Source organism: Branchiostoma belcheri, unplaced genomic scaffold (genome assembly GCF_001625305.1).
Source record: "Branchiostoma belcheri isolate BF01 breed outbred unplaced genomic scaffold, Haploidv18h27 scaffold24, whole genome shotgun sequence".
In the NCBI taxonomy this organism is placed as follows: domain Eukaryota; kingdom Metazoa; phylum Chordata; class Leptocardii; order Amphioxiformes; family Branchiostomatidae; genus Branchiostoma; species Branchiostoma belcheri.
Window position 1 is genome coordinate 176,227 of NW_017803843.1, and position 72,089 is coordinate 248,315.

At 40.7% G+C, this 72,089-nt stretch overlaps 4 protein-coding genes and 2 pseudogenes across 4 annotated transcripts; 2 read left to right on the top strand and 4 right to left on the bottom strand.

Annotated features, from left to right (window-relative positions):
* Positions 1–1,636: 1,636 nt before the first annotated feature.
* On the bottom strand, positions 1,637–7,060 carry LOC109471141 (zinc finger protein 267-like). Its single transcript, XM_019770371.1, has 7 exons — positions 6,955–7,060; positions 5,451–5,864; positions 4,707–4,853; positions 4,133–4,393; positions 3,559–3,697; positions 3,114–3,255; positions 1,637–2,990 (listed from the first exon to the last, which is right to left on the bottom strand). The coding sequence occupies exons 2-7, from the start codon at positions 5,804–5,806 to the stop codon at positions 2,548–2,550; spliced, it is 1,488 nt and encodes a 495-aa protein (XP_019625930.1). The 5' UTR covers positions 5,807–5,864; positions 6,955–7,060; the 3' UTR covers positions 1,637–2,547.
* A 1,803-nt stretch (positions 7,061–8,863) lies between these two features.
* Positions 8,864–37,689, top strand: LOC109471142 (LIM domain-binding protein 2-like). The gene is given in 14 exon segments (XM_019770372.1): positions 8,864–8,996; positions 12,421–12,601; positions 18,797–18,872; positions 20,981–20,995; positions 22,198–22,300; positions 23,566–23,634; positions 27,947–28,119; positions 28,522–28,644; positions 28,946–29,023; positions 29,485–29,608; positions 30,000–30,127; positions 31,370–31,414; positions 33,795–33,906; positions 33,909–37,689. Coding segments are annotated over 13 exon segments (1,236 nt in total). The 5' UTR covers positions 8,864–8,996; positions 12,421–12,545; the 3' UTR covers positions 34,043–37,689.
* A 1,976-nt stretch (positions 37,690–39,665) lies between these two features.
* LOC109470904 lies at positions 39,666–46,074 on the bottom strand (annotated as a pseudogene).
* A 1,936-nt stretch (positions 46,075–48,010) lies between these two features.
* Positions 48,011–48,981, bottom strand: LOC109470906 (annotated as a pseudogene).
* A 1,137-nt stretch (positions 48,982–50,118) lies between these two features.
* On the bottom strand, positions 50,119–60,667 carry LOC109471171 (phospholipase DDHD2-like). The gene is given in 17 exon segments (XM_019770457.1): positions 50,119–51,320; positions 51,614–51,755; positions 52,088–52,285; positions 52,773–52,875; positions 53,153–53,297; positions 53,801–53,997; positions 54,459–54,554; positions 54,935–55,179; positions 55,781–55,886; positions 56,207–56,309; positions 56,714–56,855; positions 57,327–57,416; positions 58,204–58,411; positions 58,726–58,919; positions 59,201–59,612; positions 59,614–59,873; positions 60,489–60,667. Coding segments are annotated over 17 exon segments (2,865 nt in total). The 5' UTR covers positions 60,622–60,667; the 3' UTR covers positions 50,119–51,229.
* A 264-nt stretch (positions 60,668–60,931) lies between these two features.
* On the top strand, positions 60,932–69,320 carry LOC109471190 (mini-chromosome maintenance complex-binding protein-like). Its single transcript, XM_019770475.1, has 16 exons — positions 60,932–61,095; positions 61,408–61,490; positions 62,054–62,194; positions 62,418–62,459; positions 62,991–63,173; positions 63,460–63,592; positions 63,775–63,848; positions 64,081–64,184; positions 64,415–64,587; positions 65,101–65,224; positions 65,464–65,581; positions 66,043–66,208; positions 66,760–66,893; positions 67,200–67,364; positions 67,754–67,842; positions 68,215–69,320. Exons 1-16 carry the CDS (start codon positions 61,038–61,040, stop codon positions 68,336–68,338), a joined length of 1,911 nt encoding a protein of 636 aa, XP_019626034.1. The 5' UTR covers positions 60,932–61,037; the 3' UTR covers positions 68,339–69,320.
* The last annotated feature ends 2,769 nt before the right edge of the window (positions 69,321–72,089 follow it).

Consider the following 72,089-nt stretch of genomic DNA (forward strand, 5'->3'; position numbering starts at 1 on the left):
AAAATTCTTCAACACCATTCCCCATTCACATTTACCTAATTGCAAAGCTATATCAAAATTAATATACAAGGTTATTTATATACAGTAATACCATATGTAATACCATATCAAGGCACTTGCTTAATATGCATGGAAGACTTTTAGGATTTTGCTGTGCATATTTAATACACTAGTAGGAATACAAATATAGTCTATGGTTTTAGTTGGTGCTGGCACTTTGAATTCTATTCCTACATAGAATAATCAAGGAATTTAAGTTAAGGCACTGTCAAACTAAGACAGCCTTTTCCAAAATAAGACTGAATTTTGCCAGACATATGCATAATTATAAAAAAATTCCCTCAGTCTGTAATCATACGACTGTATAACTCTACGATAAATACCACAGGGCTTTTACATACAACCCAACTAAAAGTTAGTATATGACAAACCAAATAAAAAACATCATAAAGTATACAAAACCAAAAGTAATGAAACACAAGGTTTAAGCTAAATACATATGAACTGAAACAAGAAGCCATAGGCGACAATTCTCCGTGAAGTATTATATATTGCAACAAAAAGAAGTAGCCATTGGTGACAATTCTCTGTGAAGTGTGATAAATCGAACAAAGAAAAATTGTTTAAACGCGCGTCGGCTCAGTCATCTTAAGACGCAACAACCAATCAGAGATGCGAGATGCCTACACGTGACGCGGGAAGGGCGCGCGATGCCCGAAATATTTTTGCGTCAATATTCAGCGCCGTGATTCAAGAGATTAATACCCGGAAACAATTTTTTTCTTGTTTTGAACGCATTAACATGCATTTACGCTAATCTAGTATGATTCAGGGTTACTTTTTTTTTAACCTGCCATGGCCAGATTATCTAAAGATGTGTGTATTGTGTGTACAATCTATAGAAAGAGAAATGTACATCAGGTCCGATCATCCGATTTTCACGTTTCGGTTTTTTGGACTCGGTTAATGAACGTATTTTGGTTTGGCTCCTGGAATGTGCAAAAAATGACTCCCGGGACTGTCTACAGGGAACACTCGCACATTCGCGGTGTATCAGGACAGCGCGACTGGTCGTCATTAGCGCAGTAACAGTTGCATAAACGGACGAAACCATTTCAAAGAAATGGGGATGTTTCGAGAATAAGCATTTACTCCAATATCAAAACAGCTACGGTAAAAATAAAAAGACGTGCATCATCCCGGACATAATGCAACACCACATGCGAAATTACACAGAAATGCGACGTACGGAAGAATGCGTTTTGGCTGCGAACATCTTCCAAAAAACTTGGCATCTCTTAACCATGGGCAAAAACATCTGGAACCACTTATAAAAACCACCCCGTATCTGCATGAACTTTTTTGAACCCCACTGCTATTCCAAACAACGCGTTTTTCTGGACCATTCCAATTCGCCTCGTAATTGTAGGGGTGCGTCTGCGATATTACATTGACCGCGAAAGCAGCAACGGCAAAAATACACATTCGTGCATCAACACGGGCATGCCCGCAGACGGCGTATAAAATTGCGTGCCGATTACACAAAGAGAACCCAGTGTTTTGACTGCGAACATGAAAAATCAGCCGATTACAACACTCCGTCCGGAGGTCCTGACCTCCTTCACGGAGTAATAATTACCATATAAACTTTGCTGTATGCCCCTCTGTGTTTATCTTCCTATTTCATTGTGGACAATACTGTTCGGGTCAAGCATGCCTGTTACTCGAAAACATGGCCTTTTCCCATTTTGGGATAAATGCTGAAATCCTTTCTGCCACATCCCACTCATAAATCATAACAATTCATACCATTTTAAAATATGGTTGTCAACATAGAAATTACCTTAAAGCATAGTCTCTTCAACAATGACACAACAATAAAAGTCTAAATGGACAAAAAAAAGCTAACTATACAGCAAGGCACTTCTCCTGTATATAGGAGTGGAAGACATGTGATTTTGCTGTTTCTTAGAGTTTCATTCATTCATTCATTTCATTCATTCACTCACTCATTCATTCATTCATTCATTCACTGACTCAATCCTTGATTCATTCATACATCTATCTATCCCCTCCTAAATCAACCATTCCCACTATTACATACAATCATGACATGTACATAGCTGGAGAAATCGGAAGACCTCCCTAACACATTCATGGGGGAAGCAAAAATTCATGTGCTTAATACAAATTGAAAACCTACAGAAGTAAAATACAATCCTATTTCACTAGGTTATTACAAATTGTGGCATTTTTGGTGGATTCATCAAAAGACGTATATCAAATTACGTTTTATGGCACTGCGTATCAGTCATTAGAATCACTTTTCAACAATGTTGGTCTTCAAATCTGACATGAGTCAAGTGTTATAGTACACTAGGGGGACATGGCTAGCACTATCTGCCCTGAGAATGGTTTACTACTTGTACAGCGAATTATAAGAAAAAGGAGAAGACTTTTGTTCCATACCGATACAGAAATTTTTAGAACAGAATTCTTGTATCTCACATTCTCAGTATTGATATTGGCATCATACTGCAATTGACATCACTTATGGCGACTGATATGCTGTGACCACATGTTTTTATCTGTGAAGGTGCGTTCACAGTACACACAGACATAGTCACCGTCAGTATTTTTCACTATTGGTTCTTCATTCTTAACACCGGTGCTCCCTTCTCCAGTATCCTTTACCGACGTCACTTCCTCCCCAATCCGATTCAAATCATCCCAACAGTTCCTCTCCGCAGCTCCCCCCTCCACAGCAGTATCTGTACCATCCCCATCATTCCAATGTTCTCTCATCCAGGTGATGTTGAAGAATGGATGCTCCCTTTCTTTCTTCACTGGAGATGCTACAGGCTGAATCTTCTCAGTGCAGGGAATGGCTGGCAGCCACAAGTCAGGGTGCTGGTCCATGCTTTTTTCCTCAGTTGTGGTTGCGATGTTCTCGGGAGGGATGGGAGTGTTTTGGTCCTCAGTGTCTGTATCTAAAGAGAACAGGGTACGGTTAGACCTACTGTTTAGCAAGAGTGACTTATATAAATTGTACATGTACATCACTACACACAGCAGATATCAGTTTGTAGCTAATAGGAAGAATAATTTCTTACCTATTGAAGAACTGGTACTACATGTTGAATCTACATCTGTTGAGTTCAGTCTTTTCAGCTTCTGTAAGGCCAGTATGGTTTCTTGGCTGTGCAATTTGGTAAACTTGCGAGAACGTGCCTTGCTGCCATTGACATGGATACGCTGCAAAAAAAGAAGAGAAAAAAAAATTACAAGGAATCCTAAGAATATCAACACTGTAAGGAATACTGTTTTAGCAACAACTACATGTACATGGAAGGATATTACAGTGAGACTACCAGCATTAATGAAAATGTAATATGTTTTATGTCTGTTAAAAAATTCAGTGAGACCATTTTTTTTGTTTAGAAATAGAATGTACCTTCACTTTTACATCTTATTTGCTCAAAGCAGGTGTACTTGCATGCAAGCTTACAAAAAGGACAAGGGAAAAGACTATTTTTCAACCGATTTTGTAAAACTTACTTGGATATGGCGAGGCAGGTGGCTCTGGTACGCAGTGCGGTAGGAGCAGTGTGGACACTGGAAGGGTCGAACGTCGGAGTGACTGCCTCTCTCATGGACCTCAACTGTCTGTTTCTCTGTCGAGGTGTAGTCACAATGTCTGTGGACAAAATTGAAGTTCAAGCATCTGTACAGTGCAGGTATGCCACCTAGCAATCTTTAACCAAACTGCATGCACTTTCTCTCATTCTCTCCCTTTCTAACTCATTGATATCATAGCAACTGTCTGCCTCTCTCTAGATGTACTAACAAAATTTAACAAATTCTTCATATCTTTGTATAGTAAATGTACACAAACTGACAATTTCTGACCAATACTTATTACGTGGCGTTGTTAGTGCTAGTGTAACATTGGGGGAATCAGTAACACTAAATATATAAGACTAGTCTTGTTTCAAGCTTACCAGGCACATGTAAATCCTATCTACAGTAACATGGTGCATTCAAACAGTTTCAACCATAATGCATGTACAGCTCAAATAGGCCATCGATCAGTTGTTAGACAATTAGCAAAGCAGAGAAACTTCAAACATACCTGCACTTGTAGAGTCTATCCCCGGTGTGTCTGCGCACGTGCTTGACCAGGTCACTACTGTTGGAGCTAGCGTAGTTACAGTGGGGACACATGTAGGGTTTGACACCAGTGTGGGATCGCAAGTGCACAGACAGGTCCGTCTTGTAGCACGTGGAGAAGTCACACTGGGGACACTTGTAGGGTTTCTCCTTCTTGTGTTTGGCAGCGATGTGTAGTTTCAGAGAGCTCCGCGTCACACTTGCATATGAACAGAAGTTGCACCTATGCAAAATGGGAGAGGACAATCAGTTCATACACTCTTTAGTTTAACTTACTACGACAACACACCATATTATCAAACTTAAAAGAAGTTAAAAGAAGCAAGATTAAACTTTCCCATGACCCTAAGAATGAGACTTGAATCGGTTACATGTACAATTTTTCATTTCCCATTACCCATGAGAAGAGAATTGGCTTGTTCAGTCATCAAAAAGATGCACCATGACAAAAAAAAAACATCATCTCATGAACACAGAGGACCAATCTATGTATATTGTTACTTATGGAAAATTCTCCATCCTGGCAGATGCCTTACTTGAACGGCCTGTGTCCGGTGTGGTGTGCGCTGATGTGGCGCTTCATGCTGTCTAGTCGGGTGAAGTCCCGTCCGCAGTGCTCACAGCTCCAGGGTTTCTCTCCAGTGTGCAGCCTCATGTGATTGGACAGGGCTGACTGGGTTTTACTGTCGGCAGACACAGCAAACATTCTCTCAGCTTTACCTCATACAAAATACATCAAGCAACTGGACAAATTCTCTGACATGATGTTGCTATCTCTCCTCAGTAACTGAGAATGAGCCTGAAGACAAGTGCAACCTGTATGTAAGTGAGGATTTGAATTGATATGCAAATGTTATAAATCAATTCCTGTTATACCTGTTATACAGGTCTAACACTAGTAACAGGATACCTGGATGTCTAACCTTCATTGATGTATTTTCTCAGCTTATCTTTTATCCCAATCTGTTTATACGTTTTGTGGCAGGCACCATCAACACATATACATGTAGTACATCTGGATCCAACAAGAAACACTCAACCATGAATTTCTGTAAGGTTAGTCTCATACATGTCCAAAGCCAATGGACATTCAATCTGTCAAAGCCTAATGATCAAACAAGCTTTAGTGTTTGATATCTAAATAAAAACTGTTGATGTTGTGATATGACAGTGTCAAAATGAAGATATATAGTTTGCAACGAAACTTGTCAACATATTGATATTGACTGGACGGGAATTTTGCACAACTAATTATACTTTTGTATAAGAATAGGACTCACCCAGCATAGACACACTGAGGGCACTTGAAGGGTCGTTCGTTGGTGTGGCTCCGCATGTGGATTCTCAGGGGGCTCATGTACACAAACCTCTGCTCGCAGATCCCGCACGTGTAGCGCTGCTCGGGATAGCATGCGCCGCCATGTTCCTCAACAACGTGTTTGTGAAGCTGGTCAGAGTCGTTCGAGCTGACCGGGCAGAGACTGCAGGCGTAGAGCTTACGGACTTTCTTCTCGGGCTCTGATGGTTCGTAGAGCGGGATGTCTTCGCTCTTCAGTTCATAGATCTTCTGCGGCTGAGCTGATTTGGTGGACAGCTGAAGGCACAGCTCGGTGCTGTCGTCTTGGAGGATAGACATGACTGTCTTGTGGTCTGCAGCTGCTCTTCACTGAAGTCGGAGAGATGTTGGCTTTCTCCTAGGAGTAAGAAGAAAAGTTAGACAATTCACTTGAACGGACTAGTAACTCACTAGAATGAACGAACTAGACAACTAGGATTCAACGTTGTCTTAGCTTTGTCTTATCTCTGGTTTCCTATGGACTGTCTAAAATTAGTCTTCACTTCCAACAAGTCATAGTTTGGGGATAAGTACCTGTTTAACTAACAGATTCTGTTAGTAACTGAGAAAAAGTAGTGGATGCTGCTTGAAAAGTCTGATCTACTGGAATCCAGTTGCCTGAGCAAGTTTTCTTCAGTAAACACTTATGTAGCATAATAAAATGAAACAAAAAATGAGAAAGTTACTGATTTGTAAGTGTCACTGATTTGTAAATCAAGTTATGATAGTTCCTGTAATACATATACCATGGTAGCCATTCCTATATTGTTCTCTTACCATGTTGTTCGCTTGCAAATTATAGGGATTGAATTTTTTTTCAAAACAACAAACACTGATACAGACTTCTGCAAAGCCCTTACGTACACATACAGACATTCATGTAAACGTTTAGATTTGCACAACAGCAAAGAACACCCATACGGCTGCATGTATGGATGGTCCCCAGATATGTGTGCACCCATCTAACTAGTAAACTACATGTGTGAACAGCTTGTTAAACTGTACTACACATCCGTACATCTGCATGCATGGACTGTCCCCAGCTAAATACACATCCATACGCCAGCATGTGTGAATTGTCCCCAGCTAGGTACTCTAACTAAATTTATATTTCTGAGCCCTACAAAGGAAGAGGGGCCTGGGTGGGCTGCGACACACAAATAACTCCACTACACTAGCCTTGAACAATAAATATCTTGGTACATTGCATATAAAACGCAGATATCCTGTATCTCCGATTAAAGAAAGAGCATTCGGCCTCGTGGTCGGGTCGTTTCAGTGATATTTTCTCGTAAAAAGAGCATCCGTGTCGGTATGACCTTGTGTACCAGATGTGGCGGAATGCTGCCCAGAAAACTTTTGAAATCTCTGCCCTAGTCAAAGATCACTACATCCACGAAACTCTAACCTGTCCTTGCTACCTTAGATGTGTAGAATATCTGGATTACCTGCCCGGTAGCTGCTGATGTTGACCTGTTGCAGACATGCTTCAACACAAAACTTCGTTGGGGAGAGTATCCATTCCGCCCCCCGCCGCTTCCAGAATGCCCCCTCCACCGCATCTACACGTAACATGAAAGGGTATTTTGTAAGCCAATTATAAATTAGCTAACCGTCTACACACTGGCTGTATTACTTAGTATTTGAAATGAAAGAGAAGTCACTCTATTTGAGAGTGGCTGTGATATTTTTTTGCGATGGATATGATTGAAAACTTGTCAAATTTCCGATGCGTTGTTTGCCTGCGGTCTTAGCTGTTTTGGGACACCGTGAAGCAGCGACATCTAGCGACAAGTTAAACAATGCATCTCCATATGTGGATATGTAGTGTTTTTCATTCGTCCCGCCAATGTACAAACAAATAATTAAGGATACACAATGTCGCCGGTACCATGTATTGAACAAATGCAACATGGGCAGATCCTAGGAAAAGAAAACTAACATATGCACCTTTACTGATCCCCGCAGTGACTTATCTATTGGTGAAAAAGCCTAGAGCTAATCCCTTAGGTACTAGGTATGCATTGAAACGATTTGAAATGGTGGCACAGGAGACTCAAACCAGTTTTTCCAGACTAGACTGTCATATTAGTTTAGTACATATATCATAGCGGCCCGCCATGCCAGCTAGCGTTATCTTATCATAAAAGCGAGCGGGAAAACTCCATGACCTTTTATTAATATGGCGGTAGCCAGGATTTTGAATGGGGGGTTCTTCCTACTGCTGGAGGGGACCTGGAGCGCCGAGTTTCCTAGGGGGGTCCGGGAGCATGCTCCCCCGGAAAATTTTGAAAATTGAACCTTCTAAAATGACATTTCATGCATTTTTGAAAGAATTTCCAAGAAAAAATCAGAGATAAATTTTATTCAATGACAAAGGGAGCAGTTTCTCTACAATTCCAGTCTATCTTTTCAAGAAAAATCTTGGACCTTTACATAAAATGTGGACCAAAAAGTGGGCCTTTACATAAAATGTGGACCAAAAAGTGGACCTTTACATAAAAAGTGGACCAAAAAGTGGACCTTTGAGCCTTGTGTGGGGGTTCTTCCGAACCCCCCGAACCCCCCTGGCTACGGGCCACTGGCCAAACTTTCCTCTACCAGGTTTAAATGCGGCACTAAACTTAGAAATTGACCAAATAGACTGATGAAATACCAGTGGAGTTAGTCCACCAAAGAGTAAGATTACAGTTCAGAGATAGTAACACAGGCTATTATCAATTCCTACAAATAATTGGCAAGCATTTACTACTAATATATTAGTACTCTGTCTATACTGTGAAGTTGAGTTGAATTTTTTTCGGAGTGCTTATCGTAGCAGTAGACAGTATATTTGATGTAACATAATACTACTATTTTGTCCTTGTTGATATACAATAACACAGCAGTCCGCATCTTTTTTTCGCACATTCGCCGGTAAAAGCTGAAACTTTGAGGACTTAGCTAGACTTAACGTTAAGGGGATGAAAAGCATCTAGAGAACTTTATAAGGAAGAAACTTATAAGCTTTCACACATCTTTCAAGAAGTTAGTTAAAAATCAATAGGTATCATTCAGAGGCGCAAACCGATATCATGAAACATTTACTCGCGTGGTACACACAAACACGTGAGCTAGTTAAGGTGCGCTTAAGGGCAGTACCAGCTCTGAACGGCAGACGTCGCTTTTACACGGTGTTGCTTCTTGACAAAAGTAATCCCAAAGTGCAGAGAGCATGGATCTCCCCTCCACTTCCATCGTGACGATCTGAAGTTCTTAAATAACCAAATAGTACGTTTCAAAACACACCCCTCCGTTGAATGCCTCGGAATGGATAAAAAAGGATAATCATTTCTTCTGCAAAATCTGCAGCGTGTCCGGATCACATCGCCGGAAGCAGGTTCATATCCCTACGCGATATAATCCATTTTGTTTGGAGGGAGAAGCCTGAGCGAAAAAGCCAGACGGTGAAAATTTCCCCAACATTTTGTCCAGGATTCTCAGCCCGAAGGTAAGCTTTCCCCCCAGATCGAAGCGGCGGGACTTTTCGATCGTTGTCGTGTGGTTGTTTTGCGAACTTGTTGGCGAGTTGGATCTCGCCTCTTTGCTCGCGGCGCCAGTGTTTTTGAAAGGAAAAGAAGAAAAGGTGGGGAGGGGGGTGGCTAGTAGTGAGAGTGAAGGAGTACGGTACGGTGTTGGCAACGTTTTTGAGCTCGCGTTTTGTGGTTCCGATGTGCGGTGACTGATCGGTGTGATATGCAGCTGGGAAAGGGCACGTCGGAAACGATTTTGCCAGCCGTGTTTCAGCGCTGTATTCCATTAAATTTATGGTCGTGCCTGTTCTCTCTTTGTGTGATTCAGAAATTGCTGGGGCCGACCAAATTATCAAGGTGTCATTTTTGTGGCAGCAACAAACAACAGTGTTCAGTTGACAGTGGAAAGGGGAGGGGGTGTGAAAAACAAGAAAGACTAAGCTAAAAAGGGGAGTTTTACGCTGAAAATTAGTTTGTAGCATTTATCAACAAATGAAATGTAAACACGTATTTTAGTGATACATTGTATTTAATTTTTACATCACCAAAAATTATAGAGTGAGTGGTTCTCATCCACCACAACATGTTACACTGAAGGATGTTACCACAGCCATGCATGTAGTCACTGCATTGTTTCAAAATCAAAGACAAGTTTTCTGGGGTAATCTGTAGTCTAGGTGTCTCGCACAACATGGGGATCTGCATACTAGTACAATGTATCTTGTTATTAAGTTGTTTTTACACAATCAGTCACTTCGATTTTATGTAAGTCATTAATGCCTATAGGCTGCTTTGATTCAGTGTAAAACATAATTGGTAAATGTAATATTACCCGTTATTAAATTATTTTGACATACTCTTGTTATATTTGTGAATTTTCTGTAATCATTCATTACGAGTGCCAATAATTTTGGGTACTAAAGGAGTAATTATTGATAATGTACAAATTATCTACTATGCAAACCCCCCAACATAACACTGTGACTGATAGTTGAGAACCAAGAGCTCGTATAGCTTGTATAACTTTTTTCAAAATGGCTCTCCCATCGCACAGAAATACTAGGAAGATTGAGAAAAGTCAGTTTTGAAATGTCTGTGGCTCACATAGTACAATAGAGATGCACAGATGTAACATTACTTGCGCAAAACAGAAAAACCTGGAAAACCACCAGCAATGCCAGCGCAGCGTAAATCAGGACTGAATTTTATACCCCTATCTATTGACTTCTGGTGATGTATGATTATCAGATAATGATAGATGATCAAACCATTTCAATGCATCCAGGATCTATTGTATGTCTGCTATCTCTAACCTACACCTTGGAGCACTGTCAAAAGGTTTTTGGTGAGCCGGAAAACGGTATCGGGCTGGTTGGAAATTAAAGAGGACGGTTTTGTGATTGAAAATATGCCTTGTGAGGAAGAGTACTATAACTTAGTATAAGATCAAGAGTGATACCAGAGCGTTTTACAGAAATGCAGAGAAAGGTTTTAAACTTTAGGCATCCACTGCAGCCTGTGCTGTGAAAGACATGTGTAAATGTATAGCCTCTATGATGCTTTGGGAAGCGGCTAGAAAGACTTGAAATCAGTCAGAAAGACTGTACTGAGACTGAGTTGGGGTGAGAGAACATTTTGGCGCTCCCAAAGCAGAGGCTTTCTATAATCTATGTATCACTATCCTTCCCAGATTCAACAAATAGTCAGTATGACATAAATTTCATATAGAATTTTGCTTAACGTTTTGCTACCCTTTTTAGATGACAATCTGGGGATGTGCATGACTTGAAAAATGTTTACTCTTCTTCAAGTTCTTGTGCTTGCTGATGAACAGTTGATAACCTTATAGCCTGTATACACTCTACTAATTCAGAAGTGTACGTTTTTAAACCATGAAGGTTGTTTGTGTAACTGACAGGGTTGAACACACCTGCAAGGTTGTTGATGTCTGTACATGATGGAGTTAATTGGCTTCTATAAATGATTAGTTCATGTTCAAGTTCCCTTGATAGTCTTTAGCCCCAGGCAGAGGAAGTTTTCACATTTCTCTAGCGACTAGCAGGATCTCAATAGACTGAAGTTTGAATGTAGGATACTATTAAATATGTATGTACAGATGTACGTGTACTTTCTTCTAGTTTTCCATAATGTCCTTACACTGATTATCATGTACTGTAGCTGTGTTACAATAACAGGGTGCAAATATTGGGTGCATATGCTCTTTTGTGCATGCAAAATTGGAGCTGTACGCCCAATATTTGTTTGTGCACATAGATATTTGTGTAAGGTTACACTAGTATACAGTATATTCTTGACATCTTAGTGTCAGATAAGGTCTTTGTTATATTTACTTGTTTAAAATTAGCTATGGGCAAATTTTTTCAATGGGCTTAAATGTTTAGGTGCACTGGTGAATTTTGATCCCTGGTGTTTGCATTGTTCGTTCTTCTTGTTTTCCATGTCTCTTATCATATTCTGTAACTGTAACATGATGCTAATACAAGTATGCTATCATCACTAGTGCTCTCAGTCCGTCTTTGTCAGGTCACACTGATTAGAATTGTTACCTAGTTGTCATTAAAAAAATGCTTAAACTATTGTGTGTTGATAATGATGATGATATGTTAAAGGTTACACTATGTAGGATTTTACCTCCGTGTACAGAGGTATTGTTTTCTCTGTGTTTGTGTTCATGTGAATTTTCTGTACGCTTGTGTATCTGTAGGTATTCTAAGGTATTCCAGAAGTTGTACCGAAGAGTAGGTTGATCTTGAAAATGATGCTAGGGTAGGAATGTCCTTCTGAACAGCTGTTGATTGTTAAAGTCACATTTCTAGGATTGCTATATGCTGTTGGGAGGGGAAAATTTTCAGAAATGTATGATGTTGATTAAGAAGGATAACTAATCATTGATTGAGAATTCTAAAATTTTCTAACCTTTGCAGAAGCTAATTTAAAAGGACATGGACTTCTCTCAGCAATGAAGGACAAACAGTTCTAGAAAATCAACCTTCTTAGCTACGCCCCTTTGGGGGAAGAGGAAGACTGATGATGATGATAAGTCTGTAGGTACTGAAATAACATTCATTAACAAGAAATCAGAGATCTCAAACCTCCCGGAAGTATCTAGAGTTTTCATTAATTTATAAGAATACCTACGGATACACAAGCAGACGCACATGAACACAAATACAGAGAAAACAATACCTCTGTCTCTTCAGAAACAATACCTCTGTACACGGAGGTAAAATCCTACATAGTGTAACCTTTAACATACATCATCGATTATAGAGTATTAGGATATCCTGTTTAGTGATAGTTTGTCCAATGTCTAAAGCAGACTGAAGCTAAGAAGGCTGCACTCCAGGCTAGTTTTAAACTAAACGTCTTCTCTCTTTTCAGGAACAAGTCAGGCTACTACTGTGAGTAGTATATACCGAGTGTTGTGAAACACAGTTGTGAGGAGGAGGAGGAGGGTGACACGTGATTGTGTCCCCCAGGCTGAGATTCCAGAAGGAGGATATAGTATGCGGAGTGAGCCCCCACAACACCCCGGCATGGATCGGGACCCTGGGTATGGCCAGTATGTATTCCACTTCCTTGTTCCTTTTTATAGGTGACAGCAACAATTTGTTAGTCTCAATAGAATGCTCTTGAATGGGGGTGCACTGCTGGTCTCAGATGTTGAAAACAGTAACATTGAGAAATTGGCAAAAAATGCTGAGGAGCTTGCTATGTAGAGAGCAGTTACCTTTGCCGAGAAGGTTATGTTATTTGTTCATGGGTGGGGACTTTTGAATAGTTCAGAAAACAAGCACAAAGCAGTACGAAAATTTGCATGAAGCATATAGGTAGTAAAACCATTGTATACATGTAGTTGTACAAGTTTATGCATTTTGTGGTGAAAAGTGTAAATTGTAAGGTCACATGGATCATCATACCCGGTAATGTATTGTTTATGAAAAGATATGGAATGTATCTTTTAGTTATGTGTTTACTACATGTGGAGAGCGCGAAATACACCAGGTACAATATGCTTACACATGTCTTAACTAATCTTACAAGAAGCTTTTTCCATGCTTTCCTATTGACGTATTTGTACTCCAACAAAAAACCAGTTAACAGAGCAGACCTGATATTTTGATGGAACCAAGGAAAATGACACCACAGTTATTAATTTTCATATCTCAATAAAGATTGTTTATAGTGTCCTCGTATGATATGACTCTGTATACAGTGTCCTTAGAAGATTTGTTTACAGTATCGTGATATTATTTGTGTACAGTGTCTTTATATGATATGACTGTGTTGACAGTGTCCTCATATAATATGACTTTGTTTATAGTGACCTCATATGATATATTTACAGTGTCCTCGTATAACTTGGTTCATAACTGATATAAGATGTTATCAGTGATTGTCATGGTCATACGCTTCATTTTCTCAATTTTGTCAACTCAGTACTCAGCTAATGAACATCTACATGTTGTGTACTGTTGAACTGTTGATTGAAATATTGTGTTCGTATGGACTTAAAATCATAAGAAATTCATTAAATTCCTTGACTGTATATATACATGTAATTGTTAAGATAATAATGTTATCGGTTGGGTACTATAAACATAAAAACAACTGAACATCCGTTAAGTTTTCCTTGAATAACTCCATCCAAACAGAGGTGACATGGGGAGGCCAACCTTGACTCACTGCATTCACTCCCTGGTACTATGTGAGCCTACAGACTGTAATACTTTATTTTCATCTTAACATTCCGGTTTAAATATTTTTTTTAAAAATCAGAAAACCAATTAAACTAAATCTGCAGGAGAAACAAGGTACAGTATAACTAATACATGTAGTAGAGAGATGACCAATAATCATAAGAAATTCATTAAAATCCAGAGTGACTAAGTTGGCCAATATACAAGTAAGTATTAAAATAATATTATTGGATATGAACTATAAATATATAAACAACTGAACATCCGGAACATGTTTTCCATGAGTTGGTTAACCCCATCAAAATGTGACATCGGGAAGCCAAACCATTTCGAAAAGAGGGGAGGCAGGAAAACTTGACTCATTGCATTCACTCCCTGGTACTGTGTGAGCCTACAGGCTGTGCATGTCTTGTCATACCTTATTTTCATCTTAACATTCCAGTGCAACATATAAAATAAAAATCAGAAAACGAATTGAACTAAATCTGTGCAGCAGGAACTAGGGAGATGAACAAGAAGAGTGCTGGAAGTGGACAAATATTTGTGGAGAAAGGACAAGAGTACTTCTTTCTTCTAGCAATGTGCATTCTACATTGAGCAAGACAGTGGACTTGCAACAAGACATATGAAGTTGAATGGGGATGAGAATACAATTGATACCGGTGCATAACTCATTTTAAGAACTCAATGAAATCATTCCCAGCCAGAGAAGGATTGGTGTGTCACAGACACCTACATGTACTTTGGGGCAAAACGTTCACCGACTCCAGCAAATGAAGTATGGTATTGTCAGCATAGCTGTGATCTTTTGTGCCACATCATTCAACAGAATCATGGCTGGGTTCTGTCTCATCCGTCCCCGGGGACCGCTCCTGCCAGAACCGCTCATTTGTGGCCGCCGGGCGCAATTACCCAGTGTGCACCTGATCCCACATCCGCACAACAATGGGCAGGGGCAGGTTACGCACGGCTAATTAGGCCTCCTCGTTAGTCTCCATTTACCTGACAGTCCTGCACAGATTGTGCTCTCCCTGTTCACAGGACCAGTTTGGATACAAAGCACAACACCCCGGCCCCTTATTAGGTTGCCTTGATTGGTCTGTGTGGCCTATCTTGGAATAAACAGTCCTTACTAATTAGTGCAGCTGCAGGGTTGAAGGTTTATTCTGAAGCTGTGTTTGAGTCTTTGAGATAGTGGGTGTCACAGAAACTGGCAGTCTGTTTATAGAGCAGTATATCAGGGTATATACATCTAGATGTCATAATATCTAGTTAGCACTAATAAGGAGTTATTGTCAGGTTTATGTTTCAAGTAATTGACACCACACTGTCTTTATAACTTAGTTCTTAGACCAGGAATATCACCCCTGCCAAGAATGTCTGCTAGTGTATAGGAATATATAGCCAGTGTTATACTTTACTCGTAGGGCGTGTAGTTAATAAGAATTATGTTGAGCCTTCTTGAATTTAGTTTAATTTGAATGTACATTCTGAATCTGAAGGAATCAACTGATGGTAAAAGTTTTCAATAGGCAAAACCCATGTTTTCAACCAGTTCCTGTAGTAGGTTTAGAGATGGGTATAAATGGGCATAAGATATCAACTTGTTTTAAATTGCAATATAGTGCTTGGATTTAACAAACCCTATGTGTTTGAAAAGAATCTGTTTGAGCACGGTAAGTAAATGGACAAGACTAATTATATTTTGCATTGGGAAAGCTAGGAGGAAAGTTTTTCCAATCTTTTCTGCACATAAAATGCCATGCCAGCTGAGGTTCAAGGCCAGACTCTTTGAAGTTGATTGCCCGTGAATATGACCAATTTTATCACCCTGCCCTTTACTGGTAATGCCAGCCATGTCCTTTTCTTGGAAATATCGATTCCATCTCGGGATTTATTATACCAGTAGATCAGCTGCACATTTGCTGGTCATGTGTTCCAGATGACTTGAGTCAAAATCATTCTAGCTGCCACAAACATTATGGCGTAACACAACTGGGGAGCAGAGGCCTTTCATGGAGCAACAGCTCCTCCTTGCAGATGTTCACATCACTGCAGAGTGAAATGTCAAGTGCTGGTGTTACGTGTAAAAAAGATACATCTGTTAGCTTTTAAGCAATTCTGTACCAATGTTGACATTCGCAAGGGCTCTCTGCGTTGAGCTACCTTATTCACCAAAGTGAATACAAAATATGATACATGCAATTAGATTTTATAGTTCCTCCATATTCTTTACATTTATACTTCTGCTACTGCAAAATTTGATAGATGTCAAATTATGTAATAGACAAGCTGTATCATGACTGTTCCCATGTAGTTTTGTTGTCAACAAAATTTTGCTGCTTCATGTATTCTCACATTATGTAGGCATAACATATAGGTGTACTGTTATCATATTTTGACCTCCGTCATTGTGATGACATCTGAGCCGATATTAAAAGAGGAAAGAGTCTGGCCAATCAGATCAGCTGTTGTATCCAATGAATCATTAATCTTGTGTTCCCATCTCTGGTTGGCCATTTCATTTGTGTTGTCTGACCTTCACATATAGCAAAGACAAGATAATTTAGGGATTTGATGTCAAAGGATTATGATAAATGATCTGAGGCCATGACCTATCAACAAATTGAAACATGTATGGAAAATAAAAATGCATTCAGTACGTGCAAGTTCTTTGAGATGAACCAAATACATCTTTGCTAGATTTTGCCTCACAATCACTGATACATGTACATTTAATTGAAAAAGAACAATATGAGACTATATATACATGTTAAACAAGAATATCAGTTTGTCGTAAATTTTGGAGCTGCCTTGTTTTTGTGCACTACATGTATATCCTCTGAAGCCACCGTAAACAGTAAAGTTTCCAATGATGTTAATACAAAATGTATCATGAATTTTAATTTAATATTTTCTGTTGAAAGTGGAAGAACCAGGTAATGAAATTGCGGAGGCTTCCAGCATGATTTCACGATATGCAGTTGGCACCTGACCGAGACCATGTTATTCATGCAGCCTCCTCCTGAGGGAATTCATCCTCAGAAATCATGCTCATGAAAGTTAAGCAGCACCAGGCCGTTCCAATGGACTGCTTTGGTTCTAAGTATTGTTAATGAAAATTACAGGGCTTCAAGTACCCAACTGCGATTTTACGGGTTGAAATTGATTTTGAAGAACAGTTGTACTGGTACAAAACATGAAATAACATACAAATCGTACTGCCACTCTTCTGAGCTTCAATCAGAAATTGTATCACTAACTTCAAAGTTATAATCATTCATGTTACTTACTAGTGAATAATATGGTCCCTTCAGTTATTTAAAACTACACAAATATCATTATCAAGATGCACCAGTGTACACACAGTCAAGAATTACTGTAGGTGCAGAGCTCTAAATTTTGGGTGCACAAAAGTGCGTACTATGCACCAGGTTCTCCCTACTGCCTAAACCTGTAACCAATAGAGAATTGGTAGCCAAATGGCTGCTTAGGTTTAGAGGATGCTGATGTTCCAATGCATGTTCCAATACTGGGAAGGACACAGACAGAATAAGATTAACCCAATCCCTACAGAGATATAGCCTCTCGGTGCAAAATCTATAGCCATTAAGAGGCTAGACAGCAGACAGAAAGTTAGGATAAGCAATTGAGTAATATTTTCAATTTATTTTCAATAGCTTCATTACTATGACATAGAAAATGTGTTAAGTAAGAGGTTCATATACTAGTAATACAGTTCTGTAATGTAATTGATGGACCTATTAATTACTACATAGGAATGCACAATGACGAAATATACCACCCATAAAAATCCATCTTCTCAGATCCCTCAGTACATGAACAATTGCAAATTTTTAAGCTTGAAGAAATGTTTATAATGTAGAAAAAGCTCATTTTCAGTGGAATCAAAGATGGCTGTATTATAAAATTTCATTTTTAAGATTTGTCACCAAAATGTAATTAATTTTTTAACGAGATAATAGAACAGCAAATTATTTGCCAATGATGTCCTCTTAAAGTGCCTTGATGGTAAAGTTGGAACAAGAAATGATGCTGGTGACTACATGTATAGCCGTGTGAGGTTTGTTCTGACCACCTGCAACAAGTGAATCCTGAATAGATATGTATGTGTTACCCTTTTCTAACACCATAATATTAGCCGATCTATGTCATAATAATGTCAGCCGCCAAATAAGGTCATCCACACAGTGGCAAATTCAATTCCTTGGCAGATGTTCTATCGACCCTGGGTGGACGGGGGAGGAAATATGGCCTACCTTGCGCGGAATCTTGTTCCGTGGAGCGGCGGCGAACGCTCCGTCCTGCGTGGTCATCTCAGCCATTTTCAATCCCGCATTATGAAAGCACCCAGGGGAAGGCGTTGCATGCAAGCTGCGAGCTCGCAGGATCTGATTGATTTCCTACAAAGTCATTATGCTAAGGGGACAGTCGAGCCAGGCCAGCCTGCGCCAGAAATTTGGGTCGCCCTGAGCGAAAATTCTGACGAGGGCCCGATTAAAACTTGGTGCTAATGCCATTAACATTCGTGTCGTAATGACGCAGTCGAAGTATCTGTTGTTTCCTTTATTGTAAAGAAGGAAAGATGTTCGCTGACTTTATAATCAGTCCGGAGGAATTTCAGTCCTACTGAGGTCTTATCTAACAGGCAGTCACTGATAAAGAAAATTTGAGGATTGTCGAAAGCGAAAATTTATCAGTAGCGTAACTACCATCACATGTAGCTCGCGGACTACAAGTGTTGGAACTAGATAGTGATGTCATGGTAGGAACGCGCACCGGGCGAAATAATCAGTTGTCCGGCCGTATTATTCGCCTGTCCCTCACCCGGGAGTAATAAATGAGCGATCCCCTGGAAAGCTAGATTTGTGAAGATTCAGGGTGGTTGGTTGGAGGGCCAGCCCCTCCCCTCCGAGGCCCTGCATGGGTAATGTGATTGTATTACAGCCTACCTTCCATCCGCATGTATAAAATATCAGTGAAAGCAAGATGGCAGCTGACCCATTCTTCTCCTCTCCCTTCTCCCCCTTCTACAGACGGCACACTCCCTTCTACTCCCAGCCTGACATCAGGATATACGAGCTAAACAAGAGGCTTCAGCAGAGGACAGAGGTAAACGCTCGTCCCTTATCTCCTCATCCTTACAACAGTACAGCTGACACAATAGATTCTCGTACTAGATAGATAGGATCTACATTTGAGTACACAACTATACCAGCCTGCGTGTACAATACCAGGTATATAGTACTGCACAGTCCAATATTCTTCTATAGAACTAAAAGTATGTGCCTAAACTACTGCACACGATAACATTAAAGTGTTTATCATATGTGATATGGATTGGTTGTGTACGTAAGCTGTATATGTACACGCATGTTTACCACTGGAGGTCGTATGACTCCCCGGTGTGCGTCGTTTGACCCCGGCCCGCGTATGACCGGTGAAGTCTGCCGGGGTGTGCGTGATTCCCGTTATTTATGCGCGGGAAGGATTGACCATGGTGTACACACTGATTGTTACATGGTGGGTAAAGGCGCGAGTCCAGATGAGTTATGGGAACGGCGTGACAGGGCCGGTTGGCATGGTGACAGGTATCAGACCTGTGGGAGGGAACGTCACATTCCAGGTTACAGCTGGTCCCAAAAAATTTCAAGGATAAATTTGGAGACCCGAAAAAATTGGAAGTTTTGAGATAAAACAAATATTCAATCTTTTATAAAGGCTTTAAACAGTTTTAACTGTAAAAATTTGCCCCACATTTTGCCCTTTCGATTGGCTAATACTAGTAATAGAGATAAAACAAATATTCAATAGTTTTGAGATAAAACAAATATTCAATCTTTTATAAAGGCTTTAAACAGTTTTAACTGTAAAAATTTAGGAATATGTCCCACATTTTGCCCTTTCGATTGGCTAATACTAGTAATAGTGCAAATATGATGCTAAACATATTAATATTCGTTACAATTTTGAATTAGCACTCTCCAACAGGGTGTTTATTATTGCACTGCAAAGTGTAGTGGAGTCATTTTTTCATATTTGACTCTATGGGATGTTTGGGTTTTCATAGGATTAATTCAATAGAAAATCCTTTTATTTCTGTACATATGTAGAGGGTACTGCTACATACATTTTGATACTGATAGTGACACAGGCAAAACATGCCAAATTTGGCAATATTTCTGCACCAGAACTGGTCTACAGGGCCACCAGTAGACTGTTTGTTTGATCCTTTGTTTCTTCATGAGATTCTCAAATCGGCCTGCTGGCTACTTTTCCTTGCAGTCATTAGGGAAGAGTTGAAGATTACACAATTGAAGTCCAAATAAATCCATAGATGGATATCAGCATATATGACCTCACATGATGAAATTTTCTTTCTAAGTTTTTACCTTTTTTTTTTACAAAACCAAGGTTAATGTTAGTAGCACATGATTGGATCATCCGAGAAATGTGGATGTGCATGTAATGATAAGAACTTACACTCTGAAACACCATTACCATTTCCCCAACCTTACCTTGGCATTCTGCCATTGCCAGTTTGAAAAGTCACAGATTTCAGATAAGTATGATTTGGTTATCAGTAAAAGCAAGCACCATGCTCACAACATGACAAGTCCCTCAATTGCTTCAGCGAAGGTAGGCTGTAAGAAAGGTAATGTTCAAAAGTAAAACAAACACTGAGAAAACCATATGATGTACACTTACATTTACATATCTCCATATCATTGTAAGAAAGGTAGAATACATGTACATGTACTGTACTCCCCTTACATTTATTGAAAAAAAAATGGTTTTGGTCTGATTCTTCTAGGCCAAGTTGAACGAGGGCCAACTTGATCAAATAACGTAATGCCTGTAATACTGGCAATGATTTGTAGTGTACATGCTATACTCACCCATCAGATTGTGACACTACAGTTGGTATTGGATCTTACTGGTACTACCGGGTATATTGGATATAACCAACTGTTGCTTTCCAATTCAGCATACATTGTAATGTGAACTGTGAATCAATAAGTCCTCGTACAAATGTCAATTTTCTCTATATAAAACAGAAGGAAGAGGAAAGTGAAATTTGAAATTTTTGTAGAGAATTTGAATGTTCTTAACATGATTGAAAATTCTTCCTTTGTTCTGTGTGCAAACATGTGACGAGATATTGCACCATGGCTTTTTGGCAGCACCATTGTAATATCTTGTTTCTTGTTCCCTTTCAGGAGAATCTCAGAGAGGTGGGTGGACAATCTTACTTTTCATTAACAAATGAATAGAATTTAGAAGAGATGCAGTTTCAGTCTTGTTCTTGTCATCATCTCAAGTGGTATTTTCACCTTGTAAAAATGTGATGAATTCGAGTAGTTAAAAAATTTAGAAGATACTAATTTAGCTGTACGTCATACATGTACATATATAGACTGGCAAAAGTAGCTTCTCGAGAAAACTCAAAACCCAAATTTTTGCACTGCTTTTTAATGACAAACATATTTTTCTACTCTTGTGCCTAGCAATGTCAGTAAAATGATTTTCCTACTACACGTATATTCACATGTATGACTCAAGTAGTGTTCTGTGTGACTGCCTTTTGTTTGCAGTGTTCCCTGTCATTCTAGAGGCACTTTGTTATGCCTTACCTAACATCCGTGTCCATAATATCACCAGGGTCCATAATATCGCCACCTTGAGAAAAAGTGTGCTTAAAGATATTATTACTGCAACATACCCTAGGTATGTACATTTGATGTGTGAAGGAGTGCATACCAAAAGTATGTTCCAGTAAAAATATCTCAAAGCACACTATTTCTCAAGGTGGCGATATTATGGACCCTGGTGACATTATAGACACGGATGTTACAGTATATGTACACTGTATAGAAGCAAAAAAATGTGTACTCTCCCTTTTACACATGCACACAACATTTTGAGCCTGACATTTTCCATTCACCGAGAAAATTAGCCATTTAATTTGGCTTGCAGTATGAATATATGTCTCCTTATAGCAGACTACCTGCAGGTGAAACAGACAGTTGAATAAGTACTGCCCAAGAAAGCCATTTGGCTACGGGCCATCAAGTGTGTGAGATCGATATTTCTGCAACCTCTGTGACACACACAAGCTAACATGGAGGGGAAGGGTCATTCTTATCTTTATCTGGTGGAGCAGGAAAGGGATTAACCATTTATATCATGAGAGGGGGCTAGTCCCCTTCCAACAGTCTGTTATATATTATTAATTTCTCAGATGTACACAGGGAAATCAAAATTTAATCCTGAAAATATTTATTAGGACTTTAAAAATTACACGGTTTTCTTAGCTTCAGTCATTGATTTGAGGGATGAGTAAGATTTTAGAAATTAAGGTTTGAACATCTTTTCGGGTAGTTTTGAAGCTTTAGATGTGATATTAATGATATGATATTGGTTTGTTCACCTATAGGACAGTGACAACTTGTGGTGGGACGCTTTTGCAACAGAATTCTTTGAGGATGACGCGACGTTAACGTTGTCCTTCTGTTTGGAGGATGGACCAAAGAGATACAGTGAGTTCTGTCAAACACTAGTTTTACATGTACATGTAGGTGTCCTGCTTTCTACTGTTGACAGGCAATTCTTCTTGCTATGAGAATAACTATAAAGGGAAGCTTTCCCACATGTACACTATATTGCATGTAATTGATTTCATTAAAGATATTGACTTTTTGTTTTATTATGTCACTTTTTTTACTTCTTCCTTATTCATACATTTAGAAGAACATAATGTCAGCTGACTCTTCATTTACTGTATTATGAAATCCTGCTTTCCACTAAATGGTGATTGCTGAGAAACTGTTGAGTGACCAAAGTTGAATTTGTGTGATGCTTCATGTCATATTTGGAATATGATGGACAATCAAAACGTATGATCAAACAATTAAACACACAAAACATTAAAAAAATTGTTGAGGCATCTGTAAAATCTTTGGTCACCCAGTAGACACTTGGCAGTTGCCTCTAGTGGAAGGTGGGTGTAAAGGAATAATTTTACTTATTGATGCACATCACAAATAGAGAAACAAACGTTAAGGTGACAGAGAATGGAGTCAGGTTCTGAATAATCTAGACATTGCTTTGGGTGGAACTGCTCTTTTGACTGCACATGAAGCAAGATTATCATAAGAAGACTGCACCCCTAAGCCTCTTTGCACTTGGGTGCTTCTGCACTGCTTGACCTTCAATCTTATTTTCAAGGTCAAAGCTTGAGGTTATTTTATCTATTATGTTAGCATGGATGTTCATCTCTATATATGTTGGTAAATAAATATGAGATAAAAATTGAACTAGTTTCCAACACAGAGAGGTCACGTCAATTATTGATGAAGAACTACATGTATGGTTTGGTCAGAAATTGAGTGAGTCTACTCGTTGTGTTGGAAACTATTCCAAAATATTACGTCGTGTGTTAACGTCGTGGTGTTGCAAAAGTTAAGATTACCAAGAGGCTTACGAAATCACTGTTAAAGTGTTATGGCAAACATGCACAGGCACAATAGCATGTCTTGTATAGGGTGTTGTTTGGGACATACATTTTTGGCATTCATGTTTACCACAGTCTCATGTTCCTAAGGGTGGATGTAAAGACGGCTGTCATTGGTCGCTATTCGGATTTGACATTCTCAGTTGGTTTCTGAGACCAATCAAAGCTCAGGTTCTAACCCATCCCAGAACAGTGCGGATGGGTCCGTTAGACACCCGGAGGTTGAATGAACCCTGTGGTTGCATGCGAGACATTCTATATGTTAACCTGTGCCTGTTTGTCCATGCCTAGTCGCCCCCAGTAGCCCCCCATTTCTTCAGGGGTGGCACTTTGAGGACGAGGGAGGCATAAAGCAGTACAGTAAGTTGGGTATTACTTATATTACATGGAAAGTTGACAAATTTCTGGCATTCAAATCTCAAACATAAGTAAAAAAAAAGGTTTACCACCTCAAGAAGACTCAAAGTGAATGTGGTAAGTTCTCACAAGGCAGTTCACAAGGAACTTGTTACTCAGGCAACTGGAAAGATTTGCACTCTTTCAAAATCTTTCCAGTTGCTTGAGTAACAGTTTCCTTGTGTATCTCACTACCTGGATGTCTAAATAAATCTTCATCCACGTTTCAAGAAGGTTGAAGCAAATGATGGGTAGCTGAACCCCTCTGCAAAAAAAAGCGGGAAAACTGTATAGTATTATAGTGTCTTGAGTTTCATTCCGGGGGTTAATTGTATAACATATACTCTGAGAGAAAGAATTGCTTGCTATAGATAAGCTCTTGCAAGTTGAATGCAAAAGCCCCACAAGAAATACACTTCTTGCAAAAAAAAACCTGCAGTTTGCAGATAAAAACTGAGGTAAGGTAATATAGAAATATGCTACAGTTAAAAAACTGAATGCTGTATCGCAAATTTGCTTAGTGACAACTACAGTAAGCTTGTAACTTAATTTATATTACATTAACAGCAACTTCTTGACCTGTCTTTATATTGATTTTCTTCTTGATACACTTAACTGATTTAAACGTGTGATTTATACATTGAACCTGAGGAGTATCTTGCATATTGAAAGGCTTCCAAGTTTCAACTATTTCTGTGAAATATAGGCTTGGAAAAGAAAGACACCATTTTGAAGAGGCAATACCAGCAAAAGTTGTAATAATGATTTATTTTCAGGCATACATGCATTTGGACTTCAAGACAAATTTAGTCTTTTGACTGAATCAAAAGATAAGACATATACATAGTACAGGCCTGATAGCTTTCCTTCCACCCATAGCACATAATCTCCATACTCCATGGCCCATCACTTTAGCAAATCTTTACGACCTTGGAAGTACGGCTCCAGAATCTGTCCTTCCTTACTTTGAATTCTGTGTGTGTAACGCAGCAAACTCCTATGGGAGACCCTTAGGGGAGATTAAATTTATCATTTTGTGTAAGTAGTGAAGTACACTTATATTTAAGTAATCCTTGTCAGTGTAGATTATTATTTTGATCTACATGATTATGTATATCAAAGTCATTTCACCATGGTTACAACTTGCATATGAATGTTTTTTCTACATGTTGGTCTTATTCCTTATTGAACAGATACAATATGCTTCCATGTACTAGTAATAGTTTAACAGATGATATTCTCCTTGCTTGTTGAAATGGTACTCTTTATACATGTACATTTAGATCTAGAGATCAGAGCATGTAATTTTTTTTGTCACATGAAAAATTATAAATCACCATTGCATTGGAAGTCATTATATTCTGGCAGAAATATGGTAAACGCAATTGCATACTACATGTATTGTTAGGACACAGATGTAATTGCTATAGATTAATAAAGCCTAATTTTAGAGATTTGGGGAAGGACAAGCTACGTGCACGTAATTAGGAGAGATATCTAATTTGTCCAAATGTTTCCCCAGATTGCCGTGATTTGTACCCTTCCTGCCGGGCTAACACAGAAGTGGTGGCAAAGATAGATGGACATCATTCCCCTTGTCCATGTAGTAATAGCCATAACACAGAATGATAGAAAGGGGGGATCAGCATAATGGTCTTTTGTTGAAAATAATGGAGCAGCAGGAACAAATACATGCACTGCAGCACCAATATATGGGGACTTGAATGACGCAAGTTCATAACACGGCTTCCAGACTTGTTTTTTTTATTATTTTCAAGTGCAAAATTGCAGGTCTCTAATATTGTTCACCAGCAAATTAGGTTTTACATACACATTGGCAGGTTGCGGTTCCATGTTTGTATTTTGTGCTGTGGCATGGGGAGCTAATTTTTAATGTCATTGTGTACCTTTAAACTGATGTCCGTTATACGGTACTTTAGGGAGTAGAAAGTGGCCTTCCTGGTAGGGCACGGACTCATTGAGATTCAAACTAGAAACATGCTGTTCCTCCAACATCATCAGTTACCATGATGTATCTTCTTTGTACTCTGGAATCCTATGTGTATTTTTACAGTCCTGTTTTTTTTTAAAATTCAAGAGGCTACTCTTTAATTTAAATTATGGTACTCCTATAATTAAAAAAAATGGGAGTACCATATTCTCAATCTGTAGTTTAAATTTTGTTGTACATGTACCTTTTCTTTATGTTTTTCTGATTTTGATTGTACTTGTAGAGTCAATTCCGCGTCACCGAGTGGGTTGTTATTGTCATTATTTAGAAATGTTTTGAATTCTTTGTAATTGTTTGTCTAAGAAATTTCATTATTTGGAAATATTTTGAACATCTTGTCAATATTCTAAATAATTCCCTGGTTTTCTAAAACGTTTGAAATATTCCTGATGTGGAATATGACATTTCCAATAGTTTCTAAATATTTCTAACAGCACTCTACCATTTTTTACCATTATTTCGAATTATTTCTAACATTTTGTAAATAGGTCAGTGGGATGGGAAGGAAGTAATTCACACATCCCTGTGAAGTACAGGGTAGACTGCCTGGGTGTCAGGCATTGATGCCTTACAACAAAAGAGCCACCAGTGTCCAACAGTGAAATCTAAAAATATACGGAAGAATACAGAAGAGTAGGATTAGCACCTACTTTTATGGGGGCAATTACCCACATCTACTATTTTTCATTTGTTTGAAATAGTTCTAAATATTTCGAATAGTGAAAGAAACAAATGGGTAGTTCAAATTTATTCTAAATAAAGAGATCTTTGTACAGTCACTTTCAAAATGTTTCAGAAATATATAAATGAATTCAAATATATTCAAATTTTCATTTTCAAATTTTTGAAAAATTTAGAACTTTTGTTACTAGGGTATTCTTTTCTTCTAAATAATTCAAACGTATTAGAAACATGGAGAAAAAACCCACTCGGTGACGCGGAATCGACTCTATTACAAAGATTTGTTGTTTTTATTTACAGAAGTTCCACATTTCCAAGTGGTTTTTCTTTTTTTTAAAGGGCCTTATTTTAGTGCTTTCCAACCTCTCTTTAGATATTACAAACATTGAATCCAATGTGTTTTTAAAACGTCTGGTAGTGAACCTTGTTTGAAACATAGAAATTTCTTGTTACCAGTATAGACGTAAGTGAATGAATATTCTCCATGAGCATCTAATAGTATTCGAAAATGTGAAGAAGACAGAATTTTGTGTTTTTTGCTGGGTGTTTTTAAGTGGCAGGCCGTGGCGGCCCCCGGGGAATGAATCAATCTGTGCTGTATGCATGTTGCATGAGGCTCCCTGGTAGATATTGACCATTGCCACCAGCAGATGGGACTAGAATACTAATGAGGCAGCTTCAAGTCTGTTCTCTGCTTCGCGGCAACGTTGAGCAGAGGCCTTTGTCTACTGTAAATCGTGAAACTTCCGTGGCAGTTTTATTTTTACGATTTTTGCGGTGACCTGTCCACTATGAATTATAATGACACTGCAGATATGCTTTCCTTATATGACTTCTACAGAATTGTTAAAATTTGATAATATGAAATACCATGAAAACTTCTCTTTCTCTCCTACCATGAAATGAAACCACCATTGTGACAGTTTCACAATTCACAGTACATGTATGTCCTGTATATTTTTAAACATTAAGTAATCTTTGTGTACATTGATAGTTTTCGTATTCCTTGTAAAATGTAAAATGCTTGGAGGGTCCTGGGATGTTACTATATAGATGCATCTTCCAGTTGGGATAGACTTACATCATAAGTTACATGTTATGGCACAGAATTTTTGTTTGGTTATGGGGTTAGTATGTAGCTGAAAGATGGTTGAATAGAGGCGATTTTGATTTCTAGCTTAGGCACCACACTACGTCTTCCTCTAGCAACCAGAAAATGAAGTGCCTTGCAACAGAACCAACCAGGAAATCTATCCGTTGCTACTTGTGGAGGATCAGTGGGTGCTTTGTTGCTCAATTTGCACTGATTTCAGCAGGTAGAACAGAAGCAAAAGTTGTACACAGGATGCATCAGCCCTCCGGGCTACAGCATGTATAGGGAACAGTGGGTTTTACAAATGTAGAACAAAAAAGGAAAATGCAAGCAGCAATGGCATAAGATATCTGTGTATCCATGCTACTCTCTTACTGTCAGTCAGTCAGTCTCAAAAGGCTATGACAAAACAGGATGGTACAGTATCCTTGAACAGGATTATGATTACAAAATGAATCTCAGATTTTTCATTTCATTTTTGTGTTCTGCAGCAATCGGTAGGACGCTGATCCCGCGGTACTTCAGAACGATATTTGAGGGGGGCGTGACGGACCTGTACTTCACCCTGAAGCACCCCAAAGAGTCTTTCCACAACACCTTCATCACCCTGGACTGTGAGAACACCACCATGACCACTCATCATGGCAAACCCACCTTTACAAAGGTACAATTATAATGCACACTGATCAACCAATGAGAGAATTGCAATTAGCAGTTCAGCCAATGAGGGACTTGCTGTATGCCTGCGTATTATTGGCATTTTATGTTTCATTTTGACAATTTGACTATTGGGTTGTTGGATCAGTCTATGCTTTTAGGGAAGTATGGTAATACCACAACAGTGTCATAATGTCATTGAATCAGATACCACATTAAACATAGTGAAATAAAGACTAAACTATAGATGGTGAAATTGTGAAATAAAGATTAAACATTGGTCCTTAGAAAAGCATCTTGTTGATACCATATTGGCACAGGTTTTAAGATTAAACACATTGATGTATTATATTATTGGTGTTAATACCATGTCTCACCTGTTGTCTCACCTGGCCTGTTACCTGTACAGGTGTGTACAGATGGGAGGCTGATGCTGGAGTTCACCTACGATGACCTGATGAGAATTAAGAACTGGCACTTCGCCATCAGACAGCACACAGAGATGATCCCTCGCAGTGTTATAGCCATGCACGTCAGTACCGGCCTTCTGTTCTACAGTTTTACTATCTTACACACCCAAGTCATTTATAAGTAGCCTGCCAATATTGATGTCTGATATGTACAGATATACAGTATAACAAATGAGGAATTACTCAGAATATAGTAGAGGGAATTCATCCCTCAAGCTAACCGACATTTCGCACACACAGTCAAAGACATATGGAGCTGCATAGTTCCCGTAATAGTTCCTCAAGTGAATGAGGAATTACCTGTTTTAGGAAAATTGATCATTGGTTTTGAATGCTAGTATAAGAGCTCTGTTCCCTCTGTAGGACCCTGCCATGTTGGAACAGCTGTCCAAGAACATCACACGACAAGGTCTCACCAGCTTCACACTCAACTATCTCAGGGTAAGTCTCCAGTACATCCACAAATATGAATGAAGGAATAATGTGATTGATGATCTTTATTGTACATCCCGGGACATATATTTGGTACATAATGATTCAACTTTATCAAAGGCAAGTTCTGGCACATGTATTTTACTCTTTTCAGTATTCGAATAAACTTAAGCTGCTGTTGTGAAATGCGGACTCGTTTCTAAGCCTTCAGAATGAAAGAATGGCCCAAATGTGTAGGTAATATATTCTGAGATGTTGCCGATGTCAATAAGATGACGTTCTCACAATGCAAGTGGTGTTTTTCTCCATGTCTTCACAGTCAAAGAAAGACTGTACAGGTACATTGTAGCTTGCACAATGGAAGGATATATTACAAAGATGACTACATTACAGTGGCCCTCGTGTAATCCTCACGGTTACTGTTTACTGTCGCTACAAGTTATCCTGAAAGTTTTTGGGTTTGTTCTCAGCTGTGTGTGATCCTGGAGCCCATGCAGGAGCTGATGTCGCGGCACAAGGCGTACGGTCTGAACCCCCGCGACTGTCTGAAGACAACCCTGTTCCAGAAGTGGCAGCGCATGGTCGCACCTCCAGGTAAGGCTCTCCACTAAATCTTACTGTAAGGGTCTGTACCTGCTAGATGGATTTATTCTGTATTTCAGGTGCAAAAGCCCATATCATTATATATTAAAAACAAGTAAACAAACATACAGAACTAAATACATCAATCCATGTACATACAATGGAATAAAATACAGTGGTTGATAGATTCATGCCGACTGCTTATACACCAGACTATTGTAGTCCTGCCAGTAATATCTGAGTGAGAATATATCAGAATGGATTACAAGTTCTATGAAAGAAAAGGTACAGCAAAAATTGCTGATGCTGTATAAGGTTCTGTACGTTCAGTACTGCAGGGTCCAATGGTTCTTGGTACCTGATTCTGCCACCTTTTGATGTAAATGGCCTCTCTACTCCACAGCAAACACAGAACGTCCTCCCAGCAAGCGGAGAAAGCGGAAGGCTTCCCAGAGCGGCCAGGGCGGCGGCAACAGCAGTAATAACCAGTCAGGGGGAGGGGGATCCAAGAAGAAGTTCCCTACAGCAGGGGTAGGTCCTTCATAGTTCTGCAGTTTCATATCTCCTTTCTTCAGTGTAGGATTAAGGCAAAGTCAGCCAATGGAGAAGAATAAAACCCTGCTGCCCAACCTTGTTACCAAAAGAGAGTTCATAGCCAAACAGCTACTTCAGTGTGCTAAAGAGAGGTTAAAGGAAGTTAAAAATCTGTTGCTTGCCAGGTAATTCCAGCACTAGCTGTAGTAGTGCAATGTTATGTCAAGGAATACTTCTGTGGGGATGTCATACCCTAGTAGTACACAAACCTGTCTGATTTGGATTGATAAACCTTACAAGTAAGAGCCTGAAGTGCAAGAAATATCAAACAAGAACGTCTACAAATTACTGGCTCTTAGACTGCAGCACAAGTCTGGGAATGTATAGTGATTTACTTCTTAAAGGCAAGGTTGGATGATAGGTTGATTAGTTCAGTACCTGGGTATCTCTACCTTATGCTCATGTTCCTGTGAAGCAAACGCAGAATAGATGTCCACATTTTCTGGCAAACTGTGGAAATCTACAGACTTTTATGTGCTCTACTATAAAGTAACACAACAGAATGATATTAAAACTCACTACAATATAGAATATCAAATTGATGGCAAGTGTTGGTAAGTACATTTGTACATGTAATGAGACTTATTTAACACATGGATGTAAACATATTTCATCTGTGTCGTTTTCTCATTATCTCATCGTCATTCTGCTGTTATCTGTCCATCATGACAATATACCTGTCTGCAATTTACACGTCAGTCACCAGGTGTCTCTTCTGTACTATAACTGATCCCTTCAAGAGCCCACAATATCATGGGACTTTGTGAGAGATTTGCCACAGCCAGACAGCCTTAACCATTCGAGCTGTTGATGTAAATAGCAGCAGGACTTGGATGAAAATTTGTCCCAAGGGATTGGGTCAGTGAAACAGTGGAGATTAGAAAATTTCTTTGCATGGAATCATTATTTTGTAGCAATTTTTTAACATTGTGTTTTTTGTATGAGATCCACCCATTTTACCCATTTTTTTTTACGTGTCATCTAAATAAAATATTGATCGATTGAAAAATCAAATGAGAGTCCTGGACACAGAAATACGTGTATGCATTCAATCATACATAGCTCTTAAAATTGAAGTACAGTAATGAGATTTTTTGGTCCCACTTACATTTTGTTCCCACTAGCTTTTGGGTAGTGCTGATGTGTGTTATTCATGATTGTGTTTCTATTTCATTGTAGCGCAAGCGATCTGCAGAAAGCGACCTGGTCCTTCCTTTGGACGAGGTACGCATGCAAATTCACTCTTGATGTATCTTCTTTTCTCGTAACACTCCTTTTTAACACATTTATTTTCTTGAATTCTCCTAAACTTCGTAGTCTTGTCCCATGCCATCGTCAAGTGTGTGTAAGTAAGACTCACTTCACTTCACTCTCAATTAACAATACAGTTGCTGTCCTTTCTCTCATTTTCTCACTGTTGTTATTGGTATAAATGTTACCACTGACCGTGACCCAATCCCTGTCAATAAAGTAACGTTGTCTCCTTGTTCCACACAACTCAACGTGTCATTGTAGAAATTTTTGTGAAAATTTCAAATACACCTAGAGTCCGTCTGGTTTTTTGTTGTTGTTTTTTTCGGAGCCATTGCTGAATCTTGTCGCTCGATAGGAGGCTGAAATAGGCAGGTTTTTGAAAACTTTTCAAACAAAATTAGATATTTCTTGATTGAGGTTAATCCAAAGCTTGGCTGTTCCCCGATGTTCAAACCTAAATATTAAACTCGTCTTTGGAACAAGAAACCACCGCCTTACGATATCTGATTGTTCAAAGTAAAGACAGGGTAGCTATTGGCTAATTTTGAAGTGACTGACAAGCCTATCTGTTTGTTCTTCAGTTTGGCGAGTCACATGATCTCTGATCACCCAATCAGAATTCACCATAGCTGCCAACTTTAGGGTAGGAATCTTTTTTCTACTTTGGCAACAAACTTTAATCCTTCCCACAATGCACCATACGACATTTAAGAGAGAAAAAGGCAGCTTGTCACATTTCAAAGCAAACGGTGGGCATGGCTTCACTCGGTGATGTTTTGCTTGATCATCTAAAGATGCTTTATAGATCGTATTTTCACAGTGTCTGTGAAATACTTGATCAGGCTTTTAACAACAAAACAAAATTGGAGAGTTTTCACCTCAAAACAGGAAATTTTAAAAGCTCTATTTCTTCTGCTGTCTACTGCATGCTGTCTCCATTGAGTCCTTTCTTTGGTGAATACAATTTTTTAGTGGTTCATTTTTGGGTTGGGCATTACCAGTATTCAATGAATATTTTTTTTGGTCAAAATACTAGTATTCCCCCCATGTACTTGTACAGCAACAATGTCATGTTTGCAAATTAGATCTTGTAAATTACATGTATTTCTCTTGTGGGACTTTGTTGATAATTTCTCCTCAGTGATCAGTGAGCACATGTGAGGATTTTGAGCCCTTGAGGGTTTCACCTGTATCAGACAATGAGAATCATTTAAAACCAAAAGTCCACCACCCAACATCACATTCTCATAAACTACACTGTAATCCTCTCTTGATTGCTTTAATACATGCAAGAACAATAGGTATGCCTGCATCTACAGTTTGGGATTGTACTCTAAGTCTAATCTCGAAAATTAGAAAAAAGAATGCAGGGCTGTATAGTCAGGTGAAACAGGTAACTTTTTCCCGTATATTATTACAAGTACCAGAAAACACTGTTAGGGTTTATATATTCTGGTTTCATCCATGTACACTACACCCCACAATTTCTCTAGCATCTATCTAGAAGTAGAACAGTAGGTAAGTAGGAATAAGATTGATACAAGGTAAATATCTCCAACTCGTAGTTTTCAGCAAGCCTCTGTCAGAGTCAGTTCCACAGTCCCATTCTAACTAAAACATTACTACTAGTAATCAGACACTTGTTGATGTGGAATACCAGAGCTAGCAAATAGTGAAGAAAACAAATATTCACAACTGTTTATTTCTATTTTTTGGTGCAGGATAGCAGGAATATCCCAGCCGCCAATGTTTTCAACGCATATTTACTAGAAACAGCACAAAGGTTTTGGCAGAATCTTTCACAGCAAGTTAATGAAAGTGTTGGTTCAGAAAATGGTGGTTTGTTTTGTCCTAGGAAAGTTTAACTGTTGTTGAATTGTGCAGACCGGCAAGATGTACTAAAATACTGACTTACATGTACTGTTGGAACTTCAGTGCATATACTATGTTATCAGCATCCATCAGATTGGTGTACTAGATGTATTAAAACGCACTCCCCCACCCCTGCTCTGAGATGTGCTAAAATACTGACTTACATGAACTAGTTGAACCTTTTATATGTATGTTATCAGTATCCATCCTACCAGTGTACTTTATGAGTGTATTGAAATACACAATCTTGTCACTCGATAGCAGGCTGAAATATGCAGGTTTTGAAAACTTTTACAACAGAATTAGATGTTTCTTGATTGAGGTTAATTCAAAGCTTAGCTAAGACTGTTCCCCGATGTTCAAACCTAAATCTTACGATATCTGATTGTTGGAAGTAAAGTCAGTTTAGCTATACTGGCTAATTTTGAAGTGTTGTAACAATGTTGTGACACCCTCCCCACCCTGCCCTGTTCTGCAGGACGTGATGGTAGTGGGAGAGCCTTCTCTGATGGGGGGAGAGTTCGGGGACGAGGACGAGCGGCTCATCACCAGGCTGGAGAACACGCAGTTCGACGCGGCAAACGGGATCGACGGGACGACGAGTTCGGCGGCTCCCCCGCGGTCAACAACAGCTCGTGGGGGAACCCACCGACGTCCAACCAGGGCAAGGATCCCAGCCAGAGCCACCAGGAGGACCCCGCCCACCAGCCAGCCCACCAGGACTAGTCCACTGTACAGTAGGGGTGGCTCAATAGGTGGGAGGGATTCTCTCATCCTTTGTCCTAACCGTCTTGGAACGACAATTTAAAGTTGGCTCTGACCCTCCCCATTTGAAATGGTGCACACTCTGACCGTCTCGTCCTTAACCAATGTCTTGTATTGTGGCAAAGGAGCACCTTTGAGGGAAAGTAGCTGGGTTGTTCTTCCAAGACTGTTATATTTTCTCCTCCTCCCTTGTACATTGAAACCTCCCCTCTATCAGCAAATGTTGTTAGGGGTTCTCCCAGTCTATCGTCATGGAGACCATCAGTATGGTCATGTAGGATAGATCACCATAGGTTTCCATGGTAACTCACCATGGAGACCATCACTATGGTAACATAGGGTAGGGTGTTATGTGCATTCCAGATGACTATCACTAAACAGCAAGAACAGGATATCTGACTTGAATCATTGTTTCTTTTCTTGAACAGTACAATCATACTTCAGTGGTCATTTTGATAACAACTCTTTTGAAATGAAAATGTGGTGTACGTTTGCCTCCTCATTTTCAGTTTTGTTTATTTGAGAAGCAGTTCCACCTTGAGTGTTTGTCCATATAGATTTAAGCTTACCAAATATATGGATGATAATTTCAATATATTTATAAGTATATCATTTTATTAATCAGTAGCTAAGCTTTTGAATATGTGTTTTTATTGTCAATATACATGAAAGTAAAGGTATGTGGCATATTTACTTTTATGCAATTTCTTGTTGAGGTTTCTGTGGAAATGTACGATGTAAAATGCAGCGACAGGACCATTTGAATCACAAATCTAGCTAGTTTCTTAAGTGACATACAATGTATATGTTATCCAACCAGACAAGTGTCATCTGTAGTACACTGTACAGCACAGGACACTGTACAGCACAGGACAGTACATGTGCTTGATACAGGTCTCAACCCCATTCAACCTGTAAAAATGAACTGAAAATAAGTTCACCTAGAGTTATAGCATAATGTTTTATTATTTGTTGTCTCATTGTTAACCACTGATAACCATCAACATGCTAAGTAAGTGCAACTCTACATGTATAATTTTTCATCCAACATGCTAAGGTTAAGTATAACCAGTTTAGTCTATGCTCAAGGTCAGAGATTTAACCAAAAGGTCATTCAGTGCAAACAGACTGTATGTTACAGCAAGGTCAGAGGTCAAACAATGTGTGCATTTTACTATTGTTTATCAGTTCTGTACCATTCCATTGCCTTGTACAGGGTATTTTATTAGGTATGTTTGAGAGTGCTTTATAGATTAGTCATTATTTAAACATTAGCATGATGATAGTGCATTATATACTCCTTATATCGTAAGAAGTTTTGTGTATGTACAAAAAATGACATATCAGGACCCAGTATTGTGTTATTTAGGTTTCCTGTATTCCTGTCTTGTGTTTACACAAAGGAAGATCAAGGATGTCATAGGTTCACTACATGACCAGTCCTCATTAGAACTTTGGTTTGGGGGGGGGAGGGGGGAAAGAGCGCTCACGCCACCATGCACCAAGATTCTGCAAGGCCCCTCTCTTGTTGCCCCATCCCCTTAATCAGTATGTGTACAGATGCTAGTAAACAACATGTTTATCTAAAGATACTAGTAGTGTCTGTTTTTATGGATTGGTTACAAACAATCTTTGCCATCTGCCTGTTACAATGTACATTTAGTACATGGTTATACAAGAACATCATTCAGTCCACGGGGGCAGAAGTAAGGTTGTTAGGGATTATGTTCCAAATTTGACAATAGTTGTCTTAATAGTTATATTACATGGCAGTGCCAAACAACTCGCATATATCATGTGTATGAAGCTTGGTCCTGGACATTTTATATTAGCTAAAGGCAAAATTTGACAAGTTGTCACCAGCCTGGAACTGGATGTGATGCTGATCATTTGTAAAGACTTGCCAACATTAATTAGTATTACAGTTCATTTCATATTCAACCGTGCAACAGACATACATGTAAACACATGCTATTACGAGTTTTTGCAGAAATGGCACTGGGGTGAGTATTAACAAAATACTCAATCACGGAATTTTTTCAGTCTTGGTGGAGTTTGTTAGCTTTATGTATCCCTACAAACTTGAATTTTGTAACAGCTTTGTAAACTTAAAGACTGGAGGTCAATAGCAGCATTCTAACAATTGCTACCAACTGTCTGCCTAAAACCTGCTGTTGCAAGAAAACTAGTCAACCTATCAGATTAATTTCTGAGAAGTTATAAACCAACCAATGTGATTGATTCTGATCAGCTTGATACTCCCAATTCCACAGCCCCTCCAAAACTTAGAAATTCAAAACAAAAGCTCAGAAATGCAAACGTGATGCTGCCACACTCTTATTGGTTAAGCTCATTTTGATTGGTCTTTTTGCACTTTTCAAACATTTAGTTTTGTCACTCATGGCTTATTTTCATGGAACAGCTATTCTGTAATTGTATGTTTTGGCCAACTTATTAGGGAGAAGTAGACCATTAAAGGATCAATGTACTTGTGCATTGATGTTAATGTTTTCACCAAGACTGTTTCAAACTGTGAAACCAAAATGTAAATAGAAGCATGTTGCCATGGCAACCATACTGAGATGCCATTCAGTAGGGTGACTTCACATGAGGGAACGGCCCCCAGGGTGGTTGGTTGGTTGAACACAGAAGAGTCAGACCTGTAGGTTTGCAGGTGCTTAGTTCATGATTAAGGTGTGTACATTACAAATTTATTTGCCAACTTCCACGGTTTAACCAACCATCCATCCAACATGGCCGGGCAGTACTTGTGTCGTAGTCACCCTACACCCTTGTACAGTATCAGTGGCGGGGTTGACTGCAAAGATTCATAACGTGGGTGCCAAAACTGAAGTTAGGATTGATGAACGATTAAAACATGAATTAGATAAAAAGACCAGTTAACAAATACCATCACTGACTTGAAAAGGAATTAATTTTGTGCAGTATCTGGCATGATTAAATTTTTAAGTCAAGCTAATTGTTAATGCACATAAAGTCGAAGTCTAGATTTTAGAATGTTTTTTGCCTTCACCTTATGAATACCTTTGCGGTCTTCCCCAAATGTAAACATATGTATGTTGTAGGCTTGTCCATAGCTAGACTAGGAGCCGTCACTGAGGTCAACGTTTGGGTCTCTGATTGTTGAAAAACAAAAAAGGATACCCACAGTCTGAAAGTTTAAAATATTGTTAAGGAAGGAAAAAATGTAATATTCTGACGCTGTTAAGAGACAAACTTGGTAAAGGTACTCATGTCTAAAATTATTGTTATAACCTGAAATATCGTAACTAAAGGAAATTTGTAGGAGAGATGTTGGGTTGCACCTTCCTTTCAATGCCAAGTGTTTGGTCACAGTTTGGAGAAATCAGCAAAATATATGACGTACAAAAACATGCTACAAGTATGTCCACTCTTTAGTATCATTGCAACAAGACTGAAGACTTTGACCTGCCAGTGGGGTTCATGATACAAGTAGTTTTGTACGGTTGGACTTTGTATATGTGAATATGTATTTTGTGGTTGAATGACCAGTATTTTCTCTATTTGGCCATACTGGCCTTTTTTTGCTTCATGAAAAAACATCCAATAAAAAGCATGATTCCAAATTTCTGTTTTACAAGAGTGTGGGATTCATGCAGTTTGTCATTTGTAATATTAAAGTTAGGCCACAGCAAGTAAATTTTATGGATGACATCCTCTGTAGACGTATAATCAAATGTGAGATCGTGAATAAAAAGGTGGGCAAAAACACACAGGATGCCTAAATTTCAAACCAGACATCATAAACGGAACAAGAATTTAAACCACAAAGCATGTTATCACAGCCAACAAGTATTTTATTCCTGTATTCATGAAGTGAAAGAAATCATACTATGTACTAAGCTATTACCCTAGTGTCTCTTCACCTACCATTAAGACATCCCCGAAAGGGAGCAAAATTTCTTGGCTTTTCTAGATCTTTCTTCTAATGCAAAGAAGTATGATACGTCATCGAACGACATGGTGCAATTAGTCTTATTATATTGTGCCGGTTGACAAACAAGCCACCAAATTGGTTCACAATCGGTCCTTACGATCTATTCAAACGACATCAAATACATAATTACGTTCTTCTATCATCAATTACAACACACGTGTAAGTACCACCACTAAGCAGACGTCACACTGTTGTAAACAACCTTCGCCCTAGTTTCACGATCACCAGAACATCGCCCAAGTTTGATATCATCCCTATAGAGTCGTCTGAAAATCAACCAATATTAGCCTGGACAGCTTTCGCTGACCTGCGGACATCGTGCAGTGTAGAGAATATCGACCATATTACTGCCGAAAATCTTTAGGACTCTCAGGCTCGTGGAGCTATATTTTCCAGCTGTGTGACGTCAGCTTATGGAGGCGAGAACAACTATAACATATAAAACGTTTGTAATAATACAATTTCCTGTCAATTACAGCAAGTTACTGCACAAGACTGAGTTGAAACTCCTACATTGTAACTGACCTCATTTTTGAACGCAGGTCTTGTCACATCTATCAAAGGCTAAATGTGAACCACGTTAAGAAAGAACAATTTTCTATCATTACAGCGCCACTACGATACATAAGATCATTGAGAGCTTAGTGCGCATACCTCGATATCGATTTGAGAAATATACAGTTACGTATCGTTTCACCACAAACGAGTAGCACTGGAGTATACAAACAAATCGTGGACATGTATCTTTAAAATTCACCGTCCATCCCTAGTCTGCCTATCAGTGTTCTCTGTCCAGATATTTCAACGTTCTAGATATCGGTAATGCGTTACCTTTTCGACCGGCGCAGCCTAAACTTTGTCCCATATCCAATATATTTTTTCAATATCTTTCTTCAAACAAGTCATTTCTTTTCAATTTAGTTCACAATATCTATGAACACGGAAGAATTACTTCATTAAGTTCTCCATCTGTATAAAGTACCATCATTGTGAGCACAAGAATATTTCAATACAACTGAATGGACCATGACATCATCATTAAAACGACAACCTAATAAAATACAAAAGCCACTGGACACGACGGGAAGAGTATAGGATGCATGGAATACGAGCTGTCTATCATAGAGAATTTTACTCAACATAATGAATCCAAAGCAAAATATAACACATAGGCAAACCTCCAAAATTGGATTTGGAAAACATACCTTGATGTTTTGACAGACATTCGGCAGCGCTTCAACACAAAACTCTGGTACTGGAATATAACTTGTTATGAACAAAGACTGAACATAGACCATTAAATGAAAATTGACCGTGTTTTAATTGCCTATCGCACATCAATGTTCTCTGCTACTGTCCACGTTTTTGAACGTCCTAGACCTTTGCGAATGGCATATTGTCACTTGCCTTACTTTCTTTGATCGTCTTTGTGATCCGTACGCTGTCTACTCCCTCTCAATTGATTTGTCCATGGTGCTGAAGGTGTATTTGTCGTTGTTCTCGCCCGACACTGAATGGAATCAGCCTTTTTTTGGCGACGTTCTGGGTCTCTCTTCTAAGATGCGCCGTACTGTCATGCTATTACTTTTTGTATTGCCGTGAGCGCCATCCAGTTTTTATTTTATCGCTGCCTTTCCTGCTATTGTTTCTATTGTTCTTACTTCTGGTGTTGTCGGAGTTGTTTGAAAATCTTCTCTTGTGGTCACTTGTCTACATCACTGGTCACTGCGGGAATGTATTGTGACAGACGCGATATTCCCCGTTCTGATTCAAGGCAAACCGGCGTTTCCACTGGTGTTCACGAAGAGCCGCACAACACCGCGACGAACCTCCGACAGACGAAATCCGTAGATGACGGGGTTGATGGCCGAGTTCAGAATGATGAAGACCATCATTGGAGCATGAGAAACGTCATCTTCAGTGAGAAGCGCCATGCTAACAAAGAATGGCAGCCATCCCACCAGGAATACGACTGTGATGATGATGACAGTGATGGCAGATTTTCGATTGATACTGGGCTGAGAACCGAGCGCGGCTTCTTGGGCAGCGATGGCGTTCATGTGCTTCCACACGCACCAGAACACCCCCGCGTTGAGAAGGATGATTGCCGCCATCGGGATGAAAATGAACACCAGAACAACAACCAAGTAGCTGTAGGGGAATCCCGGACGAAAGCACCCTTCCTCGTAAGTAACGCAGATCCAGCCGAAGTTGGGCGACATGGCCAGTAGCACAGACCACAGCCAACCGATCGCAATCACGACCTTGCACTTGTCGTAGGTGACGTTGTTGACGTAGGTCATCCCGTGTACGATGAACCAGTAGCGCTCGGCCGTCAGGGCCAGCAGTCCGTAGGCGGAGGACAGGCCGGAGAGAAGGAGCGACGTGAAGCGGAGAAGAGACATGGCGTCAGAGAGGATGGTCTCGCTGTATATTTCAAATAAAACTAAACCCTATCCCCAAAGATGAAAAGCTACACCAGTAAAGACGTCGCTTTGCCGCCAGATTAGCCATGAGGATGTAGGCGGGCGTGTGGAGCTGTTCGTGCTTGATGATGGCTGCCAGGGGCAGGCTGTTTGTCACGACAGTATAGACTCCTAGACATACAGTTAAGTACAACGGTGCGGCAGAGGCTCGCCTTTCCGCTAAAGAGGGGTCAGGACAAACCTCAACCTGAACGGCGTGTAAAGTGGCGTTTTGTACCTCAGAGCTGTTGATAGCCGAGAGGGTGTCACAGATCTCAGTCGATCCATTCCGCAGTGTTGAGTTGTGGAGACTGTCCGTTTTGTCGCTGGCCTGCGTAGTAGCATGCACCTCTTCCCCGACAACCTGGGTTATCCCAGCGTAGCGAACGTTAAGTATAGCGATGAGGATTACCAGGTTCGCCATTACGTAGTTATCTTTGTAATACATCATTCAGCTGTGCTAGCAATGGTCTCTTTGACGGTGAAGACACGGAGGGAAACACTGCTTGCGTCGTGAGATCGGTAACTAAATCACCTCAGCACCAGCCTAAATTTTGCTCTATATAGCAAACAAACATCTTAAAATATAATACCTTCACCTTTGGACCACTCTTCACTCTAAAGGCTAATAACAAGTCCCTTCATTTCTTTTCAATTTAAATCACAAGGCCTATATATATAGAGATACATGGAACAATTACATCATTACGCGCTTCAACGATAAGTACCAGCATTGTAGGTACGGAAATGTTTCAATACACACCACTACAGCCATGACAACGCCATAGGTTCTAGCAATACAGGAACCACTGAGGACTACAAGAAAAGAAAAAAAAAGAATTGCAATAGCTGATTATCACTTACGACTAGGGGGGGGGATGAATACATTACTACCGTTAACGTTTGCGAGCGTCACTAAGTACCATGCAAGAAACTAAAACACCTAAAACTAGTGTTGTAACTAAAGCCATTTAGGTTCAACCAGCCAACAGAGCTGATTTCTGCACATTCATGACTAACAATATTGCAACTAATGCGATCTAACTAGCTTCTGTCTTAAAGACCTATGGCCTTGTCTCTCAGTGGCTAATGTATCCGACGTTGCAAAGAACAATTTTTTTACCATTACAGTGACACAGTTGTACTGGAGTATATTAAACAAGGCATAAACATTTATACTATGAAACGAAAATTCACTGTCCGTCACTATGTAGGTGCCGAGACTGTCTTTCGCTGCTATCTGTCAATGTCCAGATTTTCTAACGCTCTAGATCTTTTCATGGTAGAGAAATGGATTACCTTTGCGATCTGCGTCTTGCCGTCCGTTGTCACTTCTCGCTTTCCCTGATTGTCTTGATGACCTGTGCTCTATCTTCCCCCTCCAATGGATTTGTCCATGGTGCTGAAATCGTATTTGTTGTTGTCACCCGGCACTGAATCACTCTTGGTCCCAGTTACTGAACTCTCTTCAAGATTTCATGACTTTGTTGTCCCGCTAGTGCTTTCTGTATTGAAGTGAGTGCCATCTAGTGTTCTTTGTATTCATTGATCACTGCCATTTGTGTTGTTTTCTTGTTCCTACTGATTGTGTTGTTATGGTTATTCGAGACGCCAGTAAGAGCCTAAATTTCTTAAAGTTTCTGCGTATCAATTATTTCTCGACTTGACCTGTGTGACACGACGGAGGTGTATTGACATTGTGAAAGGCACGGCTTCTCCTATTCAGTTGATAGCTTAACCGGCGTTTGGAAGTTTGTAGGAGAGATGTTGGGTTGCACCTTCCTTCCAATACCAAGTCTTTGGTGAAATCAGCAAAATATATGACGTACGAAAACATGATACAAGTATGTCCACTCTTTAGCATCATTGCAACAAGACTGAAGACTTTGACCTGCCAGTGGGGTTCATGATACAAGTAGTTTTGTACGGTTGGACTTTGTATATGTGAATATGTATTTTGTGGTTGAATGACCAGTATTTTCTCTATTTGGCCATACTGGCCTTTTTTTGCTTCATGAAAAAGCATCCAATAAAAAGGATGATTCCAAATTTCTGTTTTACAACAGTGTGGGATTCATGCAGTTTGTCATTTGTAGTAAGTTATGCCACAGCAAGTAAATTTAATGGATGACATCCTCTGTAGACGTATAATCTAATGTGACATCGTGAATAAAAAGGTGGGCAAAAACACACAGCATAAATTTCAAACAAGAGATCATAAACGCAACAAGAATTTAAACCACAAAGCATGTTATCACAGCCAACAAGTATTTTATTCCTGCACATGTATTCAAGAAGTGAAAGAAATCATACTTAGTGTGTATGTACGCTATTAGCTATCCCCTAGTATCTTTTCTTCTACAATAATTTAAGACATCACCGGAAGGGAGCAAAATTTCTTTCTTTCTTCTAATGCAAAGAAATACCATACGTCATCGAACGACATGGTGCAATTAGTCTTAATTAGTATATTGTGCCAGTTGACAAACAAACCATCGAATTGCTTCACAATCGGTCCTTAACGATCTATTCAAACGACATCAAATACATCATTACGTTTTTCTATCATCAATGACAACACACGTGTAAGTACCACCACTAAGCAGACGTCACACTATTGTAAACAACCTTCGCCCTAGTTTCACGATCGCCAAAACATCGCCGAAGTTTGATATCATCCCTATAGAGTCGCGTGTACATGTAGTTTTCGCCTGAAAATCTAGCAATATTAGCCTGAAAAACTTTCGCTGACTTGCGGACATCGTGCAGTGATCTAGACTAGAGAATATCGACCATATTACTGTCGAAAATCTTTAGGGCTCTCAGACTCGTGGGGCGAGCTATATTTTTCCAGCTGTGTGACGTCAGCTTATGGAGGCGAGAACAACTACAACATTTAAAACGGTTGTAATAATACAATTTCCTGTCAACGACCAAACAGCCAGTTTCCGCACAAGACTGACAATTAAAACTCCTACATTGCAACTGACCTCTCCTACATTGTAACTGACTTCATTTTTGAACGCAGGTCTTGTCACATCTATCAAAGGCTAAATGTAATCCACGAAAGAACAATTTTCTATCGTTACAGTACCACTGTGCCACTACGGTGCATAAGATCATTAAGAGCCTGGTGCACGTACAGTAGCGTTTCCCCACAAAAGAGTAGCACGGGAGTATATAAAAGAAATCATAGACATGTATCATTAAAATTCACCGTCCGTCCCTAGTCTGCCTATAAGACTTCTCTGTCGCTTTCCAGATATTTTAACGTTCTAGATATCGGTAATGTGTTACCTTTTCGACCGGCGCAGCCTAAACTTTGTCCCATAGCCATATCTTCTTTCAATATCTTTCTTCAAACAAGTCATTTCATTTCTTTTCAATTTAGTTCACAACATGTATGAACACGGAAGAATTACTTCATCACGTTCTCCACCTATATAAAATACCATCATTGTGAGCACTAGAATATTTCAATACAAGTGAATGGACCATGACATCATCATTACCATGACAACCCAATAAATACAAAAGCCACTGAACACGACGGGAAGAGAGTAGGATGCATGAAATACGAGCTGTCTATCATAGAGGACTAGTGATTTTTACTCAACATAATGGATCCAAAGCAATATATAACACATAAGCAAACCTCCAAAATTGGATTTGAAAAACATACCTTAATGTTTTGAAAAACATTCGGCAGCGCTTCAACACAAAACAGTGGCACCGCAAATTCCGCAATATAACTTGTTATGAGTGAACATAGACCATTTAATGAAAATTCACCGTGTTTAAACTACCAATCGCATATTAGTGTTATCTGCTACTGTCCATGTTTTTGAACGTTCTGAATCTTGGTAGAGAAAGGTTTTAGCTTTCAGACCGGCGTCTTGTCACTTGATCCCCTTGCTTCCCTTGATCATCCTTGTGATCTTGACGCAGTCTTCTTCTTCCCGTGGATTTGTCCATGGTGCTGAAGTTGTATTTGTTGTTGTCGCCCGATCCTAAATCTAATCACAATTTTTCCTAGCTACTGGGCTCTCTTGAAAAACTTCCTTTGCGTCCGGCTTTGTTGTCCAGTCAGTGATTTTTGTATTGTTGTGAGTGAGTGTCATCTAGTGTTATTTGTATTCCTCGATTGCTGTCCTTTATGCTATTTCTCTTGTACTCACTGTCGGTGCTGCCAGGGTTGTTTGAAAATGTTAATGTCTGAGATCGTTTCTGTGTGCCCGTCTTTTTTCGTGATCACTTGTCAATAAAACTGCGGGGATGTGCTGTGAATGGCGTGGTTTCTTCCGTTGAATTTCAAGCCAAGCCGGTATTTCCATTGATGTTCACGAAAAGCCGTGCAACGCCGCGTCGAACCTCCGCCAGGCGAAATCCGTAGACGACGGGGTTGGCTGCTGAGTTGAGAATGATGAAGACCATCAATGGAGCAAGGAGAAGGTCGTCTTCAATGAGTAGCGCCATTCTGACGGTAAATGGCAGCCATCCCACCAGGAATACGACTGTGATGAGGACGACGGTGATGGCAGATTTTCGGTTGATACTGGACGGGGAGCCGACAGCGGCTTCTTGGGCGGCGATGGCGTTCATGTGCTTCCACACGCACCAGAACACCCCCGCGTTGAGGAGAAAGATTGCCGTCATTATGATGAACATGAACACGAGCACAACAGCCACGTAGCTGTAGGTCAGGCCCCCGCCGATAAACGGAAGACAGCCTTCCTCGACACCAGCGCAATGCCATCCGACGTTGGGCGACATGGCCAGTAGCACAGACCACAGCCAACCGATCGCAATCACGACCTTGCACTTGTCGTTGGTGACGTTGTTGACGTAGGTCATCCCATGCACGATGAACCAGTAGCGCTCGGCCGTCAGGGCCAGCAGTCCGTAGGCGGAGGACAGGCCGGAGAGAAGGAGCGATGTGAAGCGGAGACGGGTTGCCCAGACGTCGACGGAAATGTCAATGGTTTCGGTATAGATGTCAACCAAAACTGAGCCTCCCCCAAACACGAAAGCTACACCGGTCAAGACGTCACTTGCCGCCAGATTAGCCATGAGGATGTAGGCGGGCGTGTGGAGCTGTTCGTGCTTGATGATGGCTGCCAGGGGCAGGCTGTTTGTCACGGTAGACCAGACCCCCAGGCATACAGTAACATACAACGCGCCGGTAGGGCCTCGGCCTTCCAGTGGATCTCGAGGTGGCTGTGTGGAGGTGTCATTCTGGCGACACTCTGGGGCCTGTGAAGTGACGTTTTCTCGCACCTCAGAGCTGTTGGTAGCCGAGAGGGTGTCACAGATCCCAGCCGATCCCAGCAGTGTTGAGTTGTGGAAACTGTCCGTTTTGTCGCTGGCCTGCGTAGTAGCATTCATCTCTTCCCCGGCAGCCTGGGTTATCCCAGCGTAGCGAACGTTCAGTATAGCGATGAGAATCACAAGGGTCACCATAATGTAATTATGTCTGTAATACATCCTTCTGTTGTGCGAGCTATGGTGTCTTCGACGGTGAAGGAACGGAGGAAAAATCCCGTGTCGTGAAAACGGTATCTCAATGACGTCGGCACAGAAACAAGTCCCTCCAGTCCTTTTCAATTTAATTCACAAGATATATATAGAGAGATGCACGGAACAATTACATCATTAGGTGCCTCATATACCAGTATTGTAGCTACGGAAATGTTTCACATAAATACGGCCATGCTAACGTCATAGGTTCTTACAATACAGGAGCCACTGGGGATGAGAAGAAAAGAAAAATAGTATATCACAACAGCTGTTTATCACTTACGACTAGGGAGGTAAATACATCGTTACCGTTTGCGATCGTCACTAAGTACCAACATTATAGAAAGGAAAACAACTAGAAAGGCCGACTTTTGCTCCGGAGCAAATGTAGCAAATGGCTTCACCACGTTCCCCATACGTACTAGCATTCATCTTTTCCCCGACAGCCTGAGTTATCTCAACGTAGCGAACGTTCAGTATTGCGATGAGGATCATAAGGGTCACCATAATGTAATTATGTCTGTAATACATCCTTCTGTTGTGCGAGCTATGGTGTCTTTGGTGGTAAAGGAACGGAGGAAAAACCCCGCTTGTGTCGTGAAAACGGTATCTAAATGACGTCGGCACCAGTCCAGACGAATACCAAACAAACATCTCATATAATGTCCTCACATTTGGGACATTCCTTTAATTCTAAAGGCTTAGAAACAAGTCCCTCCAGTTCTTTTCAATTTAATTCACAAGATATATATATATATAGAGAGAGGGATACACGGAACAATTACATCATTAGGTGCTTCATACCAGCATTGTAGGTACGGAAATGTTTCACATAAATATGGCCATGCTAACGTCATAGGTTCTAGTAATACAGGAACTACTGGGGATGACAAGAAAAAATAGTATATTACAACAGCTGTTTATTATTTACGCCTAGGGAGGTAAATACATCATTACCGTTTGCGATCGTCACTACGTAGCAACATTACAGAAACGAAAACAACTAAAACTAGTGTTGTAACTAAAACAATTTATGTTCAACCTGCCAACAGAACTGGTTTTTGCACATTCATGACTGACAATTGCAACTGATACATTCTATATCTAACTATCTTCTTTCTTAAAACGACCCATGGTTTTATCTCCCCATGGCTAATCATGTAATCGACGTTGCAAACAACAATTTTTTGGACCATTACAGTGACACTACGATGTGATACACATGTCTTGATGCCTTTGACAAGCATTCAGCAGCGTTTCATCACAAAGGAGTGACATTAAAGTACATGTATATTAAACAAATAATAAACATATAGACTTTGAAACGAAAATTCACCGTCCGTCTCTATGTAGAGGACTGCCTATCGCTGTTTTCTGCCACTGTCCAGATTTTTTAACGCTAGATATTTGCGATCTGAGTCCTGCTGTTGTCACTTCTTGCTTTCCCTGATTGTCTTGGTGACCCGTGCTCTATCTTCTCCCTCCCGTAGATTTGTCCATGGTGCTGAAATCGTATTTGTTGTTGTCATCCGGCGCTGAATCACTCTTGTTCCCAGTTACTGTACTCTCTAGTAAGATTTCATGACTTTGTTGTCCCGCTGCTTTCTGTATTGATGTGAGTGCCATCTAGTGTTCTTTGAATTCGTTGCTCACTACCCTTTGTGCTGCTCTCTTGTTCTTACTGTCTGTGTTGTCAGGGTTGCCTGAGACGCCAGTAACAGCCTAGCTGCTTCTGTGCATCAGTTCTCTCTCGATTTTACCTGTCTGACACGACGGGGGTGCATTGACATTATGAAAGACGCGGCTTCCCCTATTCAATTGATAGCCAAGCCGGCGTTTCCGCTGCTGTTTACGAAAAGCCGTGCAACGCCGCGTCGAACCTCCGCCAGACGAAATCCGTAGATGACGGGGTTGAGTGCCGAGTTCAGAATGATGAAGACCATCATTGGAGTATGAGAAACGTCATCTTCAGTGAGAACCGCCATCCTGACAGAGAATGGCAGCCATCCCACCAGGAATACGACTGTGATGATGATGACGGTGATGGCAGATTTTCGGTTGAGACTGGACGGGGACCCGAGCGCGGCTTCTTGGGCAGCGATGGCGTTCATGTGCTTCCACACGCACCAGAACACCCCCGCATTGAGAAGGATGATTGCCGCCATCGGGATGAAAATGAACACTAGAACAACAACCAAGTAGCTGTAGGGGAATCCTGGTCGAAAGCAACCTTCTTCGAAAAGAGCACAGTTCCAGCCGAAGTTGGGCGACATGGCCAGTAGCACAGACCACAGCCAACCGATCGCAATCACGACCTTGCACTTGTCGTTGGTGACGTTGTTGACGTAGGTCATCCCGTGCACGATGAACCAGTAGCGCTCAACCGTCAGGGCCAGCAGACCGTAGGCGGAGGACAGGCCAGACAGAAGGAGCGATGTGAAGCGGAGAAGGGACAAGGCGTCGGAGAGGTCGATCTCGGCATATATTTCAACCAAAATGGAGCCTATCCCAAGCACGAAAGCTACACCAGTAAAGACGTCGCTTGCCGCCAGATTAGCCATGAGGATGTAGGCGGGCGTGTGGAGCTGTTCGTGCTTGATGATGGCTGCCAGGGGCAGGCTGTTTGTCACGACAGTCCAGACTCCTAGACAAACAGTTACGTGCATGGGTGCGGCAGAGGCTCGCCTTTCTGCGTAAGATGAATGACGAGAAGAGTCATTCTGGATGGAAGAGATGTTTTGTCGCACCCCAGAGCTGTTGGTAGCCGAGAGGATGTCACAGATCCCAGCCGAACCGTCCCGCAGTGTTAAGTTGTGGAGCTCGAGGCAGTCCGTTTTGTCGCTGGCCTGCGTAGTGACATTCATCTCTTCCCCTGCAGCCTGGGATATCCCAGCGTAGGGAACGTTAAGTATAGCGATGAGGATCACCAGGGTCACCATAATGTAGTTACCTTTGTAATACATCATTCCGTTTTTGTTGACGGTGAGGAGATAGATGGATTCTCTGCTAGCGTCGTGAGAACGGTGCCCTAAAGCCGGTCGTATTTCTTGATTTCCGAAAGGTCGCAACTTTCAAAAATCACGCAAGAGTCGAGCGTACTTTTCGCCCTGAAAATCCACCTCATCAAATTGAAGACGGCTTGCGAACATCTGCCGATCACTAAAACTCGTGCAATGATCGAGAGAGCATCGTGCGCATTGCTGCCAAAAATGTTCATTGGAGCTCACACACTCGTCGGCCCAACTGTTTTTCTTGTACACCGCCCACCGCCCTTGCCCCTATATATGGGGTAGCAAGCATCTTGCATAATCAGCTCCGCCTTCTCCTTTTGTCCTTTCTGAAGGCTTAATCGAGTAGACAGAAGCTAACAATTACCTCCGTGCACTTTCCAATTTAGTTTACAAGGCTTTACCGGCACAGAACAATTAGATCATTACGCTTTTCAGCCTCAAGTAACAGCATTACGACTACGAGGATAATCCTATACAAGTTAATGCACCCATGACTACATGATAGGCAAACAAAAGCAAGCATCAATAACTTGAAATTGTATTTAGGACCGATAATTTCTCAAAAGAATGATCTCTGAAGGAAGAATGATCTCAACACGAAAACCTTATTAGGGTGGTATGGTACATGTATTGGAAACTTTATTCATCATTGCCATCTAATGAAGTTTATTCTCAGATCGTGGTGCTGAGAAAAACAACCACTGACATGTTTTATATCCTTCGTATGTTCAACTTGGCGAGGTTAAACATCACTGGTATCCATATTGTGGTAATGATACCATCAATTCGCCAAAACCTGTATCTCGGAATCTATGGCTGTTTCGTTAAAGACTACAGCCATCCCATTTCTCGAGCAAAATATCAGTTACCAAAACCAAAATATGGAGCTATTGGCCAAAAGAAGCACAAAAATGACGTTGGCACGGGAGAGTCATCCATGGTCTTGTTGTAACATAAACATGATTCAAATAAACATCGATTTCCTTTGAAAGCAGCAATAACATTAGTTATAGATGCATGTTTCCAATCCCACAATGCATAAATGACAGATACGCAAGTAAAGTATCATGATTTCAACATATCAATACACCAAATCAGTTAGATAACCACTTGCTTACATTTATAATGGCTGTATATTGACTTGGCACACAGGACCGAGTGGTATATACTTGTCTAATATACTCCTATGAAATGTACACATTTTTACAATATTACTGTTACACCAGTCATTGAAAGTGTTGTCTTCCAAAACATGACTTCTGTTTCCTCAAAGCGTGAATGGAAATTTGTGCAGCTAAGAAGGGCAAAAATTCCTGTATTTTCTGACAAAGTTAGGTTTCTGATAAACATGTAAATCATAACATTCATCTGATTGACAACAATCAAATCTAAAATACATTTTATGGGTCCCAAAAATATTTTAATTTGGAACAGACAAACATCAATGGACACATGAAGCAAGACATCTACTCAAGTTTACTGAAACAATACCTTACATTCTATGACAACTATAGCTCTACAAAATCCTGTGTGCTGATGATTTGATGGTTCAAATTGTTGACGGTTGAAATTACAGGAAACTGACAGAATTACACTTGCTTCAAACACAGAAAAAAGACTCCATGACTCTTGGCTATACCTACATGTGCAGCCTTCTTCAAGCTCCATACTAATATTGCCACATATACCAATAACCTTTATAGCAAAGTAAAGCTTACATTTACAAAGTTAGTAGTACCCTCATACTCAAAATCCATGTCAACAGCCAACCAGACATTAAACACATTTGATTAGAAGTAGTGAGTGAGTACATGCAGCTTCACTAAAACAGCTCATTGATCTGTAAAAGTGACACAAGGCAAGGCTCACTTATTCTGTTGGTATATTCTGTTACTATATAGTAGAACACTACAAACCATATTGTTGTCATTGCTGCATTTGCTACCCACTGTCATTTGAACTTTATAAGGCTGCTGTCCTTGATATACATGCAGATTTCTCATTTTACAATTGAATTGGTGCAGGGTAAATATCATTAGATTTCGAATGCCCTGACCAAAATTGACTTTATTTGTAATATCCTTTTCTAAAATACATGTAGTTAACAAAATATCTACAAGGGTCCCCTTCCCTCACACGGCATCGCTGACGTACTGTTACAACACAGGGTTAGCGACTACCGATCATGTGACCCGGGAATCATGGGAAGGACACCGCTGGTGGAGTAGATCTCCTTCATCAGCAGCAGGACGGTGTCCTCAGACTCCCTGTAAAAAAAAAAGTGTCTTTGAGTCAAACCTCATCTGTGTTGGTAGAATCCATACTTGTAGAGTTTAAACTTTGTTCCAACACAAAGAAGGGAGCCACTTTTGATTCAATTCTGACGTCATCACACTTTTGGCTTCCGATTCATCTGAGGAAGGCTGCCGAGTTAATTTTTTTGTGATGGAACAAAGTTTAAACTGGTTACATCTCTATGCACACTGGACACAGAAGAAACCAAGAAAAAAAATCAAACTCCTGGAACAATTTTGTGACCTGCACGTCCATGTACACTTACCAGTAACAAACATGGCTGCCCAGAGCAAAGAGATACTCATTGAAGCTCTCGATGGGCTTCTCTTGCAGCACATAGTCGATGCGATTGCCTCGGTTCAGTTTTCCAATTTGTACATCCTCTGGAGGTGGATTCTCTACAGCATCTGGAGAGGAAAAGCAATTTCATTACTAAGGCCCCCTTTCTGCTAAATGGCGATCCCTGAGCCACAGTTAAGTGACCAAAATTGGGTTTGTGTAACCCTTGATTTTATAACTGGAATGTATGATGACACTATGCACTATGATTTAAAAGACAAAAAACATGAAATTTGTTGACAACGCTTTGGTTGCTCAGTGGTTGTAGCCTGGAGTGGAATAGGTTGTAAACTAGGGACTAAATATTGAAATTGAGAGTAAGAGTAAACTTTATAACTCTATAACTCTACCCAAAGCCCCCTGCACCCCATTACTGATTAATATTAACTCATTAACTAACCTGAGACTTGCATCCTCTCCTCCTCTTCCTTGATCTCCTGTACAATGTTGTCCGCCATGCTGTCCAGGTCAGCCTGGACGTCCTCGTTTGCCGAGTGTGCGCGGGCAAAGTCGTGGATGGACGTCCAGCCCTTCTTAGCTGCACCGATGATCGCTCTCTTCAGATCCGTACCCATCCTGGCCAAACTTTCCTTAAGCTCTGTTTTGTATGAAAGTATAAATTGGTTGTTAGAACCTTATGGGTTAGATACTACAGTTAGTTCTATTAGACCTAATAACGGGATCAAAAACGCATATATTCTCACTTGATTCTTCTCACTGAAGAATTAAAATGGTTCTCTACAAATCTAGTAGAAACTACATACATGTGACAATATGTTGTGTTATTTGAATTAATGCAACCTTGCAATTCTGATCTATTTGTAGTCTCATAATCTGAATGTTGCTTGATTGACATGTACTTTCTCCCAGCTGCCTATCCCTAGCTAGCTAAAATAAATTCTGTGCCAAAAGGCTACCCCAGTATGGAGAAGGTTGACCTTGATCATGCTGAACTATCAGTAAATGAGCACTAACTCAAAGGTGCGGAATCACATAGATAGCATTCTTGATGTTAAGGGACTGCATCACATGAAGGCAACAGTACTGCTCAGATATCCCATGTCAGGTCCATGAGTTGAACTCACCCAGATGGAGCCGTTTCCTGCCCTTGTGATGTGGAATGAGGACAGGCTTCACGTCGACTGTTGGGTTCACTATGGGCTCAATCCTGTACGCCACAGGATCAAACTGGGCAGGGAAAATAACACAGAGTCCATTCATCAGACAATGAAGTTTTGTTGGCCCCTTGTTTGAACATGATGGACACAAATTCTATAGCTAGCTGCAAAATTTGAAATAAGTAATACAATAAGTATAACAAAGGTTTTGTTGTTTTTTCTGATGTCAACAATATGCTATATACAATAGTAACTCTACACAAATATCTAGGGCATAACTCTCATAGTAATACAGAAAGCAAAAACTCTAACTTCTTTGACAAACACAGAACTAAGATTGTCCTCACAGGATGGAATATGTTGTAGAAGTTTGGGCAGGTGGGTAGGGTGAAGTTCTCCCCGATCTCCTCAATCCCACGGGTGACCAGGAACATCCCGATGGGGGAACCCAGGGCAAAGAAGTTGGTCAGGTTAAACTTCAGCTGGGGATACCTGGGGCGAGGGGAAGGGTGGACAGAATCGGTTATGAACATATTTGGTCTCAAAGACGTATAACTATTTACATTGTGCATCCCATGTCCACAAATTGCATACACAATAATATACAAATAAGCAATGAAAGATTTTATGGTAAAGTAATTAGCGTTATTGGGAATCTTTCATCAATTCATTATTGTGAATTCTCATTGGTTCTGTGTAAATTCCAATGTGTTCACTTCCTTCCAGCCTGCAGGGAGACTATTTTAAAATGACTTCCAACAATGTTTCTGTCAGTCTGCAGTCACACCATTCATGTTCACTTCCTGTGACTCTACTGTATTCAAGTAAAATGCAAATGAAAAACTGAAAACAAAACCGCAAGTACCAAGAGGACCTTTGCATGCCTACTGTTAACTGTAGCAAATGCATCAACAATCTTCTTTTGTTTCATAAGCCAATGTAAGTACATTGTGTACACATTGAGAGAGTTGAGAGATAGTGGCTTGACTCTTTACCTCACATGTGGCATGCCGACACCAGAGTGGCCTGTATCGTAGTCCACATGTACAGATGTGACGTTCCCGTTCCCTACTGCTGCCTGCTGCTGCTGTTGTCTCTGCCTCTCTTCTTCAGCAGCCTTTCTCGCTGCCTCCTGTGCAACCCTCTCAGCCTCTCTTCTCTTCCTGTCTTCCGCTTCGCTCTTCTTTCTCTCCTAGGAACAAGCATAACAAGACTGGCAATGAAAACATACATTGCCATGGCAACGGTGGTTGCAGATACAGTGCACTCTTCCCCTGAGTGTATAGTGAACGAGCCCAGGGGTTACAGAAAGTAGGGCCATCCGGGGCAGAGAGGTCTTCCCAAGGGTTTCCAGGAATGTGGGCATGGATGTGGGTCGGAGAAATGCCTGTGGACATTCCATTCCTGTGGACAAAATGCCTGTACAATTCCTAGAATTCTTGCGAATTGCACACAATACTGTACCATTAGGCTCCTCCCTGAGACGTCGCCAAAAAGTTTCCGATGAAAGACTGAATCATTATGAATGAATACAGGCAATATAGTATTGCTTTTCACAGACTTTACATTAAAACTAATTTCCATCAATATTTACCAGATTTTGTATAAAGATATATAGGTTGTAGAATAGGTTGTGTCAATCTAATTCCTCACCTGTGCAGTCTGTTGTTCTTTCAGGAAGCCGAACAGCTTTTTTCGTGGCCCCATGGGAACTCCCATCTCCTTCAGGTCAGCTTCACTGCACAGGACCTGGGAAATATGGACAAAATTGTAGTCAGCAGGTTTTCTGGTAGTGAAGCATGTGCAGAACCTCAAGTTTGTTCTCTTCACTGTGTACATACAGTTTCATCACAAACATACACTCAAATAGTATGTACATGCATACTCGTAATCACAGTCAATGTATAAAATGGTGTGCATCCATACAATACATGGCAACAACTTATTTCTATAATCATTATTAGATCCAGACAGTTTTGACTAGAATTGAAACATCCTCTTGTCCTATTGGACTGAGTGTTTTGAATTCCAAATGTGGAAGGTTTCTATCAACTTTGTAAATATCAACACCATTCAGGCTACTTTTGGATGATAATAAAGAGTTGAATTGAACTTTTGCTCTGCCCTACCAGTGACTCCATGTCGATCTTCTCCTGTTGGAATGTTTCCTTGTACTCATTCAGCCCCAGCTTGTTGAACAGGTCCTCCAGACTCAGCTCCGCCTCCTCCTGCTCCTCCGCAGTCTCCTCCTGCTGTTCAGCTGGGGTCTCCTCCTGGTGTTCAGGCTCCGGTGGGGGGCCTGCCTGCTGCTCCGTGGGGGGAGTCCCCGCACTCATGCCCTGATGGGCCAGCAGGTCAAATACTATCAAAGAACCTAAACACAAAAAGGCTGAAGTAAATATCTTGTAGAACAATATCACTAATGCAATTCAAAGCCATCAGTTCCTAACTAAGTTAAGTCCTTAAATTTGGCAAAAGGAATAGCATTTACATATATCATATCATTGATGACCTAAGGGTAAAATTGTATTACAGCCCCTACGATATAAACCAAGTAAACGCCACATCTACCCACCCAGGCTGTTCCCTACCACAGATATAAACCCACATCTACCAACCCAGGCTGTGACCCATAACAGATATAAATCCCATATGTCTACCCACCATGGCGGTGGCCCATAACAGATATAAACCCCAAATAACAACCCACCCAGGCTATGCCCCACCAGACACAAACCCACATACAGAATACAACCCATCCAGGATGTGCCCCACGACAGATATAAACCCAACAAGTTTGTATCTGTGACAAACCCAACCATGGCGGTGGCCCATAACAGATATAAACCCTACATAATAATCCATCCAGGCTATGCAGCACAAGCACCAGACACAAACCGCACATATGGTAACAACCCAATGTACCCATCCAGGAAGTGTCCCACCATAGATATAAGCCCCATGTGTCTACCCACCCAGGCTGTGCCCCACGACAGACACCCCTCCAACAAAGCGTGGGTTCCTGGCGAGAAACAGGTCCAGCAGTCTGTCCATCTCTGACGCAACCGTTTCTGCAATGGTCTGGGGAGAGACAGGAGAAAGACATTACTTGTTCAATATGAAAGTTAGTAATGAGACAGTATAAGGCTTAATAATCATGAGACAAAATAATCATAAGGAACAATGGTTACTATAGGTAAGTCTTATACATGTATAGCATCAAAATAAATTGCCACTGATACATTTTATGCACTCATGAGACAAGTCTTGTGATTTTGCACTCTGTGTGCCCCTGGAACTACAAAATACATGTGTATGCTACAACTTAGAAGCTAAGAGGAATTATTAATAATTTATGTATTGGTGGTGCATTACTGATTGGTGCATTACTGCAGTTGTACCTGGCAGTAGGATGGGCTGGTATAGAAGAGGATGTCCAGTAATGTGTCGTTAGTAAAATGTCTCAGCCTTCCGATGCTGGGCAGAGTGATCTTCTTCAGTTGTCTGTAAGAGCAGGAACACAACAATTAAGTCATCTTTGTCGAATGTTTTTGCAAAATGGTGTACTGTACAAAATCCCTTATCATGGAAGTAGATGAAACTATCCAAGTGCAATTTGGAGACATTTAGAAATGCATACCATAGGGAATGCACCTGAAATTCTGAGGCTATATCTCAACATTCTACACATCTTATTCATGGCCCTGGAACTAGATTGCTGCTTAAGCTTTCTGACTATAACTCAAATTACTATTATTCTAAAGCCAAATATTCTTTTCTAAAGATTCATGAAGCATCTCGAGGTTCTCCCCAGAAGAAAACACCCACAATGACAGTGTTGGGGCCTTACTCACAACATAGGGGGTCCAAATCACAGAATAGGGGGAGCTGGAAGACTGCCATCCTACCTGTCTACCCCTGTGGCATCTCCGTGCAGTGCCTTGTGCCAGTGGACAGGGAGGAACTCCACTCGATGCACCTTCCCCTCATCCACACCGTGTTTGAAATGGGTGTGGATCAACATCTGGGACACCGCTCGGAAATCATCAACTGTAAGGCAGTACCAGACACAACAACTAAACAGCTTTTCATACTCTGACTTCATAGTCCTTCAAAATGAAATACATGTATCGCAATTTGGTTAGTTACTGGTATGTATCAAAGGAAACAAATTCCATCATAATCAGCTTTACCTATCTACTGGTACTATGGTACATATATATTTGAATGGTTTTAGAAATAAACATAACTACACATGCATGACATAATTTCCAACATTGCACGGACCATAATATGCTTGTGTTGTTCTAAATATACAAAATGTCCAAAAACCCCAACAGTGCAACAATGTAAATGTAACATTCAAACTGTAAACTGTGTAGAAATGTCATGTATAATATAACATTTTTACTGTACAAAGTACAAAAGGTTTGCTTTTTGTACCAATGTTTGAAGCCCCACATTGTAAATGGAACAGCCAACCCATGGAGACCATGTTACAGATGTCATCTCTGTACTCACCACATTCCACAGGACTGCGGAACCTCAGGTCACACACAGGGCCGATACCGTGGACAACAAACACCAGGTGGTCTGCAGGTCCAACCTCACCTGTACAATACACAGCAATAGGGCAACCTTAAGGCTTAAGCTTTTTACTACCGTTATGTCTATTTGAATGACTGGTTTGCAATTAGGAAATGTGTTTTGGAGGTAAACTATTAAGGACAGGATGAAAACTTATCAGCATGTAGTTGTATTTTTGAAGGCTGCTAAAAAAATTGTTTTGATAGAGAAATGTTCAAACCTACACCACCCCGCAAGGCCACATCCAAAATCACCAAGTAACATAAAATTTTGAATCAACGGCTGAAAACTGCCTCCATCCACCACCTGAGTATGTTTTGTTTATAGCACATATACCTTCATCAGTAATTAGGTTTCTCCATTTCTTGATTTGCTCACTAAAGCCTGAAAAGCATATATAGAGTGTGGTGTCATGAAGACCAAGAGCAAATACTGTGAATGCATTCATTTTCTGAGTTTCTTTGTATGAATCATGTATTGTCCGTATCAAGTATACACAAGCATTGTTTCATTGACCTCCATGGCCAACCTACATAACAACGATGAACACCAGTGTGTGAAACCTTATAATCATGAATTCAGAGAAACTACAGGTAGATGGAGAAACAGGCAATTTTGTACTAACAAGTGAAAGAATGACAATGGCTTTCCCAAGAACCATACCTCGAACAAGTTTAAGATCCCACCACACTTACTGAAAAGAGCAGGAGTCTCTCATGTCAACCCTTTCCACAACTGTGGTAAATCTTAATCAATAAGTAAGAGTATAGATGATGAACCAAAGGTTAACTGTCCTATCCAGCAAACCTACCATCCTCTATCTCCACCACATCGTCCACCCCCCTCTTGACGACGCGCGGCCTCATCTGACCGTCGGGTGTGGTTCCCCACTCATCGGGCTGCGCTGTCTGTCGGAAGTGTACGATCACGTTGGGGTTGTGCATTACGATGGTCTCGCCGCCCGGGAACTCAAGGCGACGGTGCCAGGCGTTGTTCGTCACAGCGTTGAAGTACTCCGACTGAAATGATACAGCTCATTCAGTCCTCTTATATGCAGTGACTCTTGAACTTTCGCTATTGGCCTCAGAAAAAAATTATTAGGCACTTTGAAAAGAACATCCCTAATGCTTATCACACAAAAGACATTCTGTCTCCCAGCTGATATAATGAACGTCAATCTCCTCCCCCCCCCCGTCCAAAATGCTCAGCGGCTGCCAACGTCCTCTGTAAACAAACACAAAGACACAGCACAGCCATCAAAAACAACACTACCATACCCAGAAGAAATAACTTTAACAATTCTTTGACGACCATCTAGTAAAATTCCTCCCACCTCCAGCCTCTCTGAAAAGTCCTCAGGATAAGGCACGAACTTGTTGTCACCGTCACCCTTGTAGAACCACGTGCACCGTCGCACGATGGACGGTTCCTCCTCCCAGAACACGGAGTACCGCAGACGCTCGTTGAGATGGACGTCGTAACGACCGCCATTTGTAGGGATGATGTAGTTCTCCGGATCTTGCTGTACTGCTGACAGTAATAAATAAGGATGGCAAGTGTGTCGGTTAGAAACATCTTTACGACATAAAACAGGGCTCAAAATACCATCTGCCTATACAAGTAAGTGCAGGGACAATTGAAGCAGTATCTATTGTATTATGCCAGAGTTATGATGACTGAGGACATTCAACTTAAAGGGAAGAAAACGAGGGATGAATGTCATGCGATGTTGACAAACTTAAAACAAATAGAGTTTTGTTTTAAAAACATATCTCATCATGTACTAAGCCAAAGTCAGAGTTACTCACCTGTTGAGAAGGCTTCTTCCAATCGGAGTGAGTCCAGCAAAGAGAACGGCAGCCAGACCTCCCGTCCCTCCACTATCTTACAGAAGAACCAGTGTGGCTGGACCGGCTCGTAACCGGGCGTGCCTACCAGACTGGAACCAGTGGAGCTGGCTGACAGAGAGCCCCCTTGCTGTTGCCACTGGGACTGCAGCTGTGAATCTGTAGGGGGCGGGGGCACCCCTGGGGGAAGGCCCTCTGCGTACTGTGGGGAGTGGGGAGTCGGTCTGACCACGTTGTCCTGGGGAGGGGCTGAGGTCATGGACGGGGTGGAAAAAGGAGGGGGGGAGGGGTGGGGAAGGACTGTGGGGGGGCTGGAGAAGCTCTGGGACTGGGGGGTGTGAGAAGGGGGAGGGGTTTGGTAGTACTGCTGGGGGGGAGTAGGGTTGAGAAGCGGGGGGTGGAGGGGTAGGCTGGGAGGGTTGGGAGGAGGGAGCGAAGAGTTCGGGCTGTTGCTCCTGTATCAGCGGCGGCTGGCGTTGGTCGGAGATCTGCGCGAACGGGTCGGGGGCGTCGCTGCCGATCTGAGAGAAGGGGTCTGGCCCGTTGGACTGCTGCTGGAAGAACGTGAAGGGGGCGGGCTGGGATGTCGGGGGGTTGTTCTGACCCAGGAAACTGTCCGCCTCCCCCTCTTCTTCTGCAAAATACAAATCTCGAGCACTTAAGAGTCATATCAAGGGCACAAGAAACAATAACAATCAAACATACATGCTCACCATAAAAAGAAAATTGAAAATATGCTTTGAAGTTTCCAAACATATCATCAATGGTACTAATTAAATTACTGCATGTACTAGTAAATATTACTGCATGTAGGTGTGAAAATAATATTATTCGTCCTCAGATTTCTTGGATTGCTATTTGTGCGTTGTTGCCTATATATAACTGACAGCAATCTCGCAAAGTCTCCATAGATAATTTTGAAATATTTTTGTTTGATCATTGTTTAAAGTGTAAACAGCTGGGACACTAGACATATTTGATCACTTCCGTGGTGGTGTTTTCGCAAATATTCCACAAATAGAAAGTGATAAGTGACAACAACAAGCTTCGTAGAATTTCTTACCAAGGCCATGTGTGACTAGCTATGGTAAGGAAAATAAGAGTGACACATGACGAACTGACTTCCGTATATTCAACAAAAATCGAATTTCTAGGAAAGCTCGAAAGCAGATCTTTATAAAATTTTGATTGTCTATGTGGTAACACCATAACCCCCATCCCCGCCCTTTCAGTGCGACCTCGGGCTCACCTGACGGGATCATGGAGGCCTCCTGTCCCACCACGGGCACCAGGGTGGCCGAGGTGTTCAGCTGAGGGAAGCTGAAGTTGTCCGAACCCGAGAAAAGTAGCGAAGCTTGCGGAAGGTTATTCTTGTCCGCCATCTTGTCTTGCACACGTCGAGCCGGAAACAGGAAGCGGAAATGATCATTGGGGTGAATTGAGGTCAGAGTATCATAACGACACCACTAAGTCAGTAGGTGATATTCTAAACAAAAGATTTTTAAAATCCTAAATTGAGAGAGTAATACAAACTCAAAGAATATGTACTTTGATAAATATTATATTATAAATCTGTAAGTCTGAGAAATGATATCTATTAGGCATTTTAATACTCTAAAAATCCTTTATCTTGTTGAGGCTTCCCCTATTTTTCCAAAAATGAAAGAGTCCAAAGATCACGTTACCAAATTTCCCGCCATCGTCAAAAATTTGCCGCGAAACGGAGAAGAGACCTGCAAAGGATCTCGCAGATTCCTACCCTCTGCATACCCTCTATCCGACTGCTAAAATTTTCAGGATGCCTTCTGTGGAAGACTGGCTGCACAACCCTCTGGGAATCATCCAGGGGATTTTTGGTGAGTGGAGATATCGATTGAAGTCCATTGCATTGTCAAGCAAACGTGTTATAACATGCATGTGGTTCTGAATTCGAATCGTGACACACTCGAGATCGTCCATACGGTATTATGTCCACGTTTTACTACTTATTCAGCGTTTCTATATTTCACAGAGAGATCAGTTAATAGGCAAGACACCAGGACTACCGGTATATGTCAGTGGAACTCTGAAACAAAGAACAAATGTCAGTTTTTGTTCTTTTATTTATTAAAGCTTGTATTTTTAATATAATTATTGTACCTATGAAATATTTTTCTCCTGTCCAACAGACCAACACGGTGACTCGGACCTGCCGCAGAAAGTCGGGGAATATTTCCAGAACAGACTGGAGGGAAAAGATGCCTTGGCCTGGGTAAAACGATAAATTAACATATGATATAACCTTAACAGCCTCTGCTACCATAGCTACCATAGCTTTAAAACAGTCTGGAATCGACTCCAAGCATAATTTCCTTGCTTGTTCTCATGAATTTACATCAATTTACAAATGTACTAGTACATGTATTGGTACAGGCCCAATCCTCTCCCAATTCAAAACCCTGCTGGGATGGGCTTTTCTGCATTGAGCTGACCCCCCCCCCCTCCTTGTACATATGTAAATATCAACTCACAGATTTAAATGCACGTGTCCTGTTGCTTGCACATGTCCTCGTCTATCCCTTATTTCCAACCTCTGTTTTCCCCAACCAGTAATAACAATGTGTAGCTGGCAGTAATCTTCTGTATTGCGAAGCTCAGCAGTAATGTAATCTGGTTACCAAACCCAGATATTCGCACAGAGGATGTAGGACTCGAGAGCCATAATCTAGGTTTGGTAACCAGGCTAGCAGTATTGTAGATGATGATGATGATGAATTGTGAACAGATATTAAATTCCATCTAAGAATGACTAAGAACCTTGTCCATTTCTGGCAGGTGCCGTCGCTGAATGACACGCCCCTGCACCACCTGAAGCCCAACAGTCTGGTGAAGTTCCGCTGTATGGTGCAGGACATGTTCGACCCAGAGTTCTACCTGGGGGTGTACGAGGTCACGGACACCAAGTTGGGAGCTAAAGTAAGTACATGTATATACTCTCCATTCAAAGTACACAAAATCCAATACTGTCAAAGGGAAATGTTCAAAGAAATGCCTTTATTTACACTCGAAATTGCTCTATTTGGCCATTAGGGCTTGGAGTTGTTGCTAACATGTATTACAATAATATAGTGCTATAGGTTCTTGTAATCTACCACCTGTAATGTGCTCTCTTTTTTTTTCTTATCATCCTAAATTGTAGTCTCTGAGAAGTGGGAGATACAAGGACATTGCAGAATGTCTGGTAAGTTGGGAAGAATGGGAAAGCTTGGCAACATTATGGTTGTGTGTGTGGTGTATTGTGATTTTGATTTCTCCATGCTATATCTTAATTCTTAACTTTTTGTGTTGCTTTTACAAACAGAAATGTGCCAAAATGATGAAGTAAGGTTATCACAAAATCTTCTTAGGTGTTAAGCATAACTTGATTTTCGTGCTTTTGACCTTGAACGGCTAGGACTTTGAGTATTGGACTACGACTCTGTTTTGACGAATCGGACTTTTATGTTTACTGTATGTTGTCTTACTGTACGTTACTATGTCCTGTGTAATTTTGCTGGGCCCCCTTGGAAAACAGCTGATTCAAGCTGAATTGGGGCTACCCAGCCGTCTTGAGATGAAATAAATAGATAAATAAATAAAATGTGCTAAGATGTATAATTGCATGTGTTAGAAAAAGGTATGGCATAGATTTAAACTAGTATAGAAATGTATAACTGAGTAGCAATGTTTATTTGTGTTTACTATATGTGTTTGTTGTTTACTTTGCTTCCAGCCCCATCAGGAAATTGACCTGGACTCGCCCCAGAACGTGACCCTTGACCGTCAGACCCTGTACTGCGTGCCTGTGCCGGGAGAGAACTCTTGGGTCAAACAGGGGTTTACTAACTCCAGCCAGGCGCGCGTCGTGCCTTCCACATCCTACCAGCCTGTCCGTAACAAGAGAGGGCTGGAAGAGGTAGGACTTTGGAATGCTTTTGGACTTGTCATATATGTCACTTCTCATGCATTTGTGTGTGTGCACATATGTGTATTACTTGTATTTTTGCTTTATTTAATACTAGACATGATGTATTATCTTAAGTAATAAAGATTTTGGAAATTTTACCTTGTCATTTATGATTACATTTAAACCAGTTATCAATATAGACAATAAAGGCAATATTTTCATAAAGCCATTTTAATGTGATTGAATTCATTATCAAATTCTACCTAAATTGATTGATATTATCACATTTCGCCAGGAAGAAGATCAGACTCCTCAGCCCAACAACAACGCCCCTAGCACCGAGGGTCCAAACTGCAGCACCGAAGTATCAGACACACCTGAAGCTGAGAACACAGAGGCCAAACGGACAAGAACAGAAGATGAAGCTGGTACAAAAACATACACCCTTTACCTTACCTTGTACACCAAATATTGTTTTGCCAGGAAAAAAAAAGAGAAAAGCATGCAAATATCTTAGGTAGACAGAAGTAAACTAAAATGTCATATGCTGGTCTGTGTTTTTGAGAAAAAAAAAGTTGTAACAAACCCTTTTTTTATCCCATTGTCACAGGTGCTTTGCCCAGCCCTATTCCAGACTTAAACTTCCCACTTCCAGGCGAGACAGGCCCAGCTTGCCTTGTGAAGGTAAAGTTTAAACTACTGTAGTATTAGGAACAGTTTGCAAAAACTTAATTGGTGGAAAGAAGGTCTGGATCAAGAAGTATCAAATTTGTATCTATAAAGATGTCTATTCTGTATTATGAACAAACTGTTTAAGAGATCAGAAACAGACTATAAACACTGTAACTTTTTTTGATATTTCAAACTTGTTGTCTTGTTATTCTCCTAACCAATCAATGTGTTGTTTGTATTGCAGGTGTATCAAAGCAGTGACAGTCTGAAGTTGAATGATGTTGTTGAGTTTGTTGGTGTGTTGTCCATCGACCCTGCATTGGCTACATTTAACAGTGGAACTGGGGAGTAAGTAACACTTCACCTTCACCTCACCTTCCATTCTCTTACAGTCATCCATGAAAGTCCCAGTGTTTGGTTTCCCTTGTTACTTGGGGTATGGAAGTATTGATTTCTGTTCTAGTCCTGGAGAAAGTGTCTCATACAATCTACTCTGTTGTTCCAATTGATTTATAAAAACACCAAACACTCTCTGATGTCTTGTTTTTATTTACAACTCATTGTTTGTTGCTTTTAAGGACAGGGACATCAGCCTATGAGGATGGAGGAGACATGATGGACGTTGAGGAGCAGGCAGCCCACAGCCCGCCCCCCTCCCTCGTACCCAGACTCCACGCCATCCTGGTGCAGAAGCTGGTCCACACCAACCCGGGGCTGCCTGTCGACCTCACCACACCAGCGGCCGTGTCTGGTAAGTACTCCTGAAATAGCAAATGCGTTGTTTTCATGATGTCTGTATCTGTATCTTTATCTGTAACGTTATAGCCCGTAGAACTGTAACTCACAAGTATTGCAGGCATGCGGCACAGTAGCAGCTTGCTATTTTACACTGAATGACTTGTTACAGCTAGCCTTTGTTCATCTAACTCTAAGCATTGTTTAAAGCTATCTAGTGATGTCTGTATGTTGTATTGCTTTACCTAATGTAACATTCATTGAGGTGTTTTAGCTGAGTGGACAAACAGCCATGCTGCAAGTTCCACATATGTTGCTAGGTGGAGCTGCTGAAACACATTTTTGAAGGGCACATTCAAGATTCAGATCCTATAAAGATATAGAACAGTCCTCAGGTGGAAGGATGGCCTCTGTAATTTTTGTTCAATGCTTAGTTTCCTGAATCTCGTACATTTGTACCTTTCCCACCTGGTGATTGTTGTGTGAGTTACAACAGGTTGGTATACTGTATGTGTCTGCCCTTTTTAAGGTGTATCAGCCCTGATGTCTGAGGTGACACAGATAAGACAACAACTGTGTTCACTGTTGACTGAAGCTCTGCTGGGAGACAGTCTTGCTGCAGAATATCTGCTGCTGCATCTCATATCTTCTGTGTAAGTACATTCACAGAAGTGAATTCGTTTCTTTAAATCATACATATTCACTAACTTTGTGTTGGTCATGGAATAAGTCAGGGAGAAGTTTAAAGTTTGTTTCAATTGTTTGTTTCAATAAATTAACAAAGTCCTTTGAGTTTTGAATATTTGCTCGTTTTAAGTATCTTGTCATTTTTTGTTGGCATCACCTCGGATGGATTTGACAGTACCTTTCTGTTTTGGTGCTTGTTTGTCAGTTATGGCAGGAGAGATGTGGTGGCTCTGGGCAAGTTCTCGCTGAACATAAGTGGCTGTCCGAGAGAGACCAGCTATCCCCAACTACTGTACAGACTACTGCAAGATTTAACTACAAAGGTAGAAATACATCTCGACAGAAATATCTTCTATCAATTGTGTAGAAGGAAAGGGTGAAGTCTTGTAGTTTTCAGTGATGTGTTAGCTTTTTTTAATACAAAGAAATTTCAGAAAATGACCATCACCTATACCTTGTAGTAGAACCAGACTAGTGTAACAGCCTAGTGAGTAGAGTATTGGCCTTGCATTTAGTAGGTCATGAGACCTACCAAAGATGTTAAAAATGGTACATACTGCTTTCTCTGGTTGGCACACAGTACTTAGGAAAGAGTATGGTAGTTCGTACACTTGTGCTGCTAACTGTGGACTAGCCATTCACTGCAGTGATTGCACAAAATTGTGTGGCCCAAATTGAGAGGGGTGCCGCCCTATGCACCATCTGGTGCGGGAAGGACATTATTTTCACTGACGTACCTTGTATTTAACCTTGTGCTTATCCATGTTGCTGCCTTTTCCTGCAGTCCCACTTTCTACCTCTAACCCTGGCCAACATGAACTCCCTGAGGATAACCCCTAAGAAGGACTACACAGCGAACAGGCTGCTGAGCGGGGTGCTTCAGCTGAGTGAGAGAACACTGCTGGTACTGGATGAAACACAGCTGGAACCTGGGCAGTTACAAACAACAGGTGGGTACACTGTGTACAAAAGCCCAAAGGACAATCTGGATCACATCCACCAATGGTGTTTGTAGATGACACGGTTGTTGCTGTAGACAACGTAGCTTGTCTCTTTTGGCTTCTGTAGCTGTGGTGCTTATTGTAATGCTACTAATGCAGTGGTAGAACAGTGTTTAATATTTGCAGGACATGAAATACTGGGTGCATTGGACCTGTGCACCTAATTTTTGACTGTGGGTGCACCAATGTGCCAAGATATTTCTGTAGGGTTTTGCTGACTATTTTATGATCAACTAGCATTCCTAGCTAGACAGCTTTCTTCACTCTCCCCAGGTTTAAAATGGGTACCTGACTTTTGTGAGGTAAAGGGTGGTGGAAGAAGAGAGATGGTCTCTGTCTTCCAAATACCATGATCTAGCCAGTGAACTAACAACCCACTGCCCGTATGGCCTTAAAAAGGCTCCAGAATGACCTTTATCTTTTTGCTACCAAATGTGTAACACCTATGAGTAGTGTATTTACTTGTTGTACTGACGTCCATACTGATGGTGTGTTTACAGGAGTGATGAATGTACAGGCCTTAGGTACTGCAGTGCAGTGGCAGAAGGTGGACTACGACTTCGACTTCCACAAGACAGAGTTTCCTTGCAACCTGAGAATGCTACTGCTGTCAGAGGGAAGATCTCTCATACAGGTGGGTTACACGTTAGAAAAATAGCTTTGGTTCAAAGATGTCTGCAAGAGACACTTGAAGGCTCTTGACATTTACAAAAAAACATGAAAACATAAAAATTCCCTTTTTTCTTGCCTTTGTAGATAGCTTTATATTAAAACATTTCTGTTAGCGTAATAGCTTTAATTAAACATTGAAGTATTTCTGCATCAAAAGTATATTTGATTTCTTTATCAGAAAATCAGGATCATGTTTCAAAGAAGTTAAAACACTTTATAGCTTTTCATTTCAGTCAATTTAAGTCCATACTACGTTTTACCTCTGCAGACCGACTGCCAAGTGCCCCTTCAGCCCCCCTCCCCACCCTCACAACTGGAGAACATGTTCCACCGTATCCAGGCATCCCTGACAGGAGATTACCTGGCCAAGGTGCGCTCTTACCTGACGGTCACGGAGCTCATGGAGTACACCTTACCAGAGGGCATGCAGAAGGTAAGAAATAAAAATACTGAAACAACACATCGATGAAAAGTGTAAATGTACGACAAGTGACTTTTGAGTTTGATTTTGATATATTTTAATATCTCAGCCAATATTGTTGTATTGTTGTAGCATTGACAGGATTTTTGTAGTGGAATGTCTTTCTAAAAGAAGATAAGACAACTAAAATTGGTTTTAATTGTCATGTTTATGAGTTGTTGGTAGAGGAGACACAGAGGGCGGCCCTGTACGAGATGGAGAGACAACCTAGTGCAACATCTGGATCCTACATGGCCAAGACTGCCAGACTAAGAAAAGACTGGAGTCAGTCAAGGGAGGGGTTCCTCTGTAGGAGTAATAACACCCTGAAATGATGACGATGAGTTGTTGGTATTTTGCAGGTGATTGAAGAAGACTTTGTCAAGATGCGCAGTGACGACCCCAAAAACATGACTGCAGAGGACCTACACTCACTACTAGTGGTGGCAAGGTAGGTCACAAAGGGATATGCCTTGCCATATAGCTCTCTTCATTTCTTGTGATCCTTATCTTTCTCTCAAGATGCTGTTGTTGTTGAATGTAATGTGTTCAAGGCATTGCCTTGCCTCACAATCAGTTGTTAACCTCACCAACATCTTCTTTCTAAGGCTATACCAACTGGATTTGTTGATGTAAAGAAAAATGTTGCAAACTTGAATGATCACCTTGAAAACTGGGTCCGGGGGAAACGTCTGCCTTGGCATGCAGTTTCGGGGAGGGAATATGCTCAAATTCTACATGTAGTTCCTCCTAGCCCCCTGTTGCGGTGTTGTTAATATGACAATACTTGTGTACAGCTGACGTATGTTAAATCCTGACACAGGCTGCTAGCCCTGAGCGTCGGCCAGACCACCCTGTCCCAGGAGGTGTGGGATCGAGCCAAACAGCTGGAGACAGAGAGGAAGACCAGAGTGAAGGCACAGCCGCAACCACAGGCCAGAAGTTAGCGGCACGTCAGCAACTCCTGCACTGAAACATTGGTCATTGTCAACCCAACAGGACTCTTGGGTGGGGTTTGGCGTGAGGAAACACTTTTGAATCAGACTTGGATGATAAAACTTGTCCCATATGTACTGTTTGTCTATATTTTGTGGTAAGTCAATATGTTACCGTTAGAACTCAAAGTTAACCTTCTCCCTGCTGCCTATACTACTAATTTAAAACATCATGCAAAATGGCAGCTTTGGAGGGAAGAAGGTAGTGAAACATTCAATGTAGTCCAGAAATAAGACAAGAGGGCACTATTGCTAAGATGAATTCTTTGAAAATCGGTCACACTTTTAAGACAACAAATTAACAATATACAATGTCAATGTATGCCTTGTGTTTTCCTTCATTAGTTGCTATAAGTGGTGTGGCTGTGGAATATTTCTCTGTAACACGAAGAGTAAACAAAATAGAATTGCTATTTTCCATTGTGCTTAAGTTATGGTATGTCATATACATTGTACATATATTTTTGTCATGGTTGTTGATTATGGTGTCATCTTACATATAGATATGTCCATCACGTTCTCTGCACATACCCATGATCACCATTCAGTCCATTTTAGCTCTCCTTGCTGCCACTAATCACTACATCATTATGTACGTAGTCTTTGAACAATGATAACTTAACTTTTTACCTTGGAAGCTGATCTAATATGAAGTCAACTTATTCCAGTTTTGGACTTATTCCAGTTTATTCCAGCCATGGTTTATGAGTAAATTCAGAATCTGTACTGTCATTTCTAAAGCTTATATAATGTTGTATTAAACTCTGTTAAACATTTGGCATTACTGACTTGTCAAGAAAATGATATGGATATATATGTGTGTGTTTGCATACGATAAAGCTCTGCATTCCCTATAGCTTTGTGTAAGATGACTTGTGGTGTAAAAATGAGCTACTACATCGTATTAAAGATCTCTAAAAAGAGTGGAATTTCATATTTAAGGATGAATTTGAGCCTATTATTTTATTTCACACTCTCATATACTTTATACCGGCATTCGTACTTTGATCATAATACAACTTGATCATAATACTGTTGGAAATTCTCCACTCTTATGGTGTAGGCAAAAATTTAGGCAGAGGCAGTGTCTACCTGTCCTATCCGCTACCAGGCTTCAGAAGTGGTTGGGAAGAGAAGAAATTGGGCAAATAGACACAGATAACATGCCAGGGGAGTTGGTCTGCTAGAGGAGTACAATCTCTTAAGCAGACCAATTCCCATAGCATGCCATTTATATATCTGTCCAATTAGGTGCACTTTCTACTTTTTCCAGCTGCTTATGAACCCCAGTAGAGGCTATAACGTTATCTGACCAGCCTTCTGGCCAGCTGGACTATTTAAAGATCAGTCAGCTTAGAAGGAAGCGATATAGAGACTTAAGGGAACACGTCATAAGCTGCCCGACACAATCCATCCTCTGCTTTTCAGCTTACTTCAATAATCAAAAATTCTTCTGTTACCGGTAACATTATAACCTTTTCAAAATAACAGGTTCAATCTACCTGTCAAGTTGATAGCTGGGTGTAATCAACAGATCGAGGCGCGTACTGGTTTTGCGTCCATTAGAATTTAACGCTGCATTTTCGTTAACAGTTATAATTGACACCGATTTGGAGAAAGAATTAACCAGCATTACTTTCCTTATTTTACATGCCGATATTATTGATAACCTTTGTCACTGATGCTAGACATGTTGTAGTTCGTCTCTAGTCCTGTTGATACAAAAATATTGCAAGCCCAAAAATATCTCGACCAAAGGTCCTTCTCTCGACGAAACGACTGTTAAGTTCCATACGACTGCGTTAAAAACATGCTTTGTTCAAGCGATCGAAGATCAAACCTTCCCATGACGAAGTCAGTCGGTCCCTGTCTAGGGTTGGAGGTATTTGACGTCGTGGTCTTCGAATGCAGGCTATCGAAGCTTAGCTTTTCAGACATTGTTCTGAATACGTTAGGCTGTCAAGTTCGCATTTCTGGCGGCGTCACTGATCTTGCATCTAGCATTTACCCCTAAATATTCCTTTTTAAAAAATCCCGGATATATGCTACCCCGCAGATTTAGATAAAGTAGTGTTTATACGTCTACCTGCCTAGCTTGACTTACCTGTTGTACTTGTGGCAGGTGTTACCTTCGATGTTCCACCTCAGAAAGTTTATGAGCATTTTTTACAGACCGGTGAGTACTGTAATTACTGTTGTAAGAAGTCGTGGCTAAGGTGGATGTCGTTGAGACTACTAACACGCACCTATTCCCTGGGACTGCACGGGTGGAATTTGAAGAATGTTGATCAGTTGTGTTAAGGCCCCTAATCTCCAAGCAGATCTTTTGGTGGCTGCAAAGACAGAATCAAATTGGCCAGACAATTACCATTTTGGTGGCGATATGTGGTAACTGTCTGGCAAATGGATACTGCCTGGCCAATTTGATTCTGTCTTTGCAGCCACCAAAAGATCTGCTTGGAGATTATTAGGCCCCCTGTCTACTAGACAGCGATTCTTGAGTGGCAACTGTACAGACACCGAATTGTATTACTTTTGATGTCATAAATGAATATGCTGCAAGATGTAAAAAGATTTAGAAGACGATAACACACAAAACGTATTTTAAAAAGTTTGTTCTTTGTGAAAGGGGGAGTTCTACGTCTACAAAAGCTGTTTGCGTCACGTAATGACTACGTCATATCCGCCAAGCACTCTAAAGACATGCGTAAATCCATACGCATTCGAACGTTGGTAGAATGATGTAAGCAGTGTCTGTAGTGTGCCGAAGTGTAAACTTGTCTATCCCCGGAACTGGCGGCCAGCCTTTTGTAACGTTTCCAACTTGTCGTCATCAAAACAACCTTAGCCTGCAGATTTCCACATAAACAAACTACATTGTATGGATATACAACAGTAATCCTTGCACTGTGGTTGACAAACAATCACTACACCATGTATGTCACTCACGTGTTACCCTCAGATAACTTAATTTGGAAACATTAGTATCCAGTGCAGTGGACTGTGTATCCGTGGCACTAACTCAGTACTGGACGTAATAGATACAGGTGTTCACAGGTCTACGCAGTCACGCACACGTACCTGTTATACCTGTAGGCGCGACCTTGTGATCTTCCACCTCATAAAGTTTACGACTATTTTGCACACACTGGTGATGGTGGTAATTACTTCGGTAATGATCCGTCACTAATGTGGATTTAAGGCCCGAGAAACACAGAGTTCTGTTACCTCTGAGGACACTGACCTAGCCATCTGGAGGGGGATTATGGCTCGACATGATGCATTGAACAATTTAGAGCCAGATTTTGTTGCCCCAAACAATGCTTTCTTAAAAAATAATGACTATTAAAGACATGTTTATCTAGAGTGTAGGAAACCAAGAAAGAAGATGTAGAAAGGGTCATTTTGTCGAAAAATGGACAGTTTTTCTCCATGCACTTTGCGAACGCTGTGTCTGCGAGGGGCAGACAAGAGATTTGAATTTTAAGAACTTTTAAACTCGATCATGAAGGATCCGTTCCAGAGGTGTTGCCAAAAATTGTGCCTGGGGCAGTGGCTAGTACGTATGGCTATTAAAATGTCTTAAAATAGAGCTAGTCGACCAGTCAGGTGGTTAGATGAACTTCTGGTCAGCGTTTTTCCTCATAGGGATAGCGTTCATTATATGAACAACAGCTGATGAAACGTTACTTTTTACCAACAT

Excerpts from the sequence above, each read along its gene's own strand:
- LOC109471141 (XM_019770371.1), bottom strand. The coding sequence starts at position 5,806 with ATGTCTATCCTCCAAGACGACAGCACCGAGCTGTGCCTTCAGCTGTCC. Across the intron at positions 3,698-4,132 it reads GATAGACTCTACAAGTGCAG|ACATTGTGACTACACCTCGA; the intron begins GTATGTTTGAAG and ends TTTTGTCCACAG. Across the intron at positions 3,256-3,558 it reads ACCTGCCTCGCCATATCCAA|CGTATCCATGTCAATGGCAG; the intron begins GTAAGTTTTACA and ends CTTTTTTTGCAG.
- LOC109471190 (XM_019770475.1), top strand. The coding sequence starts at position 61,038 with ATGCCTTCTGTGGAAGACTGGCTGCACAACCCTCTGGGAATCATCCAG. Across the intron at positions 61,491-62,053 it reads GAAAAGATGCCTTGGCCTGG|GTGCCGTCGCTGAATGACAC; the intron begins GTAAAACGATAA and ends CATTTCTGGCAG. Across the intron at positions 62,195-62,417 it reads ACACCAAGTTGGGAGCTAAA|TCTCTGAGAAGTGGGAGATA; the intron begins GTAAGTACATGT and ends CCTAAATTGTAG.